This window comes from Procambarus clarkii, chromosome 87 (assembly GCF_040958095.1).
Source record: "Procambarus clarkii isolate CNS0578487 chromosome 87, FALCON_Pclarkii_2.0, whole genome shotgun sequence".
Classification (NCBI taxonomy): Eukaryota; Metazoa; Arthropoda; class Malacostraca; order Decapoda; family Cambaridae; genus Procambarus; species Procambarus clarkii.
In genome coordinates, this window is record NC_091236.1 from 12,862,543 (window position 1) to 12,934,631 (window position 72,089).

At 37.2% G+C, this 72,089-nt stretch overlaps 1 protein-coding gene and 1 long non-coding RNA gene across 4 annotated transcripts; both read right to left on the reverse strand.

Moving 5' to 3' along the window:
• Positions 1–20,946: 20,946 nt before the first annotated feature.
• Positions 20,947–26,028, reverse strand: LOC123747018 (uncharacterized). Of its 2 annotated transcripts, XR_006771606.2 has the most exons (4): positions 25,945–26,028; positions 25,499–25,686; positions 23,015–23,113; positions 20,947–22,455 (listed from the first exon to the last, which is right to left on the reverse strand). It is a non-coding gene; the product is annotated as an uncharacterized lncRNA (long non-coding RNA). The 2 variants fall into 2 exon arrangements; XR_006771605.2 differs by lacking the exon at positions 25,945–26,028 and having other exon boundaries at positions 25,499–25,938.
• A 6,166-nt stretch (positions 26,029–32,194) lies between these two features.
• Positions 32,195–52,010, reverse strand: muc (dihydrolipoamide S-acetyltransferase muc). 2 transcript variants are annotated; one of them, XM_045728957.2, is made up of 10 exons: positions 51,648–52,010; positions 47,704–47,879; positions 46,367–46,503; positions 43,723–43,998; positions 40,176–40,274; positions 38,671–38,775; positions 37,383–37,576; positions 35,554–35,716; positions 35,116–35,255; positions 32,195–33,749 (listed from the first exon to the last, which is right to left on the reverse strand). In XM_045728957.2, exons 1-10 carry the CDS (start codon positions 51,767–51,769, stop codon positions 33,620–33,622), a joined length of 1,542 nt encoding a protein of 513 aa, XP_045584913.1. In that variant the 5' UTR covers positions 51,770–52,010; the 3' UTR covers positions 32,195–33,619. The 2 variants fall into 2 exon arrangements, with proteins under 2 accessions (XP_045584913.1, XP_045584914.1); XM_045728958.2 differs by lacking the exon at positions 40,176–40,274 and having other exon boundaries at positions 51,648–51,867.
• Positions 52,011–72,089: the final 20,079 nt, after the last annotated feature.

The window sequence follows — 72,089 nt, forward strand, 5'->3', positions numbered from 1 at the left end:
ACTATTCAATAATATTTAATACTAGAATACTATTCAATATTATTGAATACTAGAATACTATTCAATATTATTGAATACTATTCAATATTATTGAATACTATTCAATAATATTTAATACTAGAATACTATTCAATATTATTGAATACTATTCAATATTATTGAATACTATTCAATAATATTTAATACTAGAATACTATTCAATATTATTGAATACTAGAATACTATTCAATATTATTGAATACTATTCAATATTATTGAATACTATTCAATAATATTTAATACTAGAATACTATTCAATATTATTGAATACTATTCAATATTATTGAATACTAGAATACTATTCAATATTATTGAATACTATTCAATATTATTGAATACTAGAATACTATTCAATAATATTTAATACTAGAATACTATTCAATATTATTGATTACTAGAATACTATTCAATATTATTGAATACTATTCAATATTATTGAATACTATTCAATATTATTGAATACTATTCAATATTATTGAATACTAGAATACTATTCAATATTATTGAATACTATTCAATAATATTTAATACTAGAATACTATTCAATATTATTGAATACTAGAATACTATTCAATATTATTGAATACTATTCAATATTATTGAATACTATTCAATAATATTTAATACTAGAATACTATTCAATATTATTGAATACTAGAATACTATTCAATATTATTGAATACTATTCAATATTATTGAATACTATTCAATATTATTGAATACTAGAATAGTATTCAATATTATTGAATACTATTCAATATTATTGAATACTATTCAATAATATTTAATACTAGAATACTATTCAATATTATTGAATACTATACTAGAATACTATTCAATATTATTGAATACTAGAATAGTATTCAATATTATTGAATACTATTCAATATTATTGAATACTAGAATACTATTCAATATTATTGAATACTAGAATACTATTCAATATTATTTAATACTAGAATACTATTCAATATTATTGAATACTATTCAATATTATTGAATACTATACTAGAATACTATTCAATATTATTGAATACTAGAATACTATTCAATATTATTGAATACTATTCAATAATATTTAATACTTGAATACTATTCAATAATATTTAATACTAGAATACTATTCAATATTATTGAATACTAGAATACTATTCAATATTATTGAATACTATTCAATATTATTGAATACTATTCAATAATATTTAATACTTGAATACTATTCAATAATATTTAATACTAGAATACTATTCAATATTATTGAATACTTATTCATATTGTGAAACTATTCAATAATATTTTTAATACTTGAATACTATTCAATAATATTTAATACTAGAATACTATTCAATATTCTTGAATACTATTCATAATATTTAATGCTAGAATACTATTCAATATTATTGACCTACTACTAGAGTACACTTCAATATATTGAATACTATTCAATATTATTGAATACTATTCAATAATATTTATACTAGAATCTATTCAATAGTATTGATACTAACTAGAATACTATTCATATTATTGAATACAGAATAGTATTCAATATTATTGAATACTATTCAATATTATTGAATACCTAGAATACTATTCAATTTTATTGAATACTAGAATACTATGCAATATTATTTAATACTAGAATACTAGTTCAATATTATTGATACTATTCAATATTATTGAATTACTATAGCTATATACTATTCAATATTTGATTGATACTAGAATACTATTCAATATATGATTGAATACTATTCAATATATTTAATACCTTGAATACTATTCAATATTATTGAATACTAGACTCCTATTCAATAGTATTGAATATAGAATTATATCAATATTATTGAATACTATTCAATAATATTTAATACTAGAATACTATTCAATATTATTGAATACTAGAATACTATTCAATATTATTGAATACTATTCAATATTATTGAATACTATTCAATATTATTGAATACTATTCAATATTATTGAATACTAGAATACTATTCAATATTATTGAATACTAGAATAGTATTCAATATTATTGAATACTATTCAATATTATTGAATACTAGAATACTATTCAATATTATTGAATACTATTCAATATTATTGAATACTATTCAATATTATTGAATACTAGAATACTATTCAATATTATTTAATACTAGAATACTATTCAATATTATTGAATACTATTCAATATTATTGAATACTATTCAATATTATTGAATACTATTCAATATTATTGAATACTATTCAATATTATTGAATACTATTCAATATTATTGAATACTATTCAATAATATTTAATACTAGAATACTATTCAATATTATTGAATACTAGAATACTATTCAATATTATTGAATACTATTCAATATTATTGAATACTATTCAATATTATTGAATACTATTCAATAATATTTAATACTAGAATACTATTCAATATTATTGAATACTACAATACTATTCAATATTATTGAATACTAGAATACTATTCAATATTATTGAATACTATTCAATATTATTGAATACTATTCAATATTATTGAATACTATTCAATAATATTTAATACTAGAATACTATTCAATATTATTGAATACTAGAATACTATTCAATAATATTGATTACTAGAATACTATTCAATATTATTGAATACTATTCAATATTATTGAATACTACAATACTATTCAATATTATTGAATACTATTCAATATTATTGAATACTATTCAATATTATTGAATACTATTCAATATTATTGAATACTATTCAATATTATTGAATACTATTCAATATTATTGAATACTATTCAATAATATTTAATACTAGAATACTATTCAATATTATTGAATACTAGAATACTATTCAATATTATTGAATACTATTCAATATTATTGAATACTAGAATACTATTCAATAATATTTAATACTAGAATACTATTCAATATTATTGATTACTAGAATACTATTCAATATTATTGAATACTATTCAATATTATTGAATACTATTCAATATTATTGAATACTATTCAATATTATTGAATACTATTCAATATTATTGAATACTAGAATACTATTCAATAATATTTAATACTAGAATACTATTCAATATTATTGAATACTATTCAATATTATTGAATACTATTCAATATTATTGAATACTATTCAATAATATTTAATACTAGAATACTATTCAATATTATTGAATACTAGAATACTATTCAATATTATTGATTACTAGAATACTATTCAATATTATTGAATACTATTCAATATTATTGAATACTATTCAATAATATTTAATACTAGAATACTATTCAATATTATTGAATACTATTCAATATTATTGATACTAGAATACTATTCAATATTATTGAATACTATTCAATATTATTGAATACTATTCAATAATATTAATACTATTCAATATATTGAATACTATTCAATATTATTGAATACTAGAATACTATTCAATATTATTGAATACTATTCAATATTATTGAATACTATTCATATTATTGAATACTATTCATAATATTTAATACTAGAATACTATTCAATATATTGAATACTAGCAATACTAGTCAATATTATTGAATACTATAGAATACTATTCAATATTATTGAATACTATTCAATATATTAATTGAATACTATTCAAATATTATTGAATACTATTCAATATTATTGAATACTAGAATACTATTCAATATTATTGATACTATTCAATATTATTGAATTACTAGAATACTATTCAATATTATTGAATACTATTCAATATTATTGAATACTAGCAATACTATTCAATATTATTGAATACTATTCAATATTATTGAATACTATTCAATATTATTGAATACTATTCAATATTATTGAATACTATTCAATATTATTGAATACTATTCATATTATTGAATACTATTCAATATATTTAGATACTAGAATACTATTCAATATTATTGAATACTAGAATACTATTCAATATTATTGAATACTATTCAATATTATTGAATACTAGAATACTATTCAATATTATTTAATACTAGAATACTATTCAATATTATTGAATACTATTCAATATTATTGAATACTAGAATACTATTCAATAATATTTAATACTAGAATACTATTCAATATTATTGATTACTAGAATACTATTCAATATTATTGAATACTATTCAATATTATTGAATACTATTCAATATTATTGAATACTACAATACTATTCAATATTATTGAATACTATTCAATAATATTTAATACTAGAATACTATTCAATATTATTGAATACTATTCAATATTATTGAATACTAGAATAGTATTCAATATTATTGAATACTATTCAATATTATTGAATACTAGAATACTATTCAATATTATTGAATACTATTCAATATTATTGAATACTAGAATAGTATTCAATATTATTGAATACTATTCAATATTATTGAATACTATTCAATATTATTGAATACTAGAATACTATTCAATATTATTGAATACTAGAATACTATTCAATATTATTGAATACTATTCAATATTATTGAATACTAGAATACTATTCAATATTATTGAATACTATTCAATATTATTGAATACTAGAATACTATTCAATATTATTGAATACTATTCAATATAATTGAATACTATTCAATATTATTGAATACTATTCAATAATATTTAATACTAGAATACTATTCAATATTATTGAATACTAGAATACTATTCAATAATATTGATTACTAGAATACTATTCAATATTATTGAATACTATTCAATATTATTGAATACTAGAATAGTATTCAATATTATTGAATACTATTCAATATTATTGAATACTAGAATACTATTCAATATTATTGAATACTAGAATAGTATTCAATATTATTGAATACTATTCAATAATATTTAATACTAGAATACTATTCAATATTATTGAATACTATTCAATATTATTGAATACTATTCAATATTATTGAATACTATTCAATATTATTGAATACTATTCAATATTATTGAATACTATTCAATATTATTGAATACTATTCAATATTATTGAATACTATTCATTATTATTATATACTATTCAATATTATTGAATACTAGAATACTATTCAATATTATTGAATACTAGAATACTATTCAATATTATTGAATACTATTCAATATTATTGAATACTATTCAATATTATTGAATACTATTCAATATTATTGAATACTATTCAATATTATTGAATACTATTCAATATTATTGAATACTAGAATACTATTCAATATTATTGAATACTAGAATACTATTCAATATTATTGAATACTATTCAATATTATTGAATACTATTCAATATTATTGAATACTATTCAATATTATTCAATAATATTGAATAGTATTCAATAATATTGAATAGTATTCAATAATATTGAATAGTATTCTAGTATTCAATAATATTGAATAGTATTCAATAATATTGAATAGTATTCTAGTATTCAATAATATTGAATAGTATTCAATAATATTGAATAGTATTCTAGTATTCAATAATATTGAATAGTATTCTAGTATTAAATAATATTGAATAGTATTCAAATATATTGAATAGTATTCAATAATATTGAATAGTATTCAATAATATTGAATAGTATTCTAGTATTCAATAATATTGAATAGTATTCAATAATATTGAATAGTATTCAATATTATTGAATACTATTCAATATTATTGAATACTATTCAATATTATTGAATACTATTCAATATTATTTAATACTAGAATACTATTCAATATTATTGAATACTATTCAATATTATTGAATACTATTCAATATTATTGAATACTATTCAATATTATTGAATACTAGAATACTATTCAATATTATTGAATACTATTCAATATTATTGAATACTAGAATACTATTCAATATTATTGAATACTATTCAATATTATTGAATACTAGAATACTATTCAATATTATTGAATACTATTCAATATTATTGAATACTAGAATACTATTCAATATTATTGAATACTATTCAATATTATTGAATACTAGAATACTATTCAATATTATTGAATACTATTCAATATTATTGAATACTATTCAATATTATTGAATACTATTCAATATTATTGAATACTATTCAATATTTTTGAATACTATTCAATATTATTGAATACTAGAATACTATTCAATATTATTGAATACTAGAATACTATTCAATATTATTGAATACTAATCAATATTATTGAATACTAGAATACTATTCAATATTATTGAATACTATTCAATATTATTGAATACTAGAATACTATTCAATATTATTGAATACTAGAATACTATTCAATATTATTTAATACTAGAATACTATTCAATATTATTGAATACTAATCAATATTATTGAATACTAGAATACTATTCAATATTATTGAATACTATTCAATATTATTGAATACTAGAATACTATTCAATATTATTGAATACTATTCAATATTATTGAATACTATTCAATATTATTGAATACTATTAAATATTATTGAATACTATTCAATATACTAGAATACTATTCAATATTATTGAATACTATTCAATATTATTGAATACTATTCAATATTATTGAATACTATTCAATATTATTGAATACTAGAATACTATTCAATATTATTGAATACTATTCAATATTATTGAATACTATTCAATATTATTGAATACTATTCAATATTATTGAATACTATTCAATATTTTTGAATACTATTCAATATTATTGAATACTAGAATACTATTCAATATTATTGAATACTAGAATACTATTCAATATTATTGAATACTATTCAATATTATTGAATACTATTCAATATTATTGAATACTATTCAATATTATTGAATACTATTCAATATACTAGAATACTATTCAATATTATTGAATACTATTCAATATTATTGAATACTATTCAATATTATTGAATACTATTCAATATTATTGAATACTATTCAATATTATTGAATACTATTCAATATTATTGAATACTAGAATACTATTCAATATTATTGAATACTATTCAATATTATTGAATACTATTCAATATTATTGAATACTATTCAATATTATTGAATACTATTCAATATTTTTGAATACTATTCAATATTATTGAATACTAGAATACTATTCAATATTATTGAATACTAGAATAGTATTCAATATTATTGAATACTAGAATACTATTCAATATTATTGAATACTAGAATACTATTCAATATTATTGAATACTATTCAATACTATTCAATATTATTGAATACTAGAATACTATTCAATATTATTGAATACTATTCAATATTATTGAATACTAGAATAGTATTCAATATTATTGAATACTAAAATACTATTCAATATTATTGAATACTATTCAATATTATTTAATACTAGAATACTATTCAATATTATTGAATACTATTCAATATTATTGAATACTATTCAATATTATTGAATACTATTCAATATTATTGAATACTAGAATACTATTCAATATTATTGAATACTATTCAATAATATTTAATACTAGAATACTATTCAATATTATTGAATACTAGAATACTATTCAATATTATTGAATACTAGAATACTATTCAATATTATTGAATACTATTCAATATTATTGAATACTATTCAATATTATTCAATAATATTGAATAGTATTCAATAATATTGAATAGTATTCAATAATATTGAATAGTATTCAATAATATTGAATAGTATTCAATAATATTGAATAGTATTCAATAATATTGAATACTATTCAATAATATTGAATAGTATTCAATATTATTGAATAGTATTCAATAATATTGAATAGTATTCAATATTATTGAATAGTATTCAATATTATTGAATACTATTAAATATTATTGAATACTATTCAATATTATTGAATACTATTCAATATTATTGAATACTATTCAATATTATTGAATACTATTCAATATTATTCAATAATATTGAATAGTATTCAATAATATTGAATAGTATTCAATAATATTGAATAGTATTCAATAATATTGAATAGTATTCAATAATATTGAATAGTATTCAATAATATTGAATAGTATTCAATAATATTGAATACTATTCAATAATATTGAATAGTATTCAATATTATTGAATAGTATTCAATATTATTGAATACTATTCAATATTATTGAATACTATTCAATATTAGTGAATACTATTCAATATTATTGAATAATATTGAATAGTATTCAATAATATTGAATAGTATTCAATAATATTGAATAGTATTCAATAATATTGATTAGTATTCAATAATATTGAATAGTATTGAATAGTATTCAATAATATTGAATAGTATTCAATAATATTGAATAGTATTCAATAATATTGATTAGTATTCAATAATATTGAATACTATTAAATATTATTGAATACTATTCAATATTATTGAATACTATTCAATATTATTGAATACTATTCAATATTATTGAATACTATTCAATATTATTCAATAATATTGAATAGTATTGAATAGTATTCAATAATATTGAATAGTATTCAATAATATTGAATAGTATTCAATAATATTGAATAGTATTCAATAATATTGAATACTATTCAATAATATTGAATAGTATTCAATAATATTGATTAGTATTCTAGTATTCAATAATATTGAATAGTATTCAATAATATTGAATAGTATTCTACTATTCAATAATATTGAATAGTATTCAATAATATTGAATAGTATTCTAGTATTCAATAATATTGAATAGTATTCTAGTATTAAATAATATTGAATAGTATTCAAATATATTGAATAGTATTCAATAATATTGAATAGTATTCAATAATATTGAATAGTATTCTAGTATTCAATAATATTGAATAGTATTCAATAATATTGAATAGTATTCAATATTATTGAATACTATTCAATATTATTGAATACTATTCAATATTATTGAATACTAGAATACTATTCAATATTATTGAATACTATTCAATATTATTGAATACTAGAATACTATTCAATATTATTGAATACTATTCAATATTATTGAATACTAGAATACTATTCAATATTATTGAATACTATTCAATATTATTGAATACTAGAATACTATTCAATATTATTGAATACTATTCAATATTATTGAATACTATTCAATATTATTGAATACTATTCAATATTATTGAATACTACAATACTATTCAATATTATTGAATACTATTCAATATTATTGAATACTATTCAATATTATTGAATACTATTCAATATTATTGAATACTATTCAATATTTTTGAATACTATTCAATATTATTGAATACTAGAATACTATTCAATATTATTGAATACTAGAATACTATTCAATATTATTGAATACTATTCAATATTATTGAATACTATTCAATATTATTGAATACTAGAATACTATTCAATATTATTGAATACTAGAATAGTATTCAATATTATTGAATACTAGAATACTATTCAATATTATTGAATACTAGAATACTATTCAATATTATTGAATACTATTCAATATTATTGAATAATAGAATACTATTCAATATTATTTAATACTAGAATACTATTCAATATTATTGAATACTATTCAATATTATTGAATACTATTCAATATTTTTGAATACTATTCAATATTATTGAATACTAGAATAGTATTCAATATTATTGAATACTAGAATACTATTCAATATTATTGAATACTATTCAATATTATTGAATACTATTCAATATTATTGAATACTATTCAATATTATTGAATACTATTCAATATTATTGAATACTATTCAATATTATTGAATACTATTCAATATTATTGAATACTATTCAATATTATTATATACTATTCAATATTATTATATACTATTCAATATTATTGAATACTAGAATACTATTCAATATTATTGAATACTAGAATACTATTCAATATTATTGAATACTATTCAATATTATTGAATACTATTCAATATTATTGAATACTATTCAATATTATTGAATACTATTCAATATTATTGAATACTATTCAATATTATTGAATACTAGAATACTATTCAATATTATTGAATACTAGAATACTATTCAATATTATTGAATACTATTCAATATTATTGAATACTATTCAATATTATTGAATACTATTCAATATTATTGAATACTAGAATACTATTCAATATTATTGAATACTAGAATACTATTCAATATTATTGAATACTATTCAATATTATTGAATACTATTCAATATTTAATACTAGAATACTATTCAATATTATTGAATACTATTCAATATTATTGAATACTAGAATACTATTCAATATTATTGAATACTATTCAATATTATTGAATACTATTCAATATTATTTAATACTAGAATACTATTCAATATTATTGAATACTATTCAATATTATTGAATACTATTCAATATTATTGAATACTATTCAATATTATTGAATACTAGAATACTATTCAATATTATTGAATACTATTCAATATTATTGAATACTAGAATACTATTCAATATTATTGAATACTATTCAATATTATTGAATACTAGAATACTATTCAATATTATTGAATACTATTCAATATTATTGAATACTAGAATACTATTCAATATTATTGAATACTATTCAATATTATTGAATACTATTCAATATTATTGAATACTATTCAATATTATTGAATACTACAATACTATTCAATATTATTGAATACTATTCAATATTATTGAATACTATTCAATATTATTGAATACTATTCAATATTATTGAATACTATTCAATATTTTTGAATACTATTCAATATTATTGAATACTAGAATACTATTCAATATTATTGAATACTAGAATACTATTCAATATTATTGAATACTATTCAATATTATTGAATACTATTCAATATTATTGAATACTAGAATACTATTCAATATTATTGAATACTAGAATAGTATTCAATATTATTGAATACTAGAATACTATTCAATATTATTGAATACTAGAATACTATTCAATATTATTGAATACTATTCAATATTATTGAATAATAGAATACTATTCAATATTATTTAATACTAGAATACTATTCAATATTATTGAATACTATTCAATATTATTGAATACTATTCAATATTTTTGAATACTATTCAATATTATTGAATACTAGAATAGTATTCAATATTATTGAATACTAGAATACTATTCAATATTATTGAATACTATTCAATATTATTGAATACTATTCAATATTATTGAATACTATTCAATATTATTGAATACTATTCAATATTATTGAATACTATTCAATATTATTGAATACTATTCAATATTATTGAATACTATTCAATATTATTATATACTATTCAATATTATTATATACTATTCAATATTATTGAATACTAGAATACTATTCAATATTATTGAATACTAGAATACTATTCAATAATATTGATTACTAGAATACTATTCAATATTATTGAATACTATTCAATATTATTGAATACTATTCAATATTATTGAATACTATTCAATATTATTGAATACTAGAATACTATTCAATATTATTGAATACTATTCAATATTATTGAATACTAGAATACTATTCAATATTATTTAATACTAGAATACTATTCAATATTATTGAATACTATTCAATATTATTGAATACTAGAATACTATTCAATATTATTGAATACTATTCAATATTATTGAATACTAGAATACTATTCAATATTATTGAATACTACAATACTATTCAATATATTAGATTTGTATTCAATACTAGAATATTATTCAATACTAGATTACTATTCAACAATAATACTACAATAGTAGTGAACAATACTAAAAATGATTAATATTTATGGTTTAATACTATTGATAATGAAAAGTACTCACTAGTAAACGATACTATTAAACAAATTACATAGTATTGAATATTATTAACAAAAATACATTTATATTTGCAATAATAAATGATATTCAGTAATCGTCATTATTTACAATTTAATAATATTCACACCTATTAATTTTCATTAACCAATATAATCAATAATATATTTACTATGAAAGAATAGTCTATAAAAGCACTCTCCGTGGTGTAGTGGTAAGACACTCGCCTGGCGTTCCGCGAGCGCTATGTCATGGGTTCGTATCCTGGCCGGTGAGGATTTACTGGCCGCAATTCCTTAACTGTAGCCTCTGTTTAACGCAACAGTAAAATGTGTACTTGGATGAAAAAACGATTCGTCGCGCCAGGGGATCGTATTCCAGGGACCATACGATTAACGACTTGCCCGAAACGCTACGGGTACTATTGGCTGTACAAGAATAACAACTCTTGTATACATCTCAACAAAAACAACATTCATAATTATTTAATATCAAGAGTAATTATATTTTAGTTATTATTACATAATATTGTCTATTATTGATTATTAAATCATATTTATGTATTTATTCATCAATAATATATTCATTAATGAACAATATTGTACAATAATATTTATATGATTCATTTCTTGACTTAATATTAAAAATTAATACATTACTAATCATTATAATTTATTTTATATTAAAAAATAATACTATAATTATACGGTTCAATATATTACTGATTATAATAATATTCAAGTCATTGTTTTTTTACCACACACATTATATTCTTACTAATCAATATTATTCGTGAAATGATCGATACATAATATCTATCTTTATATACTATTTATGCCTATTCTATTTTCATTTTTTCTATACATTCATATTCAATATTATATACTAGTATTGATTAATATTCATTCTATGTTTCATTTCTTATTAATTTTTATTAATATATTTGTATATTAATTTTTTTTAATATACATATCTTATTACTCTTTTTAAGCATCTTTATTAATTTGTGTGCAACAGTAAGCATCGTTGCGTAGTAATGTATACAATTTTTATTATTCGTTCTTAGTCAATACATTTCTCTAGTCATTACACATTTATTTCAAACAACTATAAGGTAATTATCAAAACAAGCCACACAACAGGGAACACTATCTAACTGAGATATAATCAGAGGGCGCTAAATATCACCAATAATGCAAATACGATAACAAAAACCCACAAGCCGAACCATATCAAAGCTATCACATCCACCTATATTTCTATCGAGGGACGGTCGGAAAGACAGACAAACGCTCCTCCTGGAACTCACGACATTCAACAAGGATATGCACAACTCTAAGAGGGACAACGCAATTAGGACAATAAGTAGCAGGCACGCGCTACATTAAGTGACCGTGGGTTAAGCGAGTATGGCCAACCCCCAGCCGCCCAAAACCAGTTGCCCTCCACGGTTACGGTGGCACGAGGAACCCACGGGGACACACTACCTTGCAGAGTACGCAGCTTGTTACCAACCACAGACGGCCAACAATGGAGGAATCTTTTGGGTGGCTTTATCTTAATCAATCAATGGACGAATGCATAAAACTAGGGATAACGATTACCTTTACGGGAGATGGGACAAGCACGGATAGAGCCCTTAGCGCCAGCATCACCACGTTCATTGACAGAAACAATATGCCTGGTAACCCTGCAAAACTCGACCAATATAAACTTACTACAAATACAAACCCATTGCTGAATCTCTCTGACCACTCGGTGGACACCATTAAACGACCAGACCCATGAGGGCACTACAACACTTAACCAAAAAGGAGGAATGAGAACCCAAAAAGCAGAGAGAATAGCATCAACTTCCGCCCTAAAGACAATACCCTCAGAAGGGAGGCGACACATAAGTACGGTAAGCAAAAACAACAGTAGCCGACACCGTCCGCAAACTTAGACCCATCGGTAAACATGCAAATACAGTGGGAGTGCGAAGTGCTCAACGAACACGCTTTTCAGATTCAAATTTGTACGAGGGGTAAAGGCTTTAGTAAGACAAGTAAAGGACCTGCCAAACTTGGGAAGGGGGACTCTACACCGAGGCTAAGAAGGAATAATATGAGAAACCGTACAAATAGGAACAAAATCCTGCAAGCGAGATAAGCGGACAGAAACTGCGAGACGATGAAGAGGAACACGAGCTACAGGACCGTCCTGAAGACAAAGCCAGTGTCAACATACAAACTGAGGGCGGGAGTCGAACGAACGCCACCACAGCTCAGACGCAACCCACTATGGTGCAAAGCATCAACACGGAGAAGATTAGGAAGAGTAAGCAGGGCAACCGTAATACAGTAGACAGGACGAGAGAGGAGTGCAAAGATAGGAGCGTGCGTCTATCCGCTCCCCCAAGAAGTATGGGACAAAACCTTAGAGCATTCAACTCGGACGTAAGATATAGCGGCTGACCAAGACAAACTAATGTCAGACTAACCAAGAGCTTTGCGGATTCCCTGTACACAATGGGATGACCAAGCGACAAAGACGGACGAAGAACGACATGCTTCCGAGTAAGTCATACCACAAGTCTTAGACGCAGACAACTAAGCCATGATCGATGGCCCCTATTCAATACTAATCACTATTGTATATTCCGTATTTAATAACATTTCTAGTAAATACTTATTTCATTTCTGAACAGATAAATTTTTTTCAGGGATACACAAGTAAGTAAGTAATTATCAAAAGAAGGCACCAAACCGGGAAGGCTATGTAGCACCATCAAATACGCAAAATAATCAGAGGGCGCTAAATATCACCAAGGATGCCAATACGAGAACAAAAACGCATAAGGCGAACGATATCAAAAGTATCCGAGTCACCAAGAATTCTATCGAGGGACAGGCGACCGCGAGGGGCGGTCGGAAAGCAAGACACACGCTCGTCCTGGAAGTCAGGACATTCAAGAAGGACATGCACGACCGTAAGAGGGACAATGCAACTAGGACAATAAGGAGCAGGGCGGCGCTCCATCAAGTGACCATGGGTTAAGCGAGTATGGCCAATACGCAACCTCGCTACAGCTGTTTCCCACCGCCGGTTACGGTGGAAGGAGGACGGCCACGAGGAAACACAACATTTAAGAGTACGTAGCTTGTTACCAGTAACAGACAACCAAGAAGCCTGCCAACGGGTAAGGACTGAGGAATGGATAACCGGGTAAAAGTCGGAATACGGAATGCCTTTACGAGAGATGGGACAAGAGCGGACAGCTTCCTTAGCGGCAGCATCCGCACGCTCATTTAAAGACACGCCAATATGGCTGGGAACCCAACAAAACTCAACCGACTTAAATTTACTGTGAACGAGAAACAGCCAATGCTGGATCTCGACAACTACCGGATGAACTGGATTAAAGCACCCGAGAGCCATGAGGGCACTACGAGAGTCAACAACAACCACAAAGGAAGACTGACAACGAGAAAGCAGGAGACGAAGAGCATAGAGAATAGCATAAAGTTCCGCTGTAAAGATGCTAGTCTCCGGAGGCAAGCGACACATATAAGTGCGATCAGGAAAAACAACAGAGTAGCCAACACCGTCCGCTGACTTAGACCCATCGGTGAAGACAGAAACGGAGCGGGAGTGAGAAGAAAAGTGCTCGAGGAAAAGGCGTTTGAGAACTGTAGGAGGGGTAAAAGCTTTAGTGATGCGAGTCAAGGATGTACAAAACCGCGGAAGAGGGACCCTCCACGGGGGCAAAGAAGGAACAACACGAGGAGAAACATCAGAAATACGAACGGAAAGAGAATCCTGCAGGCGAGATAACCGGACAGAAAGAGGGAGGTGGTGAAGAGGAACAGGAACCGCAGGAGGGGTAAAAGTTAAAGCACGACAGAGACGAGAGGAAGGATGTTGCAAGGACCGCGCAAGATACCGAAGACAGTAGCGATCACGGCGGTCCTGGAGAGACAGGAAGCCAGTGTCAACATACAAGCTAAGGACGGGAGTCGAACGAAAGGCACCAGAACTGAGGCGCAACCCAGTATGGTGCAAAGCATCAAGACGGCGAAGAGTAGAAGGAGAAGCAGACGAGTAAGCAGGGCAACCATAATCGAGCTTAGACAGGACGAGAGAGGAATGTAAAGCAAGGAGAGTGCGCCTATCTGCCCCCCAAGAAGTATGGGACAAGACCCGAAGGAGGGTAAGGGACTTAGAGCACTCAACACGGAGGTAAGAGATATGGGGAGACCAAGACAAACGAGTGTCAAGGAATAACCCCAAAAGCTTCGCGGAATCTTTGTATTCAAGGGGATGACCATAAAGTGACAAAGAGGGACGAAGAACAACCCGTTTCCGCGTAAAAGTCATGGCACAAGTCTTAGAAGTAGAGAACTTGAAGCCATCACCTGTGGCCCAAGACGACACGGCATCAATCGCAAGTTGAAGCCGGCGTTGAAGGAGAGGCGAATCATCACCCTGACAACAAAGGGTAAGATCATCGACATAGAGAGCGGAGAAGACACCAGAAGGAAGAGAGGAAAGAAGACCATTGAGGGCAACCAGAAAAAGAGTAGTGCTCAGAACACTACCCTGGGGCACACCTTCGTATTGCTGAAAAGGGGGAGAGAGAGCGGTACCAAGGCGCTCCCGAAAGGAACGACGAGAGAGGAAGCTGCGGAGAAAGAGAGGGAGATGACCACGAAGGCCAAAAGAATGAAGTTGAGATAGGATATGATAACGCCAAGTGGTGTCGTAAGCCTTTTCTAGGTCAAAAAGGACGGCAACAACGGAGGTCTTCGCAGCAAAAGCAGTACGTATATAGACCTCCAAGTTCACCAGGACATCTGTCGTGCTGCGGCACTTGCGGAAACCAAATTGAGAAGGGGAGAGGAGGTGATGGTGTTCCAGGAACCACATCAGACGAACGTTAACCATACGTTCAAAGAGTTTGCAGACACAACTTGTGAGAGCAATAGGGCGAAAGTCCTTAGGGGAAGTACCCAGAGACCCTGGTTTGCGAACAGGGAGGACAGCGGCATCGAGCCAGTCCTCAGGGACTGACGACGACTCCCAGATCCGATTATACAGACTCAGTAAATACTGAGACGTGCTCGGAGGGAGATGGCGAAGCATCTCATAATGAATACCATCGGAGCCCGCCGCCGTAGAACCGCAGAGGGCCAGGGCAGAACGAAGTTCAGAGAGAGAGAAGGGATCATTATAGGGAAGCTGAAGATGAGTGCAGAAATCTAAAGGACGAGACTCAAGGACAGGTTTACGAAGAAGGAAAGATTGGGGAAGATGAAGACCAGAGCTAACAGAAGAAAAGTGGGAACCCAGTTCGGAAGCGACCTGCAACGGGTCCGCCACAAGAGTATCATGGAGGTGAAGGACCGGTGAAACATCGGGAACGAACTTACCCGCTATCTTGCGGATACGCTTCCAGATCTGGGCCAGAGGGGTTTCGGACGTAATTGTCGAGACATAAGAAGCCCAACATTCACGTTTAGCCGTACGGATGGCCCTACGGGCCACCGCACTCGCTTTCCGAAAGAAAAGAAAAGAATCGGTCGTCTGCCTACGGCGGTGCTTCTTCCAGGCTGCACGCTTACAGCGGACAGCCCGAGCACAGTCCGCATTCCACCAGGGAACGCACTTCCGTGGACCCCGAGAGGAAGAGCGAGGAATAGAGCGGAGGGCAGCGTCGAAGACAGTGTCATGAAAAAGGAGGAGAGCGCGAGAGAGGGGCAGAAGGGAGAGGTCAGAGAGAGTAGCACTGAGGGAAAACAGGGTCCAGTCCGCCTTAGCAAACTGCCATCTAGGGAAAGAGAGGGAAGGGCGAAAAGAGAAAAAGGAAACAAGGATGGGGAAATGATCACTTCCATGGAGGTCATCAAGAACCTGCCATGTGAAATCTAAGTAAAGAGAAGAAGAGCAGAGAGAAAGATAAAGACAAGAAAGGGTGCGAGTTCGAGAGTCCAAATGAGTGGGCTCACCAGAATTCAGAAGAGACAGGGAAGAAGAGAGGAGAAACGGCTCAAGGAGGCGACCCCGGGTATTCGTCAGAACGTCACCCCAAAGAGAATGACGACAATTGAAGTCACCCAGCAGGAGCACAGGCTCCGGCAAGGAGTCTAGGAGGTGTTTCAAATCAGGAAGAGAGAGCGGGACACTCGGGGGGAGATAAATGGAACAAACTGTGTACCATTTCCCCACAAAGATACGAGCAGCAGAACAATGGAGAGGCGAAGGAAAAAGTAAAGGAACAAAGGGAACATCAGCCCGAATCAAGAGAGCAGAAGAATTAGAAGCCCCAGCAATGGCTGGGGGGGGGGGGGAGAGAAAGGAATAGCCACGAAAACGACCAGGACGAGCACCAAGCATCGGCTCCTGGAGACAGACACAAAGGGGCGAAAACCGCGAAACCAGAAGTTGGAGTTCGAGGAAATTGGCGTAATAACCTCGAACGTTCCATTGAAGAATGGACAACGACGAGAAGAGAAAGGACAAAAACAGAGAACAAGGAAGAAACAAAGGCGAAAGACCAACAGAGCACGTTAAAGAATATCAGGGTCGGGATCAGGGTCAGCAAAGTCAGGGTTAGGGGGCATGGGTAAACTGAGCAAAGACGGAGGGAAGGAAACGGGAGAACAGATCAGAGGTGGGCGGGCAGGGTCCGGAGGAGGAGGAGGAGGAGGAGGAGGAGACAACGGAGAGGAGCAGTCAAGGACAGCAGCAGGAAGAGGGGGAGTAGAAAGAGAGGAGAGCACCCCAGCAAGAGCAGCAACCGAAAGGGAAGCAGGGGCCAAAGAAACCTCCATAGCAGGAACAGGGGGCGCAAGCACTGAAACGGGAGTGGAAGGAGCAACAGAGCCAGAAGGAGGAGCTGAGGAAGAAAGCGAAGCCTTCTTACCCGCCGGGGAAGAGGAAGGAGAGGAGCCAGGCTTACGCTTCTGACTTAAAGAGACCGGTGTCCCAGCAACTACGTACCGGGCAACGGATTCCAGTGTCTCAACAGGAGAAGCCGAACGAGAGCACACACGACGGCCGTTAGGAGAGCGATGGACATCCGCCCGCACCGACAGGCGGCGGGGAGAGCCGATAGATGGAGGAAGAGGATGGGAAGGAGGATCGGAGGGGGACGAGGAAGGAGACACAGAAGACACGACAGACCGGGTAGAAGGAAGGGGAACCCCAGACAGAGGACCAGGAGGAGGATCCTTCGGGAGAGAACCCAAAGGGACAGAGGAGGGGGCAGTGGGCGCATCAGGGTCCAAGGCCTGGAAACGGTTGTGAGTCTGAGGAAGGCGGGAAGGACGAGGAGAGGAAGAGCGCAACACGCGAGCATAAGAGATATTAGCATAAGGCGGGAGCCGGCGAACCTGGCGCCTCGCCTCAGGAAAAGATAAACGCTCCCGGTGCTTCAAGTTGAGGACGGCTGCCTCAAGCTTGTAATGGACACACGCACGGGAGAAGGTAGGATGGGCCTCACCGCAGTTGAGGCAACGAGCCTGGGGAGAAGCGCACTCCGACTTAGAGTGACCTTCGCCACCACACAAAGGACAGAGAGAGACAGTCCCGGAGCAGCGGAGGGCACCATGCCCAAACCTCCAGCACTTGTTGCAGAGCCGAGGAGAAGGAATGTACTCCTGGACAGAGCACCTGGCACCAGCAAGAATGACAGAGGGTGGAAGGGTCCTACCATCAAAGGTAATCTTCACAACCCGGAGGGGTTGACGGCGACTACCACGAGGGGGACGAGTAAACGTGTCCACCTGGAGAATAGAATGGCCCTGGGCAGCGAGGATATGTCGAATATCGTCGTGGCAGTCGCGTAGGTCCCGAACACCGGTCGCAACATGGGGCGGGAGCAAAATAGTGCCAACACTGGCATTCAACTGGACGTTCTTCGAGACCCGAACGGGGGTCTCGCCAAGGCAGGATAAGGCAGCCAAGCGGGAAGCAGCATCCTGAGAAGGAGCAGCAACGACACGCGTACCGAGACGAGTGGGGTTAAAAGTAATGGAGGCATCCACGGAATCAATGAGATGTCGATGAAGGGAGAAATCGTCAGGAGGCGCAGAATCAAGAGGGAGGAGATCAAAATATTTGGCCCACGAAGCGGGACCAAACAAGGCTTGATAGGTAGCAGAACTGGAAGGAATCGAGCGAGGGCGGCCGTGACGAGAACGGCGGTGAGAACCCCCAGAGAGAGAGGGGTTAAAAGGTGCAGTAGTAACAACGAGAGAAGGAGCCGCGCCAGGGGACGAGGTAGTCACCACTGGGGGCTTGGGGCTCGACCCAACCACAGAGGAGGGAGGGGAGCCAGGGGAAGGAGTCAGAGAGGCCAAAGGAGGAGCAAGGTCGGGGCCCAATGCAGCGGAGGCTACAGAGCCCGGTCTTCCAATACGGACCGACTCGGGGGCTTGGTCGCCCACCCCACGAGCCTGAGAAGGTAAACCAGAAGAAGCCGAAGCAGGGGTAATCATCTTGACGAAAGAAGAATTCACTCACGAATGTGCCCCCACACCCACCATGGAGCCACAATTAGAGGCAGGACACCCAACAAGAAGCTATCGCCGATCTTGTCGGGGCCTCCTAGGGGTGCGTCGTGAGTATACGCCCCACAAACGCCACCTTAAGAAACCGACAGTCCGTCGAGATCGGGTTCAGTGACGAAGTGGGGATTGACAATAAAAGGTTCCCCTCGCTCTCGACGTCGGGTACTGCAGTTCTACGGGTGCAAGAGTATGCCTCCTCAAGCACCCGGGCGTCAAAATAGAAGAAGTCCAAGGGAAGAACCAGAACGAGCAAAAGGTCGGCAGGAAACGGCAAGCAGATAGGAGAAGAGGGGGGAGAAAAACGAAACAGAAGGAAAAGGAAAAGATGCCCAGCAGAATTGGAGAGGACGGCAGCAGGAGCACAAGGCTAGAAAAGGACAGGACTGTCCCAAGGAGCATCACACTCCGGCAGCCGCCCACCCAGGGATACACAAATCACAACATTTATTATGATACTATTTTATTACCTAATACACATTCACTGCTAGCCACGCCTACAACCTACACCAGTCATCACAGGCCATGCATGTGACAACCTATCATACCCATGTTAAAGCATTCTGTTTCGTCCAACAATAAATATTCAAGTCATCTCTATTACCATACGCACCTTCAATACTATAAGATGGAACACAAATGTTTCATACCTTTTACAAACATGATCATTCATTGTTACCCTCAAAACCTCATATTTGAACAAGTTCGCATACCATGCGCCCCCAATGACACTAACAATGCATTTCTCACAGAAACTACGTAACTTTTTCGAACTGCTAGAAAGCCGGGAACCATAATCAACGCGACAAAACAGATTCAGTCAAATATGAACCTCATCACACCCATAAACATTTGTGTGATTCCCATATAATGGTTTCTTACAATTTAACCATAAGTTCTTTTACATAACTTTAACATAATTACATTACATCTGCCCTATATATATGTTACATTCTTATATGTAAGGTAGTGTCTAAAAATTTATTTTTATAGGCTACGACAATCCTCCATATATTACTGCAGCAACCACATTTTAATAAAAACTATAACCACTACATATCAACACTATCATAAGTGAAACTATGCCGCTCATACATTTCCATCACCCAATCATTAAGAACTTGAGTATAGGAACATTTTATATTATCTAATTTCAATCATATGTCAATTTTTTCCTCTACAAATAATATCATTATACCTGTACGTTAATATTTTCTTTTTTAAACCAATAACATGATATTCTTCAATCAACTAACGGTTACGTTACGTCATCTTTTCTATTCATCTTTTCACGTAAACTAAATTATTCACATTTCAAACTACATTGTCCTATATAGTACATATTTCCACTTGTCACTAAATCTCCTAATGACGTCCTTACAACACCATTCAATTGCACAATACAAACTTCTACCGTTATATAAATGTTAAAACAACAAACAGGCATTCTCATTTCCTCCGATTTACAAATACGTAACTTACAACACGACCTAATAATATATCTTTACTCTACACCTTCCATAACATTCATTTCACAACTTTGGCACAACTTAATGCATCAATTCTTTCACGACCCACACTTTTTGCCCTCTCTATCATGGGAACACTGACAGGATTTTAGTATTAAGGCCACAAACCGCACACAGTCTTACCCCTCAATACCAATACATTATGATCTCATTTTTAAATGAAACGCTAAACAATTCCCCGTTACAGGTACAAAATGCTATTTCAACTCTAATTATTAAATCTTCACTAGTTTGATTCACGAATACCCTTCTCTTTCTTGTGCCGTCTTCTTATCTGCCAATCTCAAGTCCTTTCTTTAGTCACCGTGTGGGTCGCGTCATCCTCGTCTTCAACACTTTCTGCCGCCTCGCCCTCCGTTGTTTCTCAAAGTCCGCTGCCCCTCATTCCCTCTATCATGCAACCATCATTACCATAATCTCGCAATTCTGAAACAATTACGTTCTTATTCAATTTGCAATAACTTTACAATCACATCCTCAAACCAACACATCCGTTACCTTCAGCAATGTTCGCATTTACTTTTCAATCTACTCAAATACATCACTTATACAATCTTTTCACTAAATCAATACAAATATATACATGCTGAACAAAATGTCTTCTTATGATCAATTACATTCACGTCTGCTTTACATTTATATGAACTTAATTCTTTCTATGACTTAAAAAAATATATTTGATTTCTGAAATACGCAAATGTAGCCAATAACAAGTAAACAAATTTGGGAATCCCTAAAACTCAATTTACCAGTAAACATTTCTCCCATAATATATCTACATCAACTATAGATTTCACATTCATTCAACACACCCATACTCCCCTCTAGGAATACAGTAACCTCGCCTTCTACCCAACTCCCCCCCCCCCTTTGTTTATTATAATGTTACATTACATATACTAAACTTTCCAATAATTACACCACATATGTACTAACCATCACACTACAATAAACATTTCAAACAAATTTTAACGTTATTTCTTACCTTGTTTGGAAGACCCCAACTTCAGTCAACACTTGCAGGTCTGTCCCTAAAGTACCTACACACGATGTTATCCACGTATAACGTACAAAAGCATCTTACCTGCGAAAGTACATTTAGTATATGAATGTTGATAAGGAATGTTTGTATTCAGCATTATCAACATTATATCAAATAAACGTACACCTTTCAACCAAATACGGGGAGGTGGGGACACTAACGATTTTCAAGACAACGCGGGAACCTACCCCAAACCATTTCCAAACTTATTCAATATTCGTGATATTCCCACAACACTAACAGAAAATGCAGATTCACAACTTAATGACTCACTTTATGAAAATACTCGCGATGAGGGCCCTGATTGCCATCTACTACTCGTCAAAATCCATTATTTCACAACATCAATGTCAACCTCTCACAATCACCCTCCAAATGCGTTTTTCACAAACCCACACTTAATCTATTCCATGCCACTTATCTATTGCCTTCACCACTTATTTTACATTTACTACGAATGAGGTGAAAAATGTAAATCAAGTCCTCCACTCCCTATCATGTAAATTTCATTAACTCGACATCTAGTGGGTGCCTCTTCAATACCCACGACTGCGTACGTTATTAACTACTGCCTTTAACACCTATGTAAGGTACGGTTCTCAACATTCATTATGATAACTACTCTTGGCCCCCATCAACGTGATATTTAAACCACACACACAAACAAAATTAACAAAACGTCATACTCTTAACTTGCGCTTCCACAACAGCCTGCAAATCTGTCTCGGTATTACCTGCAACAAACCCAGTTACCCCATGCTAACATTCAATGCTTCAATCATGCCTATACCATACCTTTTAAATTCTAGGTAATTCATTTACTCTAACAAATTACTGTTATTTAGCTGCTCATTTAAAAATCACACTTCAAGCCATACATCACACCTGGCTAGTCAACGAGCTTGGGAGCTGTTAACTGATCTGTACATCGCAACGCTCTAATACTATTAACAACTTTACACTGATTACATATTTATTAACGTGGTCGTCAAATATTACTTTTTACAACTTAGCCCTTCTTTAATTACTATTTCAGGGATTACTAGGGTATCCTAATGCAATATTATCATGCCTCTTAATACACTTTCGCGCTCTCCGCAAAGGTCACTCAGCCAACCGAATGTGCGCGCTCCGTTTTTATCGCTTAAGCCTAACAAAAATGTGTATACTCTTTACTCTTCTGACCTTAGTTCTCATGCTACGTATTTCATTTTGGTACCAACGTGTTCCCAATAAATTTCTCTAGAAGAACATCAGTAAAAAAAATTTACGAAACTTATAGGGATACCAGCACCAAATAAATAACTACGAAGATTACAGTCTCCGTGGTATAGTGGTAAGACACTCGCCTGGCGTTCTGCGAGCGCTATGTCATGGGTTCGTATCCTGGCCGGGGAGGATTTACTGGGCGCAATTCATTAACTTTACTGTTGCGTTAAACAGAGGCTACAATGTGTACTTGGATGAAAAAACGATTCTTCGCGGCAGGGGATCGTATTCCAGGGACTTGCCCGAAACGTTACGCGTACTAGTGGCTGTACAAGAATGTAACAACTTATTTTTTATATCTTTTTTTTAGATATATAACTAATAAATGACTCGCCGTGAGCGCCCATCAGCAACAAAATGTTTTTACTCTTGGGATTGTAATCACCTCCACACTTGTTCTACACCGTTATTTTTGGTATCAATGGACTCGCAATGAAATTCCCAACACGGTGATATGAATATAAGCGTACAATAATGATGCGGCCCGCCCACAAGAGTGGGAAGTGGTGAAATTATTACTGACGGGACGACGCACGCTGCTTTCAAAATTTATACTTATTTCACTCATGACATTTTTCTATGTACGTCATTCATTTTTGTGTCAATGTGTTCGCAATAGAATGTTCTATGTGCCCATAGGTAAAAAATATCACCAAACCCTAAGTTAGAATAGGGCCAAACATAAAACAACGCTGGAACATATCACTGAGCGTCGAACACACGAAATGTTTTAAATTTTGTTATGTTTGTCAAGTTTATACTTGTTGCAGTTATTTTTGGTTGTATATTGATCGCAATCAAATTCCCTAAACAGACATATGCATATAATACATGATAGGGGGGAAGCATTACCAGTATAAACGGCTAAAGTCACCCACCTCCAACCCCTTTCGGACAAAATACCATTTGATCCAAGTTATCCACACCTTTCATGAACTTATTGTACCATGCAGCCTAGTGGTGAGAGCCTCATCGCGCGCAGTTTGAAACAAACCCAAAGTAAATCGGATAAAAATTGAATTTTATACAAATATTTTAAAAGAGGACAAAATTATGTCCATTATGCGTTAGCGTTAGACGAAACGGGACGCGACGATGCGTCCCGATAGCGCGAAACTGTTAAACTACGCAAGTTAATAAATAACGATTTCTACTTACTCATACCTCCATATCTGCTAACCAAAACTTTCACGTCTACTTCAACCAGGACACCTGCCACCAGCGCCTGCTCGCCACGGTCTGACTTCAATCGTCGCTCCACCACCAGTCCCATGACAACCTTAGTCTCCAGCACAGTCCTACCTCACCAATCGGCTCATTTTACGCGATGCTTCATCTTCACAGCTCTGAAACATTAACATTCAGGACGTAGTTAACATTTATAACTTTCACTACTGATCACAAACTCTACACTACAATAATAGCGTGTATATATATACTCCCGCAAGGGGAGTATATATAAGCAGTATATATATATTTTTGACCCTAGGTTTTCGCGTTTTGACGGTGTACAAAGTGAGTGTAAGCTAGGGGTCTGTCAGCCCTAGCGACCCCAAAGGGTAACGGGGTACCAGCTCAGAGTAACAACACGCCCTAACACTAACTTGTACACCACTATTACGCGAGTACTAGGGTCAAAATAACGTTCCGTTGCTCCTCAACCACCACGTCGACTCAACAGCCAATCACCTTTCTCATTTTCAATTGACGTCACATTCTCGCAAGCTGTACTCTCATTGGTCGCCTCCACCTAATTCGATACTCCAGTCATTAATGATAATTAGTTATTCAAAATGAAATATATACACCCAAATCTATACCCAATGTATAACAAACAAGTTTTTACATTACACTCAAAATTTATCACTTTTCATTACTTATATATTTCATATTATTATTATAAGGATTAAATATTAACAATACTTATTCAAGCTGTAAGTACACTACAGTATACTACAGTACACTTCCCTACGGTAAAATACAGTACACTACTATACATTACAATACAGTACACTAACCTACGATACACAACAGCCAAGGGCACAGTACAATAGAGAACAATACAGTAACGTATAGTACAGTAAAGTGGACTACAGTACAGTACCCTACATTACAGTACAGTACGCTACAGTACAGTACCGTACACTACAGTACAATACTCTACACTACAATACAGGGTACACTACAGTATTGTACAGTACCGTGCAGAACAATACCCTACAGTACAGTCAAGAGTACAGTACAGTACAATACACTACACTACATTAATGTACGGTACAGCCTACACTACAATAAAATATAATACAGAAGAGTAAAGTAATCTACAGTACAATATAATAGAGTACAGTACTGTACAGGATACATTACAGTCCACTACAATACACTACAGTACCGTACAGTATAATACTGTAAAGTACAGTTGAGTACAGGGTACAATACCCTATACACTACACTCATGGACAATACAGTACAATCATGTAAAATACAGTATTGTACACAGTACACTACAGGGGTACACTTCAGTACAATATAGAACACTAACGTAAAGTACAGTACATTACAGTACAATACAATTACGTAGAGTAGCTTACAGTATAGTACAGGCTACAATACACTACTGTACTCTACTAAACACTGCCGTACAGTATCATATTGTGCAGTACAGTACACTACAGTATTGCATAGTATAGTACAGTGCAGTACAGAACCGTACAGGGCACTCCACTACAGTACTATATAGTACACAAAAGTCCAGTACCGTACAGTACAGTATGGTACGCAATACTACAGTATAATGCAGTGCACTACAGTATCATACAGTACAGTACGGTACAGTGCAGTCAAAAACAGTACAGTACGGTACAGTGCAGTACAAAACAGTACAGTGCAGTACACTCCACTACAGTACAATGCACTACAGTACACTATACGACACAACAGTACAGTATCCTACACTCAAACTTCATTAATTACCTTTCAAATGTACCAACGCCATCACCTTTGTAATGCACAACTGAATCCTCATTTTTTTTTAACTCTTGTCACTCCCATCGAAAATGATCTTATTCCAACCCGTACTCTTGCAATGCACTAGAAAAGACCCTGGACCGACTTCTAACTAAATTTCGTGCCCAAGTAACACAACCCACCCCTGAGGGTGATCCAACAGACCCCCCATCAACAGCTACAGACACTGACATCCGCCCAAATAAAGCTACCATTCCTGGACACACATTGCTTGATCAGATGATGGAAAAACTCCTAATTACCTCCTTAGCGCGCCTCACCAAAACCACTCCCCAGGCTCATGTGCCACAAACCCCAACCACCAGTACCAAGAGTAAGACACAGCCACCATCCACATCTAGGTATCCAACACTTACCACTATTGGCGCACACAAGAAAACATCAACATCCACAACCCAAACATCCTAAATGACTCCCATAACATTCATGACTTGGAACGCAAAAACCGTTCAAACATCCATCACAGACCTTAAACAATTCCTCTACTCATCCAAACCGGTCTTAGCATTCATCACCGATTCCTGGCTCACTCACAAACAAATTCCCATATATAACAACTTTCAAATGCACAGACTGGACAGACCCAACCGTATGGGGGGGGGGGGGGGATTTTCTTTCTAACACGAAGTAATATGACATGTAAACCTGTAACACTAACGTATTTTGTGATTGGTAAACTAGAAGTTCTAGCATGCCTACTACCTTACAATGGTACACACATATCCTTTCTGGATATATACAACCCTGGAGGCACAATAAACTCAAATGAAATGGAATTTTATCTTAACCAATTACGACACCCCATCAGTGTTACAGGTGATCTCAATGCTAACCACCCCACATGGAGTAGAGGTACACAAAATACTGCAGGCACCGATCTGTACAACTAATTGCACACGCAAATGCGATCATGCTATTATTGAACACCAAAGGAATTACTGCCAAAGTAGGGAGATGGATCTTCAATTTCCTAGCAAACAGAACCCACAGTATGATACTGTTGTCATCATAGCAAATTTTTAATCCGCCGCCGTCAAAACCTCACTACCGTGCTTGCTCCGGTACTCTTCCTGTTTGGTTCATTAACAAGCTAGACATAGCAATGTGCTCCTATCCTATTCATTAGGAAACATTACACAGTGTAGATAAAAAAACAGCTATAAGTTCATCTAGTATTCCAATCTCACACGATGGTTATTCATAAATGGAATCGGGGGAGAAAACACCAGCCTCAATTCAAATACAAATCAACTCTGACTAATAATTAGGTGAGAACATAAATTGTAACGCTGATCTATTAGCCCCCGGATCTTTACCTCAGCCTCATGCGAGACATAAACAAACATACAAACTCTAGTACTGTATCATCCTTTGCAGATGACACTAGATTTTCAATGAGTAGACAATATAGAGGACATAGCAAACTTCCAATCCAGTGTTAATCAAGTCTTTCAATGGGACACATAAAAGTCTAATATTTTATGACGATAAGTTCCAAATACTATACTGCGCTATCTAACACATTAAAACATCCACAATAGAAACATTGAAAACAGTCTAACCACACAATTCAAAAACACAATTGTCAAAGTTTTACGAGTAATGACGTCGAATGACCTTTTAAAGAACACAATAAACATACTGACTGTTTCTTTTATTTATTTCATTTATTATGCACCCCATCTTTATGCGTTACCGCCCATCTTGTGGGTGGTAGTGGAAAGTGTTACAGAGGCACATAATGGCCTCAGGGACTGAACCCCACAATTCCTTTAGCTAAGCAAGTTACAGTCTTGATGAGTTAGATATAAAATTCAATGTACGTCGTCACATTACCAATGGTTTCGAGATCCACCACAAGTGCATTTTCTAAATTAACCAACTGACATGTGGAGACCTACTGTCATAAGTGATATGTTTCTCCTGCACACCGCCCCCCATCCAGTGGCCAGTAGTGGATAGGTTACAATCACTCAGTTACTACCTGCAGTTAGCAAACTGGGGATATTTGGCTAAAATTTCTGGTACCAGATCATTTTCAATGAAATATTTATATATCTTTGGAACATTGGATATAGATTTATCGCTGAATTCACGTACCTCTTCGCACTATTATCACATAGTGACGGAGGATGTGCGAATAATTTTGTTGACACAGTTTACATTTGGTCAGGTCAGTCTATGAGATAGATAATGAGAATTCGGCAGATAATGAGAATTCACACAGATACTTGTAACAGAGTCTAAGCTGAGCAGTAGTAACATCTAGAAGTCTGCCGATTTTATTGGATGAACCATAGATGTGTGGCTCCTCTTGCATGATAGTATGATAATAGATGGAATTACTCCTCACAGATGCAACAAAACTGACATTGAATAACAAGAACCTCCACGCAAGAGATACCATGCCCATGATGATACTTTTTAAGACATTAGTGCTGTCTAGAGAGCAATGTTGTTCCACAACAGCCCCATTCAAATCTAAAGAAATTGCTGACCTGGTGAGTGTGCAAAGTTCTTTTACTGCTACAATCCACTGAATAAAACATCTGAATTATTGGGACCACTTACAAATGTTAAATCTGTATTCCCTAGGTGGGAGAAAGGTATAATAATTTACACTTCGACAATATTAGGACTGATTCCAAATGTGGACACAGAAATAACACCACACGAGACCACGCACACACAAATAACACCACACGAGATCAGAAGGCATGGCAGGTTGTGCAAAATAGCCACACTGAAAAAACAGAGGTGCAGTAGGCATGCTGAGAGAGTACCATCAACATCAAAGGCCAAAGACTTTTCAACATGCTTCTCTTACACATACAGGAGGAAGGGGGGGATGTTGCAGGACCTCTCGCAGTGTTTAAACAAAGAGAACTCTATTTGCACCTTCAAAAGACACCTCATTAACCACGCTTTGATTCGTACATCAGGCTGTGAACAGCCGCATCAAACAGCCCGATTGATCAGACCACCAACCAGGAAGCCTGGTCAGAGACCAGACCGCTGGAAAGTTTATCTGGTTCATTAACCTGCTTGATGGGGCTCTAAGAGTTCTTCTACTCCCCAAACCCGACCAGAGGCCAGGCTTGACTTGTGAGAGTTTGGTCCACTAGGCTGTTGCTTGGAGCGGCCCGCAGCCCCACATACCCACCACAGCCCGGTTGGTCCGGGCTGTGGTAGAGGAATAAATCTAGCTTCCTCTTGAAGATGTCTACGATGATCCTTAGAATCATCAACAGGTAGGCAAGAGGATTGTCAGATGTGTTAAGAGTCCAGCCTGTACCTGTGTGTACCTAATACTTCTGAAAAACTATTGATTAATGTGCTTGTTACAACGATTGCATCCAACAATAGACAGTCATGGAAGTGTAGGTAGGCTAAGGCCATTGGTGAAGTAATTATCAAAAGAGAGCTCCCAAACGAACATTGGTGAAATTTTGCTTTATTCCAGGCTTCAGTGGTATAGGTCTTTGTGCAGCAGCTGTCCTATCTATGCCAAAATTGTTGCTTGATCTTACTAGGATACACAAGGTTTTCTCTCGCTAACGTACAATGCGTCTTTGAAATGGCGCTTTTAGCTTAAACTTATTTTATTGGCTCCAATTATTTGAATGGTATTGAACATTGAATTGTTCATATGCTTGAATGTGACTTACAAATGATATCAAAGGAAGTGAAACTATTCTAATAGGAAGGTTAGCAAGATTTCAGGAGTGATATCGAGGCATTACAGAGGAAATTCCATAGGAAATATATTCAAAGGGGGAATGCCACATGAAATTTGTGCTTCGTAGTGATCCCCTTGTGCTTCACGGTCATTACCTTCTCTGGGGTTTTAGAGTCTCGCTTCCTTGGAGGTCCTCAACACATGCTTGGCTTGTTCTTCAGGTTTCTTGTAGGCCTTCGCACTCCCGTTTCTCTCGTCATTCTCTTCTCTCAGTGGTGGGGGTGGTGCAGACCCTGTATCTGGATTATAATTGTACCTGGATGGGGTTCTGGGAATTATTTTACAACCCCCCCCCCACAAGCTGGTTCATGGTTCTTCCCAGCTCACCGGGTTCATGTCCCTGGTGTGAGTAGAAGTTCCCGGGGAGGGGGGAGCTGCGCAGACAGCGGCGCGGTGACGTATGACGTCATACTAATTTGCTTGTTTTCTGTCGAGTTCTATCCACTAGTTCGGCTTTACGTAGCAATTTTCACAAGAATAGGGGTTTGTTTTGGAATGCTTACCTTTCTGGATGCTTGACCCGGTCGATGGCAGACATACAACGCTTCCAACCACACGGGGGTTTCTATAGGCCATTGCTCCCCTTGCCTCTCTGAGGGGGCCAGGTTCTGGCCGTGGTCCCCGGTAGGCCCTAGAACTCCATAAACATGACTGATGCCAAAGTCTGACATTAGCATATCAGACTGGTAAAGCTCCGGGGAGCCGACGGGGCTCCCCCCGGAAAGTCGTAATTTGACAATGAAAATAGGGGCAGTCAGGATTCGGCTCAAAAATCACGCTCAGGAGTCAAATTATAATATTCTAGAATATTATTCAATATTCTAAATTATTATTATATTCTAGATTATTATAATATTCTATAATATTATTCAATATTCTAGTTTATTATAATATTCTATAATATTATTCAATATTCTAGAATATGCTATTGAACATTAAATATTTTAGAATATTATAATAACCACACAATACTTACCCATCAACCTACATTATTGGTGCCCCTTCTTACCAACAAATCTATTATGATTGTTTTGCAAAACTATTCAAATAGAGGACTACAAAATTTAAGGAAATTGAATACTCAACTCTAGCATGCACACTTCATTTTTTTTGTGCACATTATATTTTTATATACAATATCTTACATTTTCCTTTCCAGACATCCTCATCTTAAATACCACACGAAAGCCTGGGAATTGTGACCACTTGTGTCTTTTTTAATCATGAGAACAAATGGTAAATATTACGTTCTGGGTACCTGGCCTGTACCTCAACAGAATTCGGAGTGCTTCTACTCCCAAAGCCCAAGCTGGCCCTACACTTCACTTAAAGTTCAATACTTTCAACTAAGTTTCCCCATTATATCTCGTGTATATATCTACTGTAGATACAAACACTAATTTTGCTTCTATTTACACAGTATATGTCACAAAGATTGAAAGTGAAACTTGTCCTGCAGAAAAACTATTAAACAATGTACAATACTTCACCAAAAAATGCAAATGAACAAAGTGGCAGCCACCAATGAAGTAAAGCCAAACTTGCTTCTTCTGAATGATGTAAATGACCCCTGACACAGTACTATACACCACCTAGTCTTAATGCTCCATAACTTCACAAGCATATGTCAACAAGTATACAAAATTCAACGTAACACTGAAGAACCACCATAATATACATGAAAAGGTTCATTCAATACAGATAGGTAGACAAGTCCTGCAAATTTCCAATGCCTCACGTGATGATGACATTGACTGTAAACTCTCACGTAGTGACAATGGTCAAGTATATTGTGAGAATGTAACTTAAATTCAGTTATTAATTAGCTTACAAACTAACCACAATACAAAGTCACGCTGCAAATTCACAGCCTTTCAAACAACTATGTACTTAGTTTGTTAGTTAATATACACCAGCCATTTGAAGTATATTGTATAATGGTATTATTTACATCTTTTCTTGTACAATGTGCACATTACAAGTTTCTCTTAAGGGTACCTATCAATTGTTTTACAACTTGTCCATACTACAGGTCACCTGAACATCAGTCTAATTGGGCTCCGATCACTTTTATGCTGTGCTCTGCAAATACACGTAAAGGAAATCTGACAACATTTTTGGATAAATAAAAGTGCTCTACATTTAACTTTTATATACCATATTCAATTATTTATACAAAATATTTACCATTGATAAAATAAGTGATTAATTTAATAAACAGTTAACCATGTGAAGGAGTAATTAACATTTATATTTACATTTGGTCAATCTTCAAATATTCACTTTTCCAAAAACTTCCTAACTGACCTTTTAATGTACAACACCACCACGGGTATATGAACGAGTGTCGTGTACACACCAAACCCCACGCATCACCAACGGTAATGCAGAGCTATAGAAGCCCCTGCAGGGACATGCAGTATACTGCATATACAACTATAAGGTGTCACCTCTTCTACCTTGTCATGTTTAAAAAATAAATACTATTCTAACTCCCAAGACAATATATTACTTTACAGTATCATAGTTGATGGCTTTTCTAGATATTTCTTGAATGCTGCCAACCACTGAGCACCAACTGCACCATCTACTGTACGATGGTCACAACTTAGGGTCACGGACATGATCTGAGCAGCACGGAATCTGAAAATACACATTTAAGATTTACTTTTTCACGACAAACTAATGGCGATTCGTTATTGCATCTTCCAAAATTCCGTACTTTAAAATACAGCTATGTAAATAATAGCAACAATTTTCCCCTTCAAATACAGATATTCTAACTTGTCTAATTTTTTTTTTTTTAGACAGGTATATACAGTACAACACTTCTTGCATTCTTGTAAAGCCACTATCATGCATACCATTTCAGCCAGATCCTTAATACTATTCTTCCCCACAATATGACCCCCAAAATTGTTTAACAACCCGTACCCATTGACTGCTGCATGAACATAAGCTACACTTACGAACTGTCACCCAGTCAATTCTCTCCACCCGCAACACAAACCCAGACCAGAGCACTCATCATGTGCAGGCCCAGTGCTTTACCACTCCACCACCGCCACTGTCATATTATATTCTTTTGCTATACACCATTTTCTACTGGACTAAAAATTACACACAACATTTTCAGTTGTTGTGGTGGCTCGACACTACTCATGCCACTGCCCTTTGCACTACACACATGATAATTGACCCATGTTGTGAATTACATCAAATGATGTTCTACACACAGTACTTTACAATTTTTCAAACTCCTTTCATTCAGATCATTCCTCATCTAACCTATGCAAATACTGTACAGTACTACATATGACCAAACCCTGTGTTTTTCATCAATTATCTCATTACTGAACATTTTATGCTTCTTTACATAGTTATCTATTTTCCAGAACACATTGTCACCTGAAAATAGCCTGGCTCCATCACGTACAACAAATAAAACAAACTATCTTCACAACGACAACGTGTTACATATACACAACTAACAACAGCAATAAGTGAAAATACTAGCCAAGCAGTTTGCCAACCACTCTTCGATTCTTGTAGACAAGAAAGCCTCCGATACACAGATCCCGTTTTACATTCCGCTACTCGGAACCTATGCAGTGGGTGTTCCAATCACTATGATATTTTCAATTTTTCTAACAAAACATTTTTGTTTACTTTATTATCAGATTTCAACTAAATACTGTACCAGATATTTCACTTATAACCCAAAGTAGCCCACACTGTGCTGGACATACATTATTAACACCTAGCACTCAAATCCACTCAATCTATAACAAAATACTTACACCAAATGACATTATCAAACACACAGCCTTCAACTCCTCTGCCTCCAGTATTCACTAATGTGACAAATTTATATGAAATACATTCCCTACATTTCTCTTATAAATAGCAGGTAACTATTTTATGCAATGCTTTCTTGCAGCAATATATATGATATCAATACTCCAGACACAATGTCCAACCAGTCACAACAAAACACAACTAATCTTACCCTTGCTCACATGCTTCATCAACAACAAGCCTCTTTTCAGTGGCTCCAACTGCCAGGATACACGATTGAGGAGGGTTAATAATTGCACTGAAGTTCTTCACACCAAACATGCCCAAATTGGAGACGGAGAATGTGCCACCCTGAGAGAGAAAGGAGGAAATTTTGAAGACACTGTACACCATCAGAAAAAATAGAGCTGAATCCGTAACAAAATACCAAAAATGATCCTCATCGCGGTTCCTATAGATTTTTTCTGATATATCACTTTATTATCATTACTCTGTGTATAACAGCTGAATTTCCATTACTGACCAGAGGCAAATTTATCTACCTTAACAGGCTACTTATACTGTCTATAAAGTTATGTGTAGATAGATAAGGGAATGCATATGTAGAAACAATTTCTAGTAATCCAGAATAAAAAAATTCATCACACACCTGGAACTCGTGTGGCTGCAGTTTACCTTCCCGAGCCTTTGCCGCGAGAGCCTTCACATCTGTGGCAATTGCAGCCAGACCTTTTTGTTCGGCTTTAAACACTATGGGAGTGATGAGGCCACGGTCTGTACTTACTGCTACGCTCACATCTACACTGTTATAGCTGACACAAAAACAAAATTATTTGTAAAAACAAAAATTACCCATATTTGTAACAACAACATTTCTAAAACAACCATTACCCATATTTGTAAAACAACCATAACACCTTGATAATATCTTACCAACTTTCTCCAATCCTTCCCCCAAAAAAAACAGATGAAAATACACCGAGATTTACACATGCTCAGGGCACTTCCCGGGGATGGTGTCAATGACGCTTCAGCGCCACTAGATGACACGCTACAATACCTTCCAATGTCAATGACAGAAGATGCATATTGTATCTATCAAAGCTATTCAACCAACTCTAGCATAAAGAAAATACATTGTCATAAATGCACTAACCCTCAAACATGAAAGTTGTGCTATATACATTAAAACATTACTGGTTGTAGGGACAAGATGGTGGGAAGGTTTCCTGTTCCACCTTTAAGCAGATATTGGTTGGAGCAACATAAAATGGGGGATTGCAAAATCGGACTAACTTTATGCAACAAATATTTGTCATACTATTAATCAGCATATTTCACAGTTGAACACAAGATTGAAGCTAACTGCAGTAGGCCTATTGGTCCATATATGGCACCTCATTTATATCCAACCAATCTCATTTATATACTGTATGTCTAACCTACGCTTTAAACAATCAAGGGATCCTACTTCTATTATGTTAAGCGGTAATTGATTCCACAAATCAACAATCCGGTTACCGAACCAGTATTTACTCAACTCTGTCTTAATTCTAAACGTATCCAATTTATACCCATTGTTTTGTATTCTATTTTGTGTTTATACTTTTAATACCCTATTAATATCCCCTTTAATAGGTCCATTCATCTGGAATAAAATTCTAGCAAATTTGTTAAACATGAACGGCTATTAGTAAAACCACTTTGTAAATTATTTATTAATCAATGTTTTCAAAATGAAAATGAATGGTATTCGCAGTTATTGATTCATGCAACTTTCCCGCCACAGACATTAAGCTAATTTACCGATAGTTTGACGCAAGTGATCTAACTTCTTTCTGATAAACTGGAACCACATTAGCAACCTTGCATGACCCTGGCACCCAGCCTAACTATGATTTATTCAATATGTTAAACAACAGCTCACAAAGCTCCTCTTTGCATTCTTTAAGCACCCTGGCAAACACTTTGTCTGGCCCCCTGGGGATTTGTTTGCCTTTAGGTCAGATGAAATAAACTCCTAAACTGCCCCAATTGCTATCTGTGATTTCCTCCTGTGCTCCAATTACCATGTGTGTTTTAACCCCATTTCATTTATCTATTTTTTTTCACAAATACCTTATCGTGAGGTTATCTTCAGATGATTTCGGGGCTTTAGTGTCCCCACGGCCCGGTCCTTGACCAGGCCTCCACCCCCAGCAAGCAGCCCGTGACAGCTGACTAACACCTAGGTACCTATTTTACTGCTAGGTAACAGGGGCATAGGGTGAATAAAACTCTCCCCATTGTTTCTCGCCGGCGCCTGGCATATAACCCGGAACCACAGGAGCAGAAGTCCATTCTGCTGTCCGCTCGGCTCCCTAATGCAGGGTTGCCAAGGTTGCTCCCTTGCACCTTGATGCAAGGGAAAATGTAACTACTGTACTTATTATATGAAAACAAAGATTTAAATACTGTACAATACATAAATTCACATACTGCCTGATTACGGTGTCTAGCCATGAGGAGTTTGCCTCTGGAATCTTCTTGCATGCCAGCGCAGATGCCTTGATGATGAAATCGTTAAAGGAAATTTTAATACCCTCTTTTGCCAAGAGTTCATTAAATTCTTGCCGCAGCTGTGACACCTCATCCATGCACACGTCTATACTAAGGTAGTAATGCGGGATACTCTGGTTAAAGAAAGATTACATTGATTAGACAATATTTTTTCACCTATAACATGCTGTTAGGTTCAGGGGTGAATTTCTAAACAGAACTTGAGTTAGGAACAATAAACCCAAGAAGGTACATCACTAAAAAACATTAATTCCAACTACACTATGGATAAACTTAATGCTCAAATATGCAAATCCTACAGCCACATAACGCCAAATGATCGGTCTATTTTTTGACAATGTCAAGCGCTAATGGCAGCCAGTCATCCACAGATTCATTACAAAAACTTGACAACTTTAAACTCTGTAAATCATGTTCAGACTTCTTCATTTTAATGTTGGAATTTAGAACTAGAGCAAAATGTTTTCTAACTTCTTATGCTATGAAGTTAACCACTGCACCGCATGGTGCCCCCACGACTGCCTGCTAATTAAACAAAATATACTAATGAAAAGATTGTCCAACAGGTACTGAAGCAAGGGTAACTGAGCACTCCTAAGACTTTAATTTCATTTAAAACTACACAAACAAGAGCAGTTCTCTCAAAATTTATTCACATTAACCTTGACACTTTGTTTACTGTATAAAAAAAATGAAAGTGATGTTTTGACCCATACTGGACTCTTAATGGTCCTAAACCATTATGAGTTAACAAGGATCCAGGATGGAATAAAAAAAAAAATTGCCATTGTCATTTCACGTCGGGGTTGGGGGTATTTGTTTTCAATCATGTTATTACATTTGCTGCACTTATGTTTTATACTTTAAACTCTTTATATCTGCTATTTCCAACAAACTTGTGTAGTGATCACAAAATATGTATTGCATGTATCACTCCTTTCTACATGCAATGTGAAATCACACTTCATAGCCAAAAACAGCGCTTCCTTATGTTTTTAAGAAATACCATCACATTTTATATGACCTAACGTGATGTGGTGCACTTTTACTGTACACAAATGCAAGCCGGAAGATTCTTGGTCAAAACACTTACAGTACTGTAGGTGCAAAAAAATACATAATTATTACAGTGCCTCCACTAAAATGTGCCCTATTTGCACTCTTAATAAAAGCATTCTGTTGTACATCATAAAATACTTTAACTTACCTGCTTTGACAAGCACAGCCTCTTTGCTATAACATTACGGATATTGGAAATGGGCAAGTCTGTGTACGTAGCGCCCGGTACAGGCGTCGGACCAGGAGCCGAAACCTGAAATACAGCGCAATAGTGAACTATAAATATTCTAAATGTGCTCAACACATTTCCTATTTTCCATTTATCTCAATACATTACAACATGTGCTTTCCTGCAATATATTTACACATCATCAGCATAATATCCATTTATTTATCCCATTTACACAATTTACTTAATTTGCACAACTATCAACCTTGAGTTTCAAGTATTAATCTACTGTAAATATATAAATACATTCTATTTTCTTCCCATCCTAGCAAATACATATCGAGGTTTCCCTAGATCAACTATTGACCTTCACAAGGATACAACCTACAACGTTTGCCTAATTCCCGGGTACTTATTTACTGATAAGTGAACAGACACATCAGGTGAAAGGATACAAGCCCAACTATCCTGACTGGTAATTGAACCCTGGATCATCAGTTTTAAGGCTTAAAAGTTTAAGACTACTATATTGCAGTGAGCATAAAATCTATAACTATGACTACCATATTTTTCAGACCTACATGTCCTAGAGAACATTTGTGGTATAGAGTAAATGACAAATTTTGCATGCAACAGCTGATAATGTAAAGGAGCTTTACCCAGTCTGCACATAGAATTGGTCAAAAATAACTACCAAGAGGTGAATATTATATGGATACTGTAAACATTTGCGCAATTTTCAAAACCAGAGGACCATCAACATCATAAATCGTCTGGGGGAAGGGGGGTATATACACATACTATACATATGTATGTACACACACACACTAAAGCATGTGTAAATCCACATTTCCCCGTGTTCTCTACTTTGATGAGGTGGAGAGGCATCAGCCAAGATGAAAAAAGCAGAATAACAACACTGTAGACAAAGGTTAGATACATTAAACACAAAAAAAATTGTCTATGCATAGCATCATTCACATTGTAGCATCTTGGCTAAAATCCACCGGCACACACTAACAATTACAACAAACACGGAAAATACACTTACCTTTTGACTTTCACTAAGCCCAACATGCACCTACACAACATTATGTCAGAGAAATTATAAACAAAACTTGGAACCAACTGTACATTCAGCAACACCAATCACGTCCACGTTTATCAACCGCTTCCATGTTCATTACTATTTACTTTATTATGCCAATTCAATGGATTAACATACCAACGCACTCTCATACTTGCATATTAATTCTTTTTGCCAAATGCAGCCTGTTGGCATTCCCCTCGTGAGCCCCAATACTATGTTCCTAAACCATAAACACTTCCTGTCTAACCATATTATTTGCTTTCCTATATTTTCCACTCCCCTACTGTCTGCAATATATACCCGGTATACTCCCACATATAGACAATGAATTTTGTCAATTCCCTATTGTATCTAATTATCATTTTAATAATACTGTCAATCAAAAAATACATGCCTGTGGTCCAGCAGCAACTTGTGAAGCAAATTTTTGAACATCCGAGCCTCTGAGCCAATCGGTAGCACTGTGACCTATGCCAGAAACTTGAGCTATTGCCTACATGAAAAGGGAAGAGAGTGGTTAGCAAGAAAATGGGGCAAGATTAGAAAGGATCTAGTATTCACAAATGCAATCCATCCTCACTTTGGTGAATCTCCAGGGCCAACACACACACTTTTCAGGTCTAATTTACTTGCATGCTTTGCCAAAAGATGTTCGGCAAAGCAGATGATGCATCATGGATGTCCTTAGGATGCGAGCCACATTTTACCGACCTACCCATAAAACTTTCAAACTAATAAACTACAAAATGATTCTACAACAAATGTAAATACAGTATTGCATTGTATCATCTGACAAAATCAGTGACCAAAAATGTATAATGTGATGTACAGCAAGCCTCGCTAAATGAACGAGATGGTTCTCAAACATGCTTTAAATACAGTACAATCAAATACTGTATAGTATTCAGTATGAACACATAAATTCCATTGTCTGTTCCATAACAAATGCACCATACCATCACCACTTAACCACCTCAAAAAGGAGCGATAGCAAACGTGTATTTCTATTTCTGCTCTAAACCGGCTATTGTAAATTAAGGCATGACCAAGCACCCACAAAACACGCTATCCTAGTGCCACTTGGTCTCCTTAGGGTCACACACACACACCAACTCTTCATAACATAACTTGCTAAGAAAGTGTTAGCGAGAGGGGGGTAACAAACCTTGCATCAATTGATCATCATGCAGATGCATTCATGAACACATCTCGCCCCCTTCCTTGCCAACTCACTAATGCACTAACTGGGATGGAGCCAGTGCAGTTTTCCTCTTCAACTCATTACCTTCCTACACTACTCACTGCATTATTTGCCTTTCTCCCTCCCGCTTTCACACAGCCTCCATCCATCCCTCACTCAGGTGGGTGTTGGGATGGAATTCTATGTCAACAGTCTCTCTCTCACATCCTAGGTAACCCAGCCGCACACAAAGCAGCATCATAATTACAAATGGTGAATATAGAGGATTCATGCAAGATATAATATACCTTTTGTTTAATAGGTATATAGAAATGATTCATTACTCTACAGTAGAGCAATATATTAGTCTTTTTCTCCAGGAAAAAAAATTACATTACACTAATGCCATCTGTAGGCATCTCTGGTTGCACCATATCTCTAGATGCAATTGTTCTGCGTGTTATATAGTTCACCAAATCGATGATGCACTAATTTAAATTTAACAATCTATTCTATAACTTTAAAACCATTTCAGCAAGCATTACTTCACTAAACAAAAACAACCTGCTGTACTAGTCTGCAGTTAACACATAAAAGTTTCAACATGCAATGTGCAAATATTACATGCACAACAAATTCACAATAGCAAGATACTCTACATCCGAGAATACCTTCGTGGGCCAATGGGTAATGAACGTGTCTGTGGTGACCTAGAATGTGGGTTTAATTCCACTGCCCATACACTCAAAAGACTTTTCATGTCACACAAACATTTCGCAGGGTGTTACGTAAACACTGTCAATTTACATAATATCCCCTTATAGAAAAGGACCCCAAAAAGAGGGATGAAACCTGCTCAAACTATGTTAAATGCTGTGTACAATTTTGCATGTAGGAAACAGTGGATGGATAAAGGGTTAATGTTGTAACAAGTGCTTGGTTTGACATAACTGGCAAAAACCAGAACTGTGTGACATTATCTCACCTGTTCAATAAATATTTCTATCAACACACATGATGTGTTCATAGAAATATTGTTCACGTGTTCAAGGTTATATAATGTTTTAGAGAAAGGTCTGTATCTAGTTTACAGGCTTGATGCAAGACAAATTTAGACTAGTTAAATATTTTATTAATGTATGAGAGGAAACTTAGGATTAAATGTGGACAATAATAATTATGGTAATGGAAAGAGAAGAAAATTTTGTTTTAGGATTTAGATTTTGTTTTAGACCTGTCAATTATTAAGAGGTAGAAAGGCTCAATGAGTTCAAATACATGGAAGGTGTGATTTAAATCATGAGGATTTTGGTTAAGCCAAGATTGAGAATAGGACAAGTCAAAAGAAAATAAGCAGGAGAGGAGAATGATTGTAGTATGAATGTGAACAATTATGAATTAAAGAATTAGAAAGAGGCATCATGAAAAAAAAACAATCATGAAAAGCATCTATTGTTTTATGAGAAGATGGAGAATGCAAAAGTTGATAAACCATAAGAACAAACCCAATGCATTAAAGTAAAATTGAAGGAAGGAACAAAGAAAGGGAGAAATAAAGGACAAGAAGATGGGAGGAAATGCTGAGTGTGTGAGCAAGCAAGGTATGAGTGTGTGTAATTATCCAAGTGTAGTTGTAGGATGAGAGCTATGCATGTCGTGTCCCGTCTTCCCACCACTGTCAGAAAACGCTTTGAAACTACCAAAGGTTTCGACCTCCACCACAACCACCTTCTCCCTTTACTTGTTCCAACCGTCTACTACTCTGAGAAAGTGAATTTTCATATATTTCTTTGAAAGCTTTGTTTACTTAGTTTAATTCTATGGCCTTGTATTCTTGAAATTGCAGGTTTTAGGAATTCTTCCCTATTAAGATGAAAGAGTGGGGGGGGGAAGGGAGAGGAAGCAAGAGTGAAGATAGATGTGGTGGTGAATAACCAAGATCAAGAATCCCGTTTCTGAGAATCTTTAAAACAGAATAAGACAAGAATGTATCTCCAAACATACAAGTACACCATCCACAGCATAAATACATTTTTCATGCCAAAGTGTAACTAAAATGATGCAAGAATACTGTAGTTTAACTAAAGCAAGCAAAACAATAAAACATAACTTATTATACAAAATGTTTTCCTCATAGTGCCATTACAAATATTCCCCGTCTTCAAATCAAGCCAAAGGTTTAACGCACCAGTCATTTGCAAAACTATATTCTTTCTAGAGCAACAAGTCACCAGCAACTCGGGTAACGTATTTAACTATCACAACAAAATGTGTTTACCTGGAGATCTGCAAGATAGGAGCAAATCATTTTGTATAAAGGCTACATTATATGAATGGCAAACTACCAATGGTCACAATCAAAAGCAAATACCCTTACTGTACTTGTCAGTGAAAAGAACATACCCTGTATTGTTATATCATTCATTTAAAGCTCGATGTTGTAGTTTCCACAAAAGAACATGGTAAAAGGGTAGCTGCAATTCATAATCACGTTCAATACATTAATAATGCAACAAAACAAATTTAAAATACGGGTGTGTGTGTTTTAAAGCAAAGGTGTCTTATATACCAGCAAATTCATTAAATCATCTGCTAGCCATTCTCTAAACAAAACCTTCAACATTACTTCCCAACTTTTGAATCGCTTCTTAGCTTGGACCCAAACCGGGCTCAGGGAGTAGAAGAACTCCAGAAACCCCCTCTAGGTATGCGGCAAGAATCTCCAATTAATGCAAGAGGGGCCCAGGATATGTATACTTACCGAGAGATCAATATTTTGTTCATTAGATAGCTTCTTAGCATAGGGAGATGCAAAAACAAAACTTCCTGGAGCAGCAGCTGCAGCAGTTGGGGCAGGAGGAGCAGGAGCAGCAGCTTGGGTAGGTGGTAGGACTGGCGGTGGTGGTGGTGGGGCAGCTGCAGGTGGTGGTGGGGGTCGAGGTGCTGCTGCTGCTGCAGCAGAAGACTCCTCCTCAGTAGGTTGGTAATCCTTAAAGGCAGCAACATCCTTCTCATCACTTACAATGATGCACAGAAGCTGTCAATATTAAGGAGCAATTATTATTTAAAAAAAAATGCAAATTCGATTTGTCTATTAAGTATGCGTATATCGTACGTGTATAAGACGTGTTTTTTTCAGTTTTAAAAGTATCACATAATTGCCCTGTGTCTAATGTGGCCATATTATGGATGGGAAATCAAGCACCGGAAGTGGCTAGGGAGCCGATGAGCATACAAGGTATTGGCTAAAATAGGCCTACTTATACACTGGCAAATACAGTAAACAACATATAAAAAATCTTATACACTGGCAAATACAGTAAACAACATATAAAAAATCTTATACACTGGCAAATACAGTAAACATAAAAAATCTTATACACTGGCAAATACAGTAAACAACATTCAGCAACATCCTCCACGTAATTCACAAAAAGAGCACAATTACTCCTAAAAATACAATTAATATCTTTACTATTTACATTCAAAAAAATTGTTATCACGAAAAGTAGATGATCAAGTTAATTTAGCCTCAGACACACCCTACTTGTCATTTTACCTGCTCGATACCTGCTCGAGGGGGTTCTGGGAGTAGTTCTACTCCCCAAGCCCAGCCCGAGGCCAGGCTTGACTTGTGAGAGCTTGAGAAGCATCATGCCACGACTACTAACAACTGATGCTTACACATTTTTCATCAATTAAACACCCCTCAGCTGAGGTAAGGTCATTGCCTATGGTTAATGTATCTGATTGCCTACTGCTCATAATGGATATGAGCACACACCCACAAAAGGGATGCAATTACAATGTAAACCCATCAAATGGACTATATGGGACTGGACCCCATATGACATTCTGTAGAACAAGCAAAATCTTTACTTAAACCCTACTTATGATGGATATTGATAATAACTTGTTTATAATATTTTCACCTAGTTTTTTTTTTCCTTTTGCAGTCAGTACAATACATGCTAGGCTTATATCAAGGTCTCCTGAAGATCCATCTAATAATCCTCTCCAGGATGCAACCCCACAACAAACTGACTAACTCCTGAGAACATATTTGCTGCTAGGTGAATTGGGGCATTAGGGGCTAAGAAACGCACCCAACCATTTCTATCGTGCCCAGGATTCGAACCAGGAATTCCCGATTGTGAGTCGAGAACAAACCCGCCTATACTACTGGGAATCCTATAATTTCTTTTTATTTCTACTCAATGACTTTCCTTCAGCCCCAAATCCTCCTCATAATCTTGAGCTTGTCTAGGAAAAGCAGGTAAGTGCCTTTTCAGACTATGCCATTCATACACTCTTATCTATGCTCTATGGGAGATTTTTACCAAGAGAAATCTTGATATGAAGGACAATCGGACTACATTTTTCCCCACTCAGCTCCCAATCTTTCCCAAAGCTCAGCCCCTACTTATTACATTTTTAAAGATGCCAACACGACTCCCAAAACAAAGTGACCAAAATCCTTACTCAAAATAAAACCCGACCACAGATTTTAGTGCTCAATGGCATTTCCATTATCCCAACTCCTCTAACATTGTCTCCATTAGGAAATCTCTTCAAACAAGTGTTCTAAGCAATACTAGTACAGTACAGTACTTTCAAAGGCATTTGTATATCGGCCCTATTCTTTCTTAAGAGTCAAAATATTAATCTTTGAATGCAATACTGCTCCATTTTCTGTGGCCTCATTAACATGACAATGCATTGGCTCTGGCACTACACAGATATCCACAAGACTACCAGACCTCTGAACTAAAGCAGGCATACTGAACATCTAAACCAGAATATGCCCAAGAGACAAGGGGGAGTATGGAGATCTGAAACTGACCCAAAACAGATTAAAGCTGCTTAAAGTGTACAGGCTAACCAAAACCAATACATATCTTGGTTCAAGAGAAGGGATGCGCATTAGAAACTTGGTTGCAATTGGGGCTTACAAATGAAATATATAATGAATGATAACCGAGACTACTATAATTCCTCTAATTTGAGTTTATTTTATTCCTCGAGTATTTAGTTACTCTAAACTAAATACCTCGAGTGAAAAAGCAAAGAACTCCAGTAAGCAAAGAAAATAAAGGTGTCACACTATAAAATACCAGGAAATGATATCAACATCAGATTCTAGTTAACTTCCATTTTCTTTTAAAAATTACCATCATTTTAATTGTTATTTGAAAACAATTTATCATTATTATTAATACAGTACTATAGTGTACACAGCCGACAGCTGTCCAGATAAATTGAGGTCTCTAAAGGTTAAACAATTAACCGAGGCCCTGTGAATATAAAAGCAAGTATTGTACAGGTATTTGGATAGGATCTCCAACTTCCTACATCCCTCCCTCAAAATTAAATACCGCAAACTGTACATGTACAGTGTAACTTGCCTTTCCTAGCGGCACATCCTTTTCACCTCCGGGAACTACAATCTTGGCCAGGTAGCCCTCCTCGGGGGTCTCCATCCCCATGGTTGCCTTATCCGTCTCGATCTCGGCCAGCAGGTCTCCTTCGTTGAGAACATCACCTGCATTTATACCATTACATCAATTCCTAAAGGTGACAATAAACTTTAATATATATTTTTCAGCCCAAAACAAAATACTGGGAGAGTGACAATGCCTAAATGAAGCTACAATTAAACAAAAACTGTGTAAAGGAACAAATAAATTCATTAATCTTCCTTTCAGTTCACCTGTACTGTAAATAGAGTACTGTACTGTTCATTAATCAAAATAAAATATATACATTTTTTACATTTTATCTTTTATACATATCAAGGAACAAGAAAATCTGAAATACTGCACTTTATTGATTTCCGCATAAAGAAATATAAAATATAAATACAGCAAAGGCCCCCCCTACAATTAAGGAACGGTTATTAAGTCTATCACAATAGTTTACTGACCAACCTATTCCAGGACTAAAGGTTCATTCTCAGTGTGCATACACAGATGTGCAATACACTTATTGGAGTATATATTGATCCACAAGGGTTACTACCCAAGGAATATAAAATACAAATAAGTCATATTATCCCGAGTGTTGTCAGTGTGGTAGTGAATAATTCTGCCCTGACCCTGACCTTACTGTGGCAGATGTGACATTTGTAATCCAGTCATATAACACACTATTGAATATATATGGCATGTCTCAAGAACAGCCCACTTTACTTCAATATTGATTCAGGTCGGTGTAACCCCCTAATTTCCTCTATCCTACAAGACTTGATACATGCATGCCTGTACAACTCCATATTACATGTCTGAAAGTCTATCTGTATCTATGGTATTAGACTATTTGCCTAGGCTTAATCTGCTCTCAAACTTCATATGCTACCATTCATTTTTTAAACCTCTGCAAGGCAAGTCCTTCCCTTGGCCTGGCCACAGGCGGACCAGGCAAACCCTCTGAACCACACACTTGCCAAGCAAGCCCTTGGCTACAGGTTAGTCTATCAATACCTATCGCATCAGTTATGGGTTATTTTCAGGTAGCAATAGATAGATAGCCCATAATTTTAATGTTTTTGTAACCCACAATTTTAGGCCAAAACCTAAAATATGGCTGATATTGTGTTTGAATGTACAGTACTAAAATATCTGCCAAATTCATTTCTATCCTTGCATACATTCATGTCCATTAGAACTGCTTATTAGTGCAGTTGTATAAAAACACACAGTATATACTGCACAGAAAAAATATATTACTGCATGAGCTTACTTGCCTTCTTTCTTCTCCCATGAAATTATGGTCCCCATTTCCATGGTAGGGGAGAGAGCTGGAAGGTTGACCTTGATGTGAGGAGGAAGGTCACTACTTGACGCATACCCTCGTTGATAAGGCGACACCACTGCTATGGGCGTTTTTGCTTGTCTATGTTCCTCCAGAACTCGGATGCCCCTGTAAGAAAAAATATTTATCAACAACCATATTGCAAAATTATGCTCCGAGAAAACTAAAGCGTTAACAAAAATATTCCAAAACAACAAGCCCCCACCCACTTCCATAATGGTGGCAGTACTAAAAATTAAACAATGCCATACATAAAGTATGTCAGTCTCTCGAACCAGCCATGTAGGTCCGGCTACCGATGCCGAGAGGCAGACTACGGAAAAGATCAGGACATGGGCACACGAACAGAAGGGCTGGATACATGCAAAACTGGCCACAAGGAAATAAAAATTCAGACAACAGAAGGAGATATACATTAGTAGTATCTGGATTCAAGGAAAAAGGTAAAGGCGCTCTCAAACTGTTATGCAGAAAAAGCACATCTAGGGCAAAGGCCACACTATCAGGAAATGGAGCCACATTAAGAAGTTTGATATCAGATTAGGCCTAGGCTAAAAAGCTACACCATAAAGGCACACACACACACACACACAAAGATTCACTTCAAGATATCCAAGAGTCTTACACATCCAACATAAGGAGGACTCATTCAGCTCCCATTCTGTTAAGATCAGACACAAACGAGAGGCCATTCTACAAGAATGTATGAGACCCCTCTCTGATTGTAGTCCACTTTGAAGACTAAACTCCAAAACCCAGAAAACTAGTTATCTTTCAAGTTCAACCCGAGTGGGAAAGGAACAGATTGGACACACACCTGTTCTACAAAATTATTTATTTATTTATTTTATTTATATATACACAAGAAGGTACATTGGGTTTATGAGAGTACATAGCATTAATGTTTTTACATTCTTGTAAAGCCACTAACACATACAGCACTTTGGACAGGTCCTTAATCTAACAATTTTAACATACTTTATGTAATTTTTTAGCAAAATTTGAAGAAAGTTAACTGGTACATTGTAAGAAAATTTGAAGATAATTCATAGGTACATTATAGCAAAATTTGAAGTTTATCAACAGGTGCATTGTAGCATAATGAGGCTTATTTCTAGGTCCAATATATCATAGTAAAATTTGCATTCAACATAACCATCATAATATGAGATGATAGCAGTGATTACAATGGTGAAGTTGTATGTCTTAGGCACATATATTGGGGGAGTGGGTAGCATTGGAGATAGTGAGAGTTTGAAGCAATAGGTAGGAAACTGAGGATGAAATTAGGTACTTTTTGTTTTACTTTTGAAAACGGCATAGGTTGGCCAGCTTTTTAATTCGTTACAGGAGTGAGTTCTATAGAGTAGGTTCCTTAATTTGCATGGTGTTTACACAGATTTAGTTTGACTCTGGGGGATATCAAAGAAATATTTATTTCTGGTGTGGTGATTATGGGTTCTATTACATCTGACAAGGAAGTTTCAAATCAGGATTTGCATTTAGGAACAAGGTTTTGTGCATGTAAATGGCACAAGAGAATGTGTGGAGAGATTTTATGTTTAGCATATTTAGGGATTTAAACAGAAGGGCTGTGTGTTATCAGAACATTAACAAACTTTTTTCAGACAGCAGATTTTTGCTGGGTGATGATGGGCTTGAGGTAGTTTGCAGTGGTTGAACCCCATGCACAGATACCATATGCAAGATAGGGATTGATTAACTCATTGTATAATGTGAGAAGAGCAGAGTTTGGAACATAATATCTGATTTTAGAAAGTATACCATCCATTTTCCGATACATTTTTGGTTGTGTGTTTTATGTGGGTGCTGGTTTGAGTCTCTTGTCTATGTATAGGCCAAAGTACTTTCCATCATTTTAATTGCTGATGTTAACATTGTCTATCTGAAGCTGAATTTCATTTCATGATTTGCTTCCAAATAAAATGTAGTACAGTATGTCTTTTCTATGTTTAGTGAGAGTTTGTTGGTTGACATCCATGAATGAACTTTTTTAATTATTTACAAAATTATTTAGTGTGTGGGAGTTGGGGTCTGAATAGATGGAGGTAATATCATCAGCAAATAGTATAGGTTTAAGAATGTTACAGACATTAGGCTGATCATTGATGTATACAAGAAATAGACGAGGTCCTAGGATGCTACCCTATAGCACTCCAACAGTTAAATCCAAAATTATCCAAATGGATTCCAGTACTGAAACACTGTAAAAGGGAAGCCAAAGAGCCAAGCTTTGCAAAAGGAGAATGAGAAAAAGAACCATCCAAACCACAGCAAATTACTTCACTGTGATATGTATTCACCTTAGGAGAGGAAACCACAAAGGCTCACCAAAAGGGTATGATTGGAAATAAGAGCACCAGCCAAGGCCCGATGAAACCATGAACAGTTCAAGCGATGGAGACGACAGGCACTATGGGACTGAACATTAAAAACATTAAACAAGTAAGAACACATTCCTAAAGAGCTCAGGATCTGCACCGTGCAGTCTCTATGGAGTTAAATATATTTGGTGGGTAAACCATACCTAATGAATATAAATTTATACAAGAACCCATCACTGTTCTTAGCATTAAACAATTGTTACCTGCCAATTTCCTTTAAAAACTAATTGCTAGAGTACATTAGTCAGCCTATCACTATGATTAGTTAATTAAATTACTAATGATTAATAGCCTATCACTTTGAAACATTAATAAACATAAGTGTGTGGTTTGCTAAACAAAAGTTGCCACAGAATTGTGTGTACAGTATTTTACACAATTTGGATTAGGCTTATATTTTGGCCAAAAACTATTCAATGCCTGCTATGGAAATTTAAAGTTTATGTTCATCTATGTAAAGGGCAAATTTTAAAATCTACTTTACAGTACAATTGGCCTATATCTGGGAAATAATGCACATTATTTATATTTAAAACAAAAATTGTATATTTATTATACTCAAAACAATATTCATACGAATGTTACATTGAACTGTACAGTCATTACTTTTATACCTAAACAAAGGTCACTAGGTTAATCGCGTGCAAGTATTCATCCTAAACATAGGATGAACAGCCTACTCATCCATGTTACAGTGCATGGCTTTCATTTTTCCCTACAATAAGCATCATTTACCAGTAGTAAGGTTGGATGAAATGCCAGAAACGCCATCAAAAACAGCACAGCAATGAACCCCCAGGATCAAATCGCTCCACTTTCACCGACAGGAACGTACACTTAACCATACCTGCTGCAATAATTACCCCCCCAAAAGCTGCAGGTACTCGTTTACTTGTACTCGCTCACTTCTGCTTGCGGGGGTCGAGCTTCAGCTCTTCGGTCCCGCCTCTCAACTGTCATCCAATCATTGAACAGATTCCCGAACCAATTGGGCTCTGTATCATATCAACATTCCAAACTGTGTATGGTGTCTGCCTCCACCACATCACTGCCTAATGCATGCCATTTGTATGCATAATACTGCCTTCGTAAAATATATATAAAAAACAAAAAATATATACATTCTCCGTTACGATGGGAGGTCAACAAATTGGTTTACAGAAACATACAATATTTTATGTCACGGATAAACTGACAGTAGTCCTGTCTATTGATGATCTATTTGACAGTTATTTTGCTGTAATAATGGCCAGGCTGGCCCCAGCATAGGCCTACAAAACCTAGGTCATGAGCGATACATTTTACTCCCATAGGCCTATATGTCAGCCTACCTATAGTAAAAAATGACCCCTTGGGGTGGAAAAAGTGCATGTGTAGGCCTTGATAGGCTCTACAGCTCCTACATGGCAGCTTCAGCTGACTGTGCCGGCAGTCAGCGGTGAGGGAAGTGGTGAGTGAGAGAGAATCTTACCTCACTTTCCTCACCGTAGAGGGCATCGCCGCTGACATACTCCGCTGGGAAGTCTTCCTGGAGAGGCTCCTGGGCGTCAGCTTGGGCAGGGCCGCCCTCAGGGCAGCTGACGTTCGCAACATGGCGCTAAATGAATGTTTCTCCGGAGGAAAACCCAGCTGGTGTGCAGACGACCGCTGGTGATGGCGGCTCTCTCACGCCTCTCAACAGATGGAGCCACTTGTCCCCTCCCTTCCCCCACCACACCAGGGCGGGGGAAGCCACCTTGGCGGGGAAGGGAGGTGGGGGAATCCACCTAGATGGGGGAAGGGAGGTGGGGGAATCTAACCTAGATGGGGGAAGGGAGGTGGGGGAATCTAACCTAGATGGGGGAAGGGAGGTGGGGGAAGCCACCTTGGCGGGGAAAGGGAGGTTGGGGAAACCACCACCACGCCCCCTCCCCCAATATCTTCCCCCCAACCACCCCCTAACAACTCGCATTATTCGCTATCTCAATCTCCACATTGTGACACTAGCTCTCCACGTGCGTCAGTTGCTTGATTTAGAAACTGTACTTGTGGTCGGTCTCGAGCCCATTGTTGATATGTGACGATGTGTATTGAACAACTAGCTCATTAAGATTGTAACATGCTTACCTAAATGATTTGTGTAGTTCAGTCCTTGAGCCCATTATGTGCCTCTGTAACCCTTTCCACTACAGCCCACAGGGTGGGTATGAGGTGCATAATAAATGAACTAAACTATACCTATCTCAATCTCCAATAATTAACCCACCTCCCCTCCCCTCCGCCATTACATAATAACATAAGAATGATGGTAATTGCAGACGGCCTATTCGCCCATACGAGGCAGCTCCAATTTATAGCCACGCAATCTCATTCATATATAGTATATATGTCTATCTATTGTAGGAAAGTTGCTTGAATCGACAATTGCAAATACCACTCATCTTCATCTTGAAAAACATAGATTAATAAATGATTCACAACATGATTTTACAAATGGCCGTTCATGTTTAAAACATTTTCTATCATTTTATTCCAGCATAGTTGAGCCAGTTGATACTGGTAAGTTTGTGAAGTTGTGTACCTTGACTTTAGCAAAGCCTTTGATACAGAGCCACATGAAAGATTGATTAAAATAGAGGATAGGCTATATTAAGTTGGATTAGGGCATGGCTATACCAAAGGAAACAGAGTTAGTATAAATGGGGTTAAGTCAGAGTGGGAAAATGTGGTAAGTGGAGTGCCTCAAGGCTCTGTCCTAGCTGGGATATCTGTTATTCATAATATTTATAAATGATTTAGATTCAGGTTTGAGCAGCAATGTTTGCAAATCTGCCGATGATACGGAAATCAGGAGGGATATAAACACGGAAAAAGACTCATTATAACTTAAAGACGATCTAAATAGTGATTGTAACCTATCCACCGCTTCCCACTGGATGGGGGGCGGTGTGCAGGACAAACATATAACTTGTGACACTAGCTCTCCACATATGTCAGTTGCTTAATTTAGAACCTGTACTTGAGGTCGATCTCGAACCCATTGTTGATGTGATGACTTGTATTGAATTTTGTAACTAGCTCATCAAGATTGTAACTTGCTTAGCTAAATGAATTGTGGGGTTCAGTCCCTGAGCCCATTATGTGCCTCTGTAACCCTTTCCACTACCGCCCACAAGATGGGTATGGGGTGCATAATAAATGAACTAAACTAACTAAATAGGGTTTTGAAATGGTCAAAAGATTGGCAGATGTAGTTTAATGTTGACAAATGTAAGGTTACTCTGATTACCACCAGTACCACCTCCCCCGGCACCCAGAACACTCTCCGTCACTCCTCTGGCACTCGGAACGCTCTCCACTACTTCTCTGGCACCTAAAGCACTCTCCGTTCCATCTCCTGGCGCTAAGGCACTATCCACCCTCTTCCCTGGCACTCAAGAGCATATTTCACTTCCTCCCTGGCACCCAGAGTACTCTCTACCCCCTTCCCTGGCATTCAGAGCACTCTCTAACCCCTTTCCTGCCACCAAAGGCACTCTCCACCCATTTCCTCGACACTCAAAGCAACATTATCTTTCCCTCAGTACGTAAAGCACTCTCCCCGCCCCCCTCCTCTGACACCCAAGAAACTTTCCCTGCCCCCTCCCCCTGACACCCAAGGAACTCTCCCCGCCCCCTCCCCTGACACCCAAGGAACTCTCCCCGCCCCCTCCCCGGACACCCAAGAAACTTTCCCCGCCCTCTCCCCTGACACCCAAGGAACTCTCCCCGCCCCCTCCACTGACACCCAAGGCACTCGATTCCACTACCTTCCCCCTCAATATATCCTTGGCACTCACCATCATAACACTTTCACTGGCATTTATGTCATCATCGGATGTCATTATGACGATCTAATAAATGACAACGCTGACGCATCACAGCCTCTGCCACCATTTCCGAACAGTTTATTATGATTATAAAAAGATGAGAACACAACACAAGGTCTATATCCTAAACCAATTATTTTCAATGTTCCTATCCTAAAGCGCCAGATACAAATTAGGTTAATTTAGATTGAGAAGAGATTGAATTGACAAATGGATGTACATACACCGAGAGGTATACCCCGCTATACATAAGTACTGGATAATGTTCGCATGACTAAGGTATACTTGCTGTATGGTTGGTCAGTAAGCAATTGTAATGGCTTCACTAAGACTTCTGAGGCTGATAAGACTTGAGCCATTTGACAAGCCGCTGGTTTATTGTCCTCATCGGGGCCACTGGAGTGATAGCGGCCCCACAGGTAAATTCTGGTAAACCAAGCATATAACTTAATCTAACTCCGGTTTGCTCAAATAGTGCCCTTTTTCACTTCTCTCTCCTCACAATTGCCTAACTTTTACTACCAGCCTACTAATTTTTCCTGAAACACTGTCCTGAAATCAGTTTACAACCAGATCTAATATATAAGGTTTTTCCGTGTTGGTTCAACAATATATAATGTTTAATAAAGCAGTTATCAACCAATATTAAAAAAAATTCCTCCGCGGCTGCATTCCGTTTCGATTTTACCCTTGTCTGCAATAGAGTTGGCTTTGTTCTTATCTCACAATTGGGGATCCCCGGGTTCAATTCCCGGGCGAACCAGAAATGGGTGATCACGTTTCATTTCACCTAATGCATCTGTTCACCAAGCGGTAACTATAGATACTCGGGAGTTAAGCAACTGTTGTGGGGATAACAACCAGGAAATGTGAAAAGGGGGGAGGGGCACAATAAATATATTTGAACTTAGATTAGACACTAGATTGACCTTAGATAGATAGAACTTAGATAGACACTTCTTAAATTCTCGACTCTCTCGTTTGAAACTCCATATAGGCTGTCGTTGTTTGAAACGTCATAGGCTGACCATAAACAGCCTAATTTAAATTATATAGTCTGTTGCTGTTATGTGCTCCTTTGTAATTGCTTGTTGTAGCTTCACGGAAACAATTGTAGATTTTGAAACCATTATAAATGTATGGATAAATTGTAGAGTTATGCTACAACTGTAGATGTACGGAGCAAAGTTAGGTTAGGTTATATTTCTTAGTTTAGTTCTGGGTTAGGTTAGTTCTCTCGATTTCTGCTTACCGAGCAAGCAGAAATCTAGAGAATGATCTGAAGCCAAGTAAGCAGTGCACTAAGTGAACTATCAGGAGAAAACGCCAAGTCACTGCTTCAAGAAACCCAACAGAAAATTTAAGACAGAATATTGACATATTAGAGGGCGGTCACTGCCGACGGAGGACAAAAATATACTTAAAGAAACAAATCATACAAAGTCATTAAAATAATTGAAGGGTTTGACAATCTTGACCCAGAAATACCCCTTTAATTTTGCATCGTACACTATCACATGAAACAATGACTTTCAAATTATAAGCTGACGTTTTCATTCGAAAGAAAAATACTTTTAATGTAATGGCCTTACAAAAAAATGGGGATAGAGCTGCGAACTACCTACCAATAAACCTCACATCGACCGTGGTCAAGTCCCTGGAAGCAATAATTGCCGATTGTATATCACCTAAAACATTACAGGTTAATAAGAGAGTCTCCAAACGCGGGTACATGTAAGAAGTCAGTCGTTCCTGTCTCGCCAACTTATCTTCCTTTTATTAAAGCGTATTTGAGGCAGCTGACAACAATATCAAATATGATGTTGTATATATTCAGCAAGGACGCCGACACCGTTCCGCACCAAAGGCTACTTACCCGCACAGCTAACACTAGTGGCCTCGATGAGGACAGGAAGCTGGCGGCTTGTCGAAGCTCCCCCGTCCCCCATTCGCCTAATGGGGAACTTGGGAGGGTCAAGACGTAAGTTATTTAGTTTAATTCATTTATTATGCACCCCCCTATACCCATCTTGTGGGCGGTAAAGGATTACTGAGGCACATAATGGGCTCAGGGACTGAACCCCTACAATTCATGGATTCAAGACGCAAGGCATCGGACAAAATATACTTGGCTCACGATTCTGTTCAAGAAACAGCATTGTTTAGAATAGTAAGACATGTGTTGACATTTAGGGGGTAAGGTAGGTTACACGGAGTTAACTAGGTAGTACCTAGTATTACTTTTAAACTGGTTGAGAGAGGTACGTACAGCCTTTGACCAAAGACCAAAGTTCAGCTACATAATCTAACTGGAGGCCTAACAAGGCGAAAATCGATTATAATAATACTTGATCTGTCTCTCCGTTTAATGGACCGAGTTTGTCCCTGATCTTTGTGTTGATATATGTTAAGTGTAATATAGTTTCTCCAAATCTTTGCCTCTCATATTATACACACTTTATAAATTATTTTTGCTTTTTATTTCTTGCTAGTTTGACAAATTGTTGCTCAAGATAGACTAGAACATTCGTAATTCTTTTTGTACATAGCCTCCTATGATCCAAAAGGCATTTTCAAGATACGTTTAATTGTAGATATCATGTTGTTTAAGGATTCTATAATACCTTAGTTAGCCAATAAATAGTTGGAGTTTGTTGTTTTCTGTATTGTATCAAACTTCTGAATGTTTTTTATTTCAAATTTAAACCGGTAACTAAATCAATATATTTTTCCAAAAATCTCCCGCTATCCATTTCTGGTCAAATGCAGTGATTTCTAACTATTCTCTAATGAAGAAAGTATCAGCATGAGACAAAAAACTATGCTATTGTGTTCAATATATGTGTATACGACAGGACAACTGACTGCGAAGATGATATAAAGAATTGAGACAAACGTATATTTTTCGACATAGAATAGGATTAATGAATGCATTATTAGACAAAGGAAATAGATGACTGATCAATCAGTAGAGAAGGGCGAGAGAATTTGATTAAGGACTGTACGAGATGGTATATAAATAAGTGAGGTTCCAGCTTTTCACTCTTAGGAGAGTTATTTATTCCCACTGGCAGACGAGGAGTCACAATAACGTGGCTAACTCTCAAACCTACGTCCGAGAGCATCCCAGACACTTGACAGTATCTACACATTCTATATTCTATAAATATTAACAGGTTCGCTATCATGCAAGGTACAATAACATAATAGACTTTGGATTCACTCCAAAAAATCTGCCTTTTACGGGCTGACAATCCCCTAACATCTCTTGGGTGGCTTCATCAATCAATCAATCTCCTCTGTATTCTTTGATAATGTAGTGAAACACACATACAATTCCCTGATAAGAGCCAATTAACTCTATGCGTGTCTTAATTCTTTGGAGATTATTGGATAATAAATTAGAAAGCAAATAAGATCATTTTATTTACGAAAAATATATATAAAACTATAGTTACAAATTAAGGCTATATTATAGCTAACAATTATGATCAATTGACACTCTTGCTTTCAGCTTTCTCATGTTTTTCATCATTAGATAACTCAGCATCAGAGGAACTAGATGAATGTTCGTCAGTGGAATCAGATGAGTCACTAGAAGAACAAGATGAGTCACTAGAGGAACTAGATGAGTCACTATAGGAGTCACTAGATGATGAATCATTAGTGGAACTAGATAATGTATCACTAGTGGAACTAGATGATGAATCATTAGTAGAACTAGATAATGTATCACTAGTGGAACTAGATAATGTATCACTAGTGGAACTAGATAATGTATCACTAGTGGAACTAGATAATGTATCACTAGTGGAACTAGATAATTCAGCATCATTTGACTGACGCGCACCAATGGCGGAGTCCATAAGGACTCCCAACGGTTCCTTTAACACTGTCGAACCATCAACGAGACATTCTTGGGCGTCACCCTCCTTAACTGTCATTCCATTATTTCCCTCGGTCGTCAGAACCTTGCCATTGGCGCAGTTAAACTCAGAACCACCAGCAATATGGTTGTCATCCGTCGACATAGGCGTGATGGGGACCGGTAAAGAAATGTCCTCCGCGCTTGTAACGGTTAGCAACGGTATCTCATTCAAATTTAATTTGAACCGAGAAGCGCGCAAGCGGGCCTTCCGTTTTTCTCTTTTCAATTTGCTCCTGAGTTCTCGATCGTATAACCGAAGCAACAGGTTCTTAATCGTTACAAACTTGCAAAGTCGAGTATCTCCTTCAATTATGGCATTAAGTTTGGCTTCAGAGAGAATCGTAAGCTGAAGCCGATCTTTCCGTTTCAATTTGAGTCGATTTTTTTTCATCGTTGTAAGGATATTGTTTCACCAGGATGTAATATATCCTTGGGCAATTAATTGGCACTGATTGATGCAGATGAAGCCACCCAAGAGGTGGCACGGGCATGAATAGCCCGTAAAATTGGCACAGCTTCAGATGGAGTGAATATAAGGAGCAAAGTAAGGACCGGAGATGTCGCAACTGTGGTGACTCTATGACGAGGCTTCAGTATATAAAGCCCGGCTTTCTTACACCTCAACTTACGGGCTCACCATAGCCCATGCTACATAGACACTTCGTTCTGAGTAGCTAAATCTAAAACAACACCTCAATTCAGCCTCGCTCCTGTGCCAGGTAAGGCCTCTACGGGCTCACCATAGCCCGTGCTACTTGGAACTTTTTGTTTTCAGTAGCTAAATATATAACAAGAACATTACACCTCAAGGGCAAGCCCTCCGAGGCAGAAATCCACCACGACACTTTCTTACACTTAAGCTTGAAAAATCAAGTGATTCCTCATCTATTGCGGAGGCGATGAGTCACAATAACGTGGCTGAAGATATGATGACCAGACCACACACGTGAAGGTGAAGGGACGACGACGTTTCGGTCCGTCCTGGATCCAGTTATCAAGCTGTGTATAAGGTTACTTGATAATGGTCCAAGACGGACCGAAACGTTGTCGTTACTTCTGATGTGTGGTTTGGTTCCCTCGTCTATTGTATTACCCGGTAATTCGTTCCATAGACCAACTACCTTAATCCCAGTTCAGCATTTACCCAGGTCTTTCCTGAAACTCAATATATGGGGAGTTGGAATTGGACTGCTGTCTACAGCAATTGGAATCAATTATCAATTAGACAAATATTGCAAATCAAATGCAATATCATTCATTGATAACTGAAAACACTTCCATGGAAGGAAAGATATGTATGTAAGAGGACGGAGTTCGTCCCAAGATATGTATGTAAGAGGACGGAGTTCGTCCCAAGATATGTATGTAAGAGGACGGAGTTCGTCCCAAGATATGCATGTAAGAGGACGGAGTTCGTCCCAAGATATGCATGTAAGAGGACGGAGTTCGTCCCAAGATATGCATGTAAGAGGACGGAGTTCGTCCCAAGATATGTATGTAAGAGGACGGAGTTCGTCCCAAGATATGTATGTAAGGGACGGAGTTCGTCCCAAGATATGTATTTTGAGACGGAGTTGTTGTTCTTGCTAATTTGCATGAATCTGTGGCTAGTGGGATTTGTTTGAGCTTAAACTGTCAGTTGATAGTGGTGGTATGGGAAATGATTTGGGGAAAAGAGGCGATAAAAGCAGTTGTTACGCAGGAAAGAGACGAACTATGTCAACTCGCAACAAATCTCAGCCAAAGAAAGATTCAGCTAAAAGTAATGGAAGACCTGGAGGTCTACACTAACTCCACCAGCTCCATAACTGGTACAGCCAGCCCTCCGAGCCTGAAATCCACCATAAAGACCCTCCCATCCATCCATCCATCCACAGATCACTTGTATCATCGGCAATGGTTCGAAAGAACCTCCACTTATTCATTCTCGTGTCACCTTTAGGGTGACTTAATCTTTATCAATCAATCAGGAAAAAGAGTCAGGCACGTCTCCTGTGCCAGGTGAGTACGACCGTTGTTGTTGTTGTTTTAGATTCAGCTACTTAGAACAAAAGTTTCAAAGTAGCACGGGCTATGGTGAGCCCGTAACTTACCTGGCACAGGAGCGGGGCAAGTAGCACGGGCTATGGTGAGCCCGTAACTTACCTGGCACAGGAGCGGGGCTGTAACTGAGGAGTACGACAGGTTCGCCCTGGTTTATGTATGGTCCCTCAAGGGGCTCACTAACCCATATAGTAAACAATTATTAATCTACATATTCTACATTATATTCTACATAAACTAAACAAGTTGGAGAAGGTACAACATGAAGGCATGAGAATAAGCCCAAGATAACTCTCATGATCCAAGAAATGCTATTACTGAGATAATGATGATATGATTAAACATAGTATTGGGGATAGAATTTCAGAGATAAATGAAGCTTCGGCGATTGGACTAATGAGAGGCGAGGGAGGTAATGAATTAACTCTCACTTCAAAAGATGGGAAGAAATGAACAATGCATGTGAAAGAATAATAAGATCCTCATGTTCTTACGTTACTAAGCATGATGTTCTTCAAGAATGAATTTAACTTTACTGCGGTTTGCCAATTCATTGATAATTGACGTCGCCTTGTCCACAGCCTCCATATATTTAAAGTCATTGAGAAGCAATTCTCACAATCGACTTGAGAATGGTCCAGGACGGACCGAAACGTCGTCGTCCCTTCACTTTCTAGTGTGCCCCCAGCGAGAACACGTCATGCATAATGTAGGCTTCTCAGTTTACATAGTTTTACAAGTTTTACATTCTTGTAAAGCCACTAGTACGCGTAGCGTTTCGGGCAGGTCCTTAACCCTAATTTCCCCGGAATACGAACCCGCCGAATTGTTTAACAACCAGGTGCCCATTCACTGCTGGGTGAACAGAGGCTACAGTTAAGGTTTGGCGCCCAGTCAATCTTCCCCGGCCAGGATATTTTACCACTTTCCTGCGAATTCTTTGGTCAATTGGACGGTCCACTCGAGCTTCTGATGAAAAGTTAGTGGACATGTCGAGGAAAATAACACCCGCTTCCTACCATTATCTTGAGTTATCTTGATAATGGTAGGAAGCGGGTGTTATTTCCCGCTTAATTTCCCGCCATTAATTTCCCGCCATTAATCCGCGCCTCTTGCTGTATGGGGTCCTGTTGCATCCTTCAGGGGAGATTTTCCTACTGAGTTTGTAGAGAACTTTGTAACTCAGGTTCTGTCAGCCGTCGATCACTGCACTTCTTCACTCGTTAATCACTGTCAGTATCACTTAACTCATCATATATGGCGCACAGTTTTCCGTTTGTTTCTCCTGATTGATTGATAAAGATTAAGCCACCCAAGAGGTAGCACGGGCATGAATAGCCCGTAAGTGGTGGCCCTTTTGAGCCATTACCAGTATCAATAGATACTGGAGATCTGTGGAGGTGCGACTGCACCCTGCGTGACGGGAGATGTCTCCCGGACCAAATGGTGACCAAACGGTCTGTTTCTCCTGGTTATTGATACCTGAAAAGGCCTGGAACCGTCTTGCCCATCCTACATTAAGGTCACTGGTTTACAAGTTTCTAGAGCACTCCGAGACGCACCCTTCCTCGACCACAGCTGGATTGATTGATTGATGAAGATTAAGCCACCCAAAAGGTGGCACGGGCATGAATAGCCCGTAAGTGGTGGCCCTTTTAAGCCATTACCAGTATCAAGAGCTGATACTGGAGATCTGTTGAGGTGCGAATGCACCCTGCATGACGGGAGATGTCTCCCTTATGAATGTGTTAAGATGAAGATGAAGAAACCCAAAAGGTGGCACGGGCATAAATAGCCCGTAAGTGGTGGCCATTTTAAGCCATTACCAGTATCAATAGATGATACTGGAGATCTGTGGAGGTGCGACTGCACCCTGCGTGACGGGAGATGTCTCCCGGACCAAATGGTGACCAGATGGTGCTGAAGAATCGATTGATTGATTGATGAAGATTAAGCCACCCAAGAGGTGGCACGGGCATGAATAGCCCGTAAGTGGTGGCCCTTTCGAGCCATTACCAGTATCAAAAGATGATACTGGAGATCTGTGGAGTCGCAACTGCACCCTGCGTGACGGGAGATGTCTCACGGACCAAGTGTGGCGTGACCACAGCTGGGCTACGACTGGCGATGAAGTACGTATAGCATGTTGTTGTTGTTTTAGATTCAGCTACTGCGAACAAAAAGTTCCAAGTAGCACGGGCTATGGCGAGCCCGTAATGGACTTACCTGGCACAAGATCGGGGCTGAAACTGAAACGTCAGTTTTTTTTCTTGTAACTAACTTCTCACCTAACACACACACACACACACTAACGTGTGTGTGTGTGTGCGCGCGCTGTTACAGCCCCGCTCCTGTGCCGGGTAAGTCCACTACGGGCTCACCATAGCCCGTGCTACTTGGTACTTTTGTTCAGAGTTGTTGAATCTAAAACCACAGCAAAAGCTATGCGAGCCTTTGTCATATACAGTCAAGTAGAATACCGGAGTCGTGGAGGGTTGCTAATGTGGTACCGATTTTTAAGAAGAGGGGATCCCTTGACTCTTTCAAGCATAGATTATACATTTATATAAATTAATTTGGGTGGATATAAATAGGAGCTGCCACGTAATATTGATAATAAATATTATCAAATATTTATTGATTAATCAATAAATATTGATTGCAAAAGTAAAGGAATATCGTGCTCTGTACAGAGACAGGAGATTTAGCTTAAGTACTCACGTATAACCCCCCAAAAAATAATGTTTCTGAAACTTTTGGTACACTCAAAAAATCAGACACTATGCTCCCTCCCCTCACCTTCCTCTTCTCACTAATCTATATTATGGTGTTTGTGCTTGGGGGTTCAATTTCTGCATGCTACCTCAAGGGTCAAGTCTACCATCACGCAGCAAAATATCAGATATAAAATATCAAATTCTATAGCAAATTCTGCCTTCAGACAAAATATAGTCTCTCTGTTGACCAGACCACACACACTAGAAGGTGAAGGGACGATGACGTTTCAGTCCGTCCTGGACCATTCTCAAGTCGATATCGACTTGAGAATGGACCGAAACGTCGTCGTCCCTTCAACTTCTAGTGTGTGGTCTGGTCAACATATTTCAGCCCCATTATTGTGACTCATCGCCTGCATATAGTCTCTCTGTTGACCAGACCACACACTATAGATGGTGAAGGGACGACGACGTTTCGGTCCATCCTGGATCATTCTCAAGTCGATTCAACATACTTCAGCCACGTTATTGTGACTCATCGTCTGCATACAGTCTCTCTGTTTAAATCCTGCACTCACTCCACACAGTCTCTTGTGCATTCACACATACAAAGCCTTATTCCTAAATTCTAATCCTGTTATTAAACTCTTCCTAGACACACGTAATAGAACCCTTGAATATCACATCAGAAATATATATTTCAGTAATATTTTCAGACTCGGACTAAATCTATGCACAAAATTATCTGAAACTCCCTATTATCACTTATACGTTATTCAAAACTTGAACAATGAAGTAATTACCAGCAGTTAAAGAATGGATATTAAAAAAAAATTAAAATACTTTTGTTAAAAACAATGTTAAAAAGAATGAATATTAACGTACTTTTTAATCATATAATTTCTTTATCACAGATTCGTCATTCGTGGCTGTGGCTAGCCCATTAGAGGTTCCAAGCTGTAGAGTCATTAGAGGTTCCATGCTGTAGAGTCATTAGAGGTTCCAAGCTGTAGAGTCATTAGAGGTTCCAAGCTGTAGAGTCATTAGAGGTTCCATGCTGTAGAGTCATTAGAGGTTCCATGCTGTAGAGTCATTAGAGGTTCCATGCTGTAGAGTCATTAGAGGTTCCATGCTGTAGAGTCATTAGAGGTTCCATGCTGTAGAGTCATTAGAGGTTCCATGCTGTAGAGTCATTAGAGGTTCCAAGCTGTAGAGTCATTAGAGGTTCCATGCTGTAGAGTCATTAGAGGTTCCATGTTGTAGAGTCATTAGAGGTTCCATGTTGTAGAGTCATTAGAGGTTCCAAGCTGTAGAGTCATTAGAGGTTCCATGCTGTAGAGTCATTAGAGGTTCCAAGTTGTAGAGTCATTAGAGGTTCCAAGCTGTAGAGTCATTAGAGGTTCCAAGCTGTAGAGTCATTAGAGGTTCCATGTTGTAGAGTCATTAGAGGTTCCAAGCTGTAGAGTCATTAGAGGTTCCAAGCTGTAGAGTCATTAGAGGTTCCATGCTGTAGAGTCATTAGAGGTTCCATGCTGTAGAGTCATTAGAGGTTCCATGCTGTAGAGTCATTAGAGGTTCCATGCTGTAGAGTCATTAGAGGTTCCATGCTGTAGAGTCATTAGAGGTTCCATGCTGTAGAGTCATTAGAGGTTCCAAGCTGTAGAGTCATTAGAGGTTCCATGCTGTAGAGTCATTAGAGGTTCCAAGCTGTAGAGTCATTAGAGGTTCCATGCTGTAGAGTCATTAGAGGTTCCAAGCTGTAGAGTCATTAGAGGTTCCATGCTGTAGAGTCATTAGAGGTTCCATGTTGTAGAGTCATTAGAGGTTCCATGCTGTAGAGTCATTAGAGGTTCCATGCTGTAGAGTCATTAGAGGTTCCAAGCTGTAGAGTCATTAGAGGTTCCAAGTTGTAGAGTCATTAGAGGTTCCAAGCTGTAGAGTCATTAGAGGTTCCAAGCTGTAGAGTCATTAGAGGTTCCATGTTGTAGAGTCATTAGAGGTTCCAAGCTGTAGAGTCATTAGAGGTTCCAAGCTGTAGAGTCATTAGAGGTTCCATGCTGTAGAGTCATTAGAGGTTCCATGCTGTAGAGTCATTAGAGGTTCCATGCTGTAGAGTCATTAGAGGTTCCATGCTGTAGAGTCATTAGAGGTTCCATGCTGTAGAGTCATTAGAGGTTCCATGCTGTAGAGTCATTAGAGGTTCCAAGCTGTAGAGTCATTAGAGGTTCCATGCTGTAGAGTCATTAGAGGTTCCAAGCTGTAGAGTCATTAGAGGTTCCATGCTGTAGAGTCATTAGAGGTTCCAAGCTGTAGAGTCATTAGAGGTTCCATGCTGTAGAGTCATTAGAGGTTCCATGCTGTAGAGTCATTAGAGGTTCCATGCTGTAGAGTCATTAGAGGTTCCATGTTGTAGAGTCATTAGAGGTTCCATGCTGTAGAGTCATTAGAGGTTCCATGCTGTAGAGTCATTAGAGGTTCCATGCTGTAGAGTCATTAGAGGTTCCATGCTGTAGAGTCATTAGAGGTTCCATGCTGTAGAGTCATTAGAGGTTCCATGCTGTAGAGTCATTAGAGGTTCCATGCTGTACAGTCATTAGAGGTTCCATGTTGTAGAGTCATTAGAGGTTCCATGTTGTAGAGTCATTAGAGGTTCCAAGCTGTAGAGTCATTAGAGGTTCCATGCTGTAGAGTCATTAGAGGTTCCAAGTTGTAGAGTCATTAGAGGTTCCAAGCTGTAGAGTCATTAGAGGTTCCAAGCTGTAGAGTCATTAGAGGTTCCATGTTGTAGAGTCATTAGAGGTTCCAAGCTGTAGAGTCATTAGAGGTTCCAAGCTGTAGAGTCATTAGAGGTTCCATGCTGTAGTCATTAGAGGTTCCAAGCTGTAGAGTCATTAGAGGTTCCATGCTGTAGAGTCATTAGAGGTTCCATGCTGTAGAGTCATTAGAGGTTCCATGCTGTAGAGTCATTAGAGGTTCCATGCTGTAGAGTCATTAGAGGTTCCATGCTGTAGAGTCATTAGAGGTTCCATGCTGTAGAGTCATTAGAGGTTCCATGCTGTAGAGTCATTAGAGGTTCCATGCTGTAGAGTCATTAGAGGTTCCATGCTGTAGAGTCATTAGAGGTTCCATGCTGTAGAGTCATTAGAGGTTCCATGTTGTACAGTCATTAGAGGTTCCATGCTGTAGAGTCATTAGAGGTTCCATGTTGTAGAGTCATTAGAGGTTCCAAGCTGTAAAGTCATTAGAGGTTCCATGTTGTAGAGTCATTAGAGGTTCCATGCTGTAGAGTCATTAGAGGTTCCATGTTGTAGAGTCATTAGAGGTTCCATGCTGTTGAGTCATTAGAGGTTCCATGCTGTAGAGTCATTAAAGATCATCTACGGGCAGCGTCGGGGCAAGGATATTCTCCAAGGGAGATATGCTAAGATCTTCCATGCTGGCAAAGATTGAATCCTCACGCAGGGTCGGAAAAATGGCTTGCTTCACACTGATAAGAAACCGCATAATCTTTCGTTGGTCCTGGATCTTCCTTGCGTTCTTGTCTAATCTGTATATCAGCTCCTCGTTATCTACCTCTCGAATCAAGTTTCTGATCAACACCCACTTGCAAAGAGGCATTTCTTTGTGGTGGACGGGTTCGAGTTTGGTTCGGGACAGTTTCAGCAACGCCCGTCGATGCTTCATCTCCTGTTTGGCCGGACATTGTAGACGCGACAACCAGCAGTCAACCATCTCTGCCGTTGTGACAGGGGAAACCATTCACTATGAAATGACCATTTAGATGATGGGTATTGAAGCAGCTTCAAGAAAAGAAAACGGCGAAATAGTGATCCGAAGGGAATACTGCTGTAAAGTATTGACCTTCTGCGTACCACAAGCGGAGGTGTGTACTGGCTGTTGACGATTGCGAGACTGATTGATTGATTGATGATTGATAAAGATTAAGCCACCCAAGAGGTGGCACGGGCATGAATAGCCCGTAAGTGGTGGCCCTTTTGAGCCATTACCAGTATCAAAAGATGATACTGGAGATCTGTGGAGGTGCGACTGCACCCTGCGTGACGGGAGATGTCTCCCGGACCAAATGGTGTCGACTGAAAAGTTGATTGATTGATTGATTGATGAAGTTTAAGCCACCCAAGAGGTGGCACAGGCATGAATAGCCCGAAAGCTGAGACATGAATTGCTTAATGGTTCAGCTTTCGGGCTATTCATGCCCTATTCCATAGAGCGTAAAACGTAAATCTTTCGTAAAAACAATTGCCCAAAAACCATATATGTACGATTAAGGGATCAAAACTCGTTACTTGACATCTGTGAGTTAAAGACTTGCCTGAAACGCTAAGCGTGCTAGTGGCTTTACAAGAATGTAAAATCAACATTTCTATGTTCTCTGTTAACCCCCAATGTACCTTCTTGTATATAAATAAATAAATATAAATATGACGTCCCTATTAAAAAGGAACTATATCATTACTATCCACACATCAAACCAATTTTTATTAAAACCCAAACCCTAATTCCGTGCTCAAAAGGGCAAAAATAATAGTTAGACACCATTCTTGGTCATCAATTAGGAAAGCCACGTATTAATGTAGCTTCAAAATTATAATAGCGATCATATTTGGCTATGCAAATATGCTATTTCCGCACGATCTACCTCAGCATTTTTTATTTATTGCCAGCAAGTAAACTCTCCTGCTGATTGGTTTTTGGCAAGTTCCCCTGTTCAATGATTGGTTCCTTGGGGGTAAACATATCTGCTGATTGGGTGGAGGCATGTAAACACAATAGCTGATTGGTTACTTGGGGGTAAACATATCTGCTGATTGGGTGGAGGCATGTAAACACAATAGCTGATTGGTTCCCACCAAGTAGTCCCACTCTTATTTTACGGATAGGATCAGGCTGCAAGAGTGGCCTTGTCAGAAAATAATTGCAACAAGATTACCCAATTCACTTCTATTCACTGCCCAATAGCCATTTAGAGAAATCATTACTGGGATTTGGCGTATTTGTGGCGTATGGCTTGACCAGATGACGCTATAGCCAACACCAGCACCTTTCCCGCCAATAACCGTCGTTTCCCGGAAAATAAGTCACACTATTTCCAGCACGCAGGGAGTAAATGTGATAATACTTAATATCAAAATAAATCTAATACTCTGTAGTATATCCTTGGGCTGCTAATGTAAATATATTTTACTATTTTTAGAGCTAAGTTTATTGTCTATTATTAGTCTATTAATCCTGAATATGCTTTGTAATTTGTATGATAAAGTGGAAATAGCTGGAACTGGCGGGAGCTTCCTTGATATCTTGTTCCAAACGATGTTGCAACATGTCATTGAAAACGGAACATTGAAAACAAACCATAGAAAACGTAACATTGAACGTGGACCATTGAAAACGGACACTCAAGCTATCTTCCGACTTAATACGTCTTTACGGATTAGTAAGTCGAGAGACTGCTGTCCGGACCACCAGGAAGTGGACTCCAGCATTACCAATCCCAACCCTAATCTTGGCCGTCGTGTCGCAACAGGTTGGGCTCATTTGTCAGGAGACAGGATGACAATTATTCTTATGGAGGGTCCCCTTGCCAACGACTGGTTAGGTAGGTCCCCATGATGCATGCCACAATAGTTGAATAAGTATCCCGGTTACCTATTTACCGGTAGGTGAACAGAAGCATCAGGTTTAGGCAAATGTGTCTCAAACGTCATTGCCTAGGACTCGAACCCAGGACCAGTTGATTATGACCCGACTGCGTTCATTGCTCAGCCCGTCCTTTTGGATGGCTTAATCGTCATCTTGGACACATTCATGGGAGACATCTCCCGTCACGCAGAGTGCACTTGCACCTCCACAGATCTCCAGTATCAGCTCTTGATACTGGTGATGGCTCAAAAGGGCCACCACTTACGAGCTATTCATGCCCGTGCCACCTTTTGGGTGGCTTCATCTTCATTTTAACACATTCAAACGGGAGACATCTCCCGTCACGCAGGGTGTAGTCGCACCTCCACAGATCTGCAGTATCATCTATTGATACTGGTGATGGCTCAAAAGGGCCACCTCTTACTAGCTATTCATGCCCGTGCCACCTTTTGGGTTGCTTCATCTTCATCTTAACACATTCATAAGGGAGACATCTCCCATCATGCAGGGTGCATTCGCACCTCCACAGATCTCCAGTATCAGCTCTTGATACTGGTAATGGCTTAAAATGGCCACCACTTACGGGCTATTCATGCCCGTGCCACCTTTTGGGTGGCTTAATCTTCATCAATCAATCAATCAAGAAGATACACCATTTGGTCACCACTTGGTCCGGGAGACATCTCCCGTCACGCAGGGTGCAGTTGCGCCTCCACAGATCTCCAGTATCATCTTTTGATACTGGTAATGGCTCGAAATGGCCACCACTTACGGGCTATTCATGCCCGTGCCACCTCTTGGGTGGCTTAATCTTCATCAATCAATCAATCCCTTCTCCTCCAGTCTCACGGGAGACATCTCCCGTCACGCAGGGTGCAGTCGCACCTCCACAGATCTCCAGTATCATCTATTGATACTGGAAATGGCTCAAAAGGGCCACCACTTAGGGGCTATTCATGCCCAAGCCACCTTTTGGGTGGCTTAATCTTCTCTCTCTCTCTCTTCCTCATCACCACCGGGAGACATCTCCCGTCAGGCTGGGTGCAGTCGCACCTCCACAGGTCTCCAGTATCATCTATTGATACTGGTGATGGCTCAAAAGGGCCACCACTTACGAGCTATTCATGCTCGTGCCACCTTTTGGGCGGCTTAACATATTCACAAGGGAGACCATCTCCCATCATGCAGGGTGCATTCGCACCTCCACAGATCTCCAGTATCAGCTCTTGATACTGGTGATGGCTCGAAAGGGCCACCACTTACGAGCTATTCATGCCCGTGCCATCTTTTGGGTGGCTTCATCTTCATCTTCTTCATCTGTTTAAAACACGGGAGACATCTCCCGTCACGCTGGGTGCAGTCGCACCTCCACAGATCTCCAGTATCATCTATTGATACTGGTAATGGCTCAAAAGGGCCGCCACTTACGAGCTATTCATGCCCGTGCTATCTTTTGGGTGGCTTCATCTTCATCTTAACACATTCACAAAGGAGACATCTCCCGTCATGCAGGGTGCATTCGCACCTCCACAGATCTCCAGTATCAGCTTTTGATACTGGTAATGGCTCAAAAGGGCCACCACTTACGGGCTATTCATGCCCGTGCCACCTTTTGGGTGGCTCAATCTTCATCATCATCATCATCTTCTCCTCTCATCACGGGAGACATCTCCCGTCACGCAGGGTGCAGTCGCGCCTCCACAGATCTCCAGTATCTTCTATTGATACTGGTAATGGCTCAAAAGGGCCACCACTTACGAGCTATTCATGCCCGTGCTATCTTTTGGGTGGCTTCATCTTCATCTTAACACATTCACAAAGGAGACATCTCCCGTCATGCAGGGTGCATTCGCACCTCCACAGATCTCCAGTATCAGCTTTTGATACTGGTAATGGCTCAAAAGGGCCACCACTTACGGGCTATTCATGCCCGTGCCACCTTTTGGGTGGCTTAATCTTCATCAATCAATCAATCCCTTCTCCTCACCATCTGGTCACCATTTGGTCCGGGAGACATCTCCCGTCACGCAGGGTGCAGTCGCACCTCCACAGATCTCCAGTATCATCTATTGATACTGGTGATGGCTCAAAATGGCCACCACTTACGGGCTATTCATGCCTGTGCCACCTTTTGGGTTGCTTCATCTTCATCTTAACACATTCACAAGGGAGACATCTCCCGTCATGCAGGGTGCATTCGCACCTCCACAGATCTCCAGTATCAGCTCTTGATACTGGTAATGGCTTAAGGTTTGAGTAGCAAACCTCAATTCAAATTCTAGATTCAGGTTTGAGTAGCAACATTTGCAAATTTGCCGATGATACGAAAATCGGTAGGGAAATTAATTCGGAGGAGGACTCACTATCACTTCAAGTTGATCTAGATAGGGTTTTGAAATGGTCAAAGGATTGGCAGATGCAGTTTAATGCTGATAAATGTAAAGTTCTGAGGTTAGGTAATGATGATAGAGTTACAAGATACGAGCTAGATGGTGTTGTGATTGCGAAGTCGGATTGCGAAAGGGATCTGGGAGTTATGATTAGTAAGAATTTAAAACAAAAGGATCAATGCATAAATGTTCGTAATAAGGCAAATCGGACACTTGGATTTATTAATCGCAGCGTTAGTAACAAGACACCTGGTGTGGTTCTCAAGCTATATCTTGCTCTAGTTAGGCCCCATTTAGATTATGCAGTTCAGTTTTGGTCGCCATATTATAGAATGGATATAAATTCACTTGAACGTGTCCAGCGTAGGATGACTAAGTTAATTCCCCAAATTAGAAATCTTTCATATGAAGAAAGATTAACAAAGCTTAAGTTGCATTCACTGGAAAGGCGAAGAGTTAGGGGCGACATGATAGAGGTTTACAAGTGGGTGAATGGACATAACAAGGGGGATATTAATAGGGTATTAAAAGTATCAACACAGGACAGAACACGAAACAATGGGTATAAATTGGATAAGTTTAGATTTAGGAAAGACTTGGGTAAATACTGGTTCAGTAACAGGGTTGTAGATTTGTGGAACCAATTGCCGCGTAACGTGGTGGAGGTGGGGTCCCTCGATTGTTTCAAGCGCGGGTTGGACAAGTATATGAGTGGGATTGGGTGGTTATAGAATAGGAGCTGCCTCGTATGGGCCAATAGGCCTTCTGCAGTTACCTTTGTTCTTATGTTCTTATGTTAAAAGGGCCACCACTTACGGGCTATTCATGCCCGTGCCACCTTTTGGGTGGCTTAATCTTCATCAATCAATCAATCCCTTCTCCTTCACCATTTGGTCACCACTTGGTCCGGGAGACATCTCCCGTCACGCAGGGTGCAGTTGCGCCTCCACAGATCTCCAGTATCATCTTTTGATACTGGTAATGGCTCGAAAGGGCCACCACTTACGGGCTATTCATGCCCGTGCCACCTCTTGGGTGGCTTAATCTTCATCAATCATCAATCCCTTCTCCTTAGTCAGTCTGGTGTTGACAAAGGCTTTAACAAGCCGAAACGTTCACCTCATTTCATATTTCTATGTGGATTTTCGGCATATATATATATATATATATATATATATATATATATATATATATATATATATATATATATATATATATATATATATATATGTCGTAACTAGTAGCCAGAACGCACTTCTCAGCCTACTATGCAAGACCTAATTTGCCTAATAAGCCAAGTTTTCCTGAATTAATATATTTTCTCTA

Coding starts and splice junctions, on each gene's coding strand:
- muc (XM_045728957.2), bottom strand. CDS start 51,769: ATGTTGCGAACGTCAGCTGCCCTGAGGGCGGCCCTGCCCAAGCTGACG. Junction 47,880..51,647: donor TCTACGGTGAGGAAAGTGAG/GTAAGATTCTCT, acceptor TTTTTCTTACAG/GGGCATCCGAGTTCTGGAGG. Junction 46,504..47,703: donor TTCATGGGAGAAGAAAGAAG/GCAAGTAAGCTC, acceptor GTATAAATGCAG/GTGATGTTCTCAACGAAGGA.